The sequence below is a fragment of the Polypterus senegalus genome, chromosome 4, assembly GCF_016835505.1.
Source record: "Polypterus senegalus isolate Bchr_013 chromosome 4, ASM1683550v1, whole genome shotgun sequence".
Lineage (NCBI taxonomy): Eukaryota > Metazoa > Chordata > Cladistia > Polypteriformes > Polypteridae > Polypterus > Polypterus senegalus.
In genome coordinates, this window is record NC_053157.1 from 253,458,691 (window position 1) to 253,527,986 (window position 69,296).

General features: G+C 42.9%; 1 protein-coding gene across 1 annotated transcript; it reads right to left on the minus strand.

Annotated features, from left to right (window-relative positions):
* Positions 1-29,266: 29,266 nt before the first annotated feature.
* Positions 29,267-50,300, minus strand: LOC120528510 (E3 ubiquitin/ISG15 ligase TRIM25-like). Its single transcript, XM_039752687.1, has 5 exons — positions 49,657-50,300; positions 42,566-42,661; positions 40,321-40,554; positions 38,821-38,980; positions 29,267-29,620 (listed from the first exon to the last, which is right to left on the minus strand). The coding sequence occupies exons 1-5, from the start codon at positions 50,233-50,235 to the stop codon at positions 29,511-29,513; spliced, it is 1,179 nt and encodes a 392-aa protein (XP_039608621.1). The 5' UTR covers positions 50,236-50,300; the 3' UTR covers positions 29,267-29,510.
* Between the last annotated feature and the right edge of the window lie 18,996 nt (positions 50,301-69,296).

The window sequence follows — 69,296 nt, forward strand, 5'->3', positions numbered from 1 at the left end:
GAAACACGTAAATCAGTATAAAGTGATTTGAACTATGACCGCCAAGCAGACCTCTGAAAACCAAGACAGGGACTTGTTAAATTGGTCTTTTCATGCTGGTTGTGCTGGAGCTCTGGATTACACAACTCTGCCTCCAAGTCAGTCCTGTCCTCCACGTTATCTGAGTGGGTACTCTGATTTTGGGGGTACAGCAGCTGATTTTCAAATATAAAGATTCTAGCACAAGTTCTAAAAAGAGGTCCTCGTGAAATAAACCTTCCAGGATTGAGTAACTTCTCAGGTAGACTTCTGAACCCTTTATTCTGCCTCATTCTTCCAATCCCTTTTATGTTTCCTTGGTTGCCACCAAAGATAGAAGAGAGCGTCCTCGTCCTCATTTTCTGGACCTTCTGGGCCTGGCTTGTTCTATTGATACCCTGAGTGTCTATCCTTGTTAGTGGCTAGACCAAAACATTCTCCTGGGTCTTGCAGCTTTGTGCTTTGGGCATAGGGCTATCAACTTTTGTTCTGTGCAAATTGACAGCAGAGAACTTTGTGATGTAAAACTATTAGTTGGGTTTCCACCAGAGCTCCTCTCAGTGATTTCTCCTGTTTTATCCATCCATCCATTATCCAACTTGCTGTATCCTAACCACAGGGTCACAGGGGTCTGCCAGAGCCAATCTGAGCCAAGGCAGGAAACAAACCCTGGGCAGGGTGCCAGCCCACCTCAGTCCTGTTTTATCAAGTACTTAAAACGGTCATTTCCGTTAACACAGTCCTGATCCCCTTCTTGTTAAAATCAAGACAAAGAGCCCACTGACTGTTCAAGCTCTCACCAAGGTTCTTCTGATGAACCTGAACACACTGTTGCTGGTGAAGCTTCTGGCGTGATGCCCTGACTGAACTCCACTTTGTTCCATCCTGTTTAATTTGCTCCTTGACCTTCTAACACTTGCACTTTGTTACTTAGACTTCATTTCTCCCTTTGCTGTACACAATACCCATCACAAAACCTCTTAAAACCTGCAGTACTTCTTTATATTCCCTGCTTTGTGCCCCAATAAATGCAAGTTATCACCAATATACTGATAACCCAATTGTGCTTCACTCACTCAGAACATGGAAGCAATGCAGGGAGTATTTTATGATAAAGAATCTTATCAGTGGCACCTCTTCACGAGAACCACCTTTTCAACCCTCGCAAACATAAGCAGTTTTTAATATCTGGAAAACATTCTGGATTAAATCACTTAGAGATCCGTACATATGGAAAATAAAAAGTAACGTATTAACACAAGTAGATGTTAACTTAATATGAACTTTGATAAGCATTAAAACTTTAGGTGAACTTTTGCACGAATCAGGTATGCCAAATAAATAGTTATATAAAGGCATATGCCATACTTCTTTTTTAACTGAGCTCAGAGAGAAACCACCAATATTTAATAACCCAAAAGGAAGGAGAAGGGGGAGAATGACGTATGGAGACCGCCCGTGGTTAGAGAAAAGGTAGCTGGTTGAAGGCTGGTTAGGAAATAAGGGAAGCAAGAAATGATAATGAGGGACAAGGTACGAGAAATATTGGTGGTTTTCAGAGAAGGCCTGGAAGAGGAGAGCTGGAGTGCGGAGTCAGAAAAGCAGCGAATGAGCAGTTTCAAGTGAGGTCGAGATGATAAGAAATGATTACATAAACTGGAACTTTTGCCTTGTTCAGGGCTCAACTCAGTTTGGCCTAATTGGGTTGAATCTGTGTTATTGTTTATTGCAATAAATGTAATTACTCTGTTTGCCTATCCTCTGACTCCTAGAGCCTTCTTTCAAGGTGAGAATCTCCAGTGCATTTTATGCTCCAACATACACAGACAACGTCTTTGTGTCCTACGAACAATTACATTCTAAATTTATCTTTCTAGAAACACATTTCTTTCACTACTTTCAAATTAGAAACTTTCTTAAACAGAACCTCACCCACCTCTAATATCGCTCAGTATCGAGGACTCAAGACAGCATTTCTGTAATATATAAAATCATTTTACAGTCCCTCCCTTTCAAAGATCCAAGAGTACAATGGGAAAAAGATCTCTCACTCAACATCTCAGAAAAGGAGTGGAAGGTAGCAATGCAGAGAATTCACTCGAGCTCCATATGCACACAGCATACAATTATCCATCCAGCTATATCCTACACAGGGTCACAAGGGTCTGCTAGAGCCAATCCCAGCCAACACAATGTGCATGACAGGAAACAAAACCCGGCAGGGCACCAGCCCACCGCAGGGCACACACACACACCCAGCACACACTAGGGAAAATTTAGGATCTAGCACCTAACTTGCATGTCTTTGGACTGTGGAAGGAAACCCATGCAGACACGGGGAGAACATGCAAACTCCACGCAGGGAGGACCCAGGAAGCGAACCCTGGTATCTTAACTGACCACTGCACCACCGTGCCACCTGGCATACAATTATTTAATTCAAAATTACATATCGAGCACATCTGTCTCACTTAAAACTGTCCAAAATGTTTCCAGGGCGAGATCCAACCTGCGAACACTGCAATCAAGCTCCAGCCTCACTGGGTCACAGGTTTTTGGCCTGCACCAAATTAACATCATTCTGGACCAAAATCTTGAAATGCCTTTCAGACAGCCTTGGTGTCACAATCCCCCCTAAGCCATTATCAGCTGTGTTTGGTGGGCTCACAGAGGGGCTTAAAGTGGAGAAGGACAAACACTCTGTGATTTCCTTTACTACACTATTGGCACGTAGACTTAACTTGGTCAACTGGAAGAATCCTAACTCTCCTCTTCATTGATGTTTAATATTAATTAAAATTGGAACAAATCAAATTCTCACTTAGAGGATCTGTGCAGAACTTTTACAAAATCTGATCAAGAACATTTTAGAATAAGCGTTTCAATTGAGGAAGTGGATTCTCTCCCCTCTCTTTTTTATTTCATTTATTTTTATTAATTTATTTACTTACATATTTTGACTATTATTAAAGTTTTACTCTGCTGACCAAGCTCTTTTTCTCATGGTTGAGGGCCGATTTTTAATAAACCTAGTTTTGTTAAACTTGACTTGCTTGTATGAAATGTTATTTGATTTTAATAAAATGTTATAAAAAAACTCTCTGAAGACATCCTTGGAAACGGCACCTGTAACTTTCTAGATGTCTTCAGCCTTCAGCGTCCATCAGGGTATAACATTGTTGTTCTGTTCTCTTCTGTACATCACATCACTACAATATCTCGAGAGTGTTCAAAATTCTCTGCCTCTATTCTCCCGGTCTTGACTGGACCTTATTAAAATGAAGATTTTCCCTGACTTGGTGTTACACGACTGGGTATTAACCTTGAGATTGGTTTGCCATTGGAAGCCACCATCCATGGATCTAACCTGCTCCTCCCCATATGCGTCACTTCTTTGCTCTTCATCTCTGAACTGAACCTGTAAATTAGGCTCATTAATCTCATATGCACTTACAGTTTGACACAAAGTACATCAACATGAAGGACCCTCCTGAAACCCACATTCACATACCCACATGTTTAATAAGCAGCCCAGTTCAGTTTAGTTTATTTATTTAGCAGTTTAAAAATAACCAGTGGTTAACCAAAGTACTTTACAATATTAAAATAAATAAATTAATAAAAATAATTAAAACATGCAACAACAAATTGGTAATACAAAAACAAATACATATAAACGTATCTCTAAAACACCTAAAAAGCTAAGAGTACATACGGTAAATGAGCCTTTAGCCTGGATTTAAAGCATTTAATGTTACGGGGTTCATCGAAGATGGAGAGGAAGACTCTTCCACAATTTGGGCCCCGCCATGGAGAAGGCACAGTCATCTTTATGATGGGACAGAAAGCAGCAGCTTATCAGCTGCCCTCAGAACTCTACGAGGACAGTAGGGGTGTATGAGGTTAATGAGGTGAGCTGGAGCTAACCTGTTCAAAACTTTTAAAACAAATATTAAATAAGACAGGGAGATCTTATAGTCATGGGGGACTTTAATTATCCAAATATTAACTGGGATAACCTTACAGATGGAGGAGCACAAGAGCAGGAGTTCTTAGAAGTAATCAGCGACTGTTTGTTAACACAGCATGTTAAAGAGCCAACACGGGGTGAAGCCTGACTGGATTTAGTATTCTGTAATGATCAGGATAGAATTGAGGGTCTCGAGGTGATTGGACCACTAGGGTCACGTGACCAGAATGTCATACAATTCTCAGTATTTTGTAAGAGTGCAGATGCAAAGACTAAAATTGTTAAGTTGAACATTGGTAGGGCTAATTTTGAGCAGATGTGACAAGTCTAAGTAGGATAGACTGGGATAAGCTTTTAAATGGGGAGACAGTCGAGGAGCAGTGGAACATGTTTAAAAATGTTTTACATGTAATGCAGGACAGATACATACCTAAATTTGGAAGTAATAGGAAACTAAAAAAACTCCACGGTGGATTAATAAAGATTTAAAAAAGAAGTTGCAAAGGAAAAAACAGACAAATAAGGCATATAAGACTAATGACTGCAAAGAGAACCATAGAGCCTATGAGAACATGAGGGCAACCATTAAGAAGGATATCAGGGAGGCTAAAAGACAGTTGGAGAGGAATATAGCAGATAAGGAGAAAGAAGACCCCAAGAGATTCTTTCAGTATTTTAGTAGTAAAAGAACAGTTAAGGAGGTCAAGTTCATCAGGAATAGTAAAGGGAATTAAAAGATACAGACAATGAAATAGCAGATGCCCTAAACTTACATTTTTCTGAGGTGTTCACAAGTGAGCAAGTGGATAACCTCAGAGCAGTAACAGGGACTACTAAGGAGGTACTGAGGGATTTGGAAATTGTAGAGGGAGAAGTGCTGCTCAGATTAAATAAGATGAAATCAAACAAATCACCAGGACCAGATAATATTTATCCTCGTGTTCTTAAGGAGGCTAGTGAGTTCAGATATAAACCCTTGACACATATTTTTAGGAAGTCACTGTGCACTGGAGAGATTCAAAAGGACTGGAAAATGACAAATATCATCCCGTTATATAAAAAGGGTGACAGGGCAGATCAGAGTAACTATAGGCCAGTAAGCTTAACAAGCATCACAGGAAAATTAATGGAAGGAATTATTAAGGATAAGATTGAGCAACACATGACAAGGACAGGAGTTATTCTGAACAGTCAGCATGGGGTCAGAAGAGGGAGGTCGTGTTTTACTAACATGCTGGAATTCTATGAGGAGGCAACAAAAGGATACGATCAAAGTGGAGCTTATGATATTATTTATCTGGACTTTCAGAAAGCATTTGATAAGGTGCCACATGAGAGGTTGGGCATCAAGTTAAAAGAAGTGGGAGTTCAGGGTGATGTTTTTAGATGGGTGCAGAATTGGCTCAGACACAGGAAGCAGAGGGTGATGTTGGGAGGAACCTCATCAGAACTGGCCAATGTTAAGAGTGGTGACCAGCAGGGGGCAGTGCTAGGGCCGCTGCTATTTTTAATATCTATAAATGATTTAGATAGGAATATAAGTAACAAGCTGGTTAAGTTTGCAGATGATACCAAGATAGGTGGATTAGCAGATAATTTGGAATCCGTTATATCATCACAGAAGGACTTGGACAGCATACAGGCTTGGGCAGATTTGTGGCAGATGAAATGTAATGTTAGTAAATGTAAAGAATTACACATAGGAAGTAAAAATATTAGGTCTGAATACACAAAGGAGGTCTGAAAATCGAGAGTCCACCTCATAAGAAGGATTTAGGAGTCACAGTGTCCCTCCTAAGAAGGCTAATGGGATGTCAGGTTATATAGCGCCTTGATGTGTGCAGTACAAGTCACAGGAGGTTCTGCTCAACCTTTATAACGCACTGGTGAGGCCTCATCTGGAGTCCTGTGTGCAGTTTTGGTCTCCAGGCTACAAAAAGGACATAGCAGCACTAGAGAAGGCCCAGAGAAGAACGACTAGGCTGATTCAGGGCAAAAGGGGTGAATTATGAGGAAAGATTAAAAGAGCTGGGCCTTTACAGTTTAAGCAAAAGAAGATTAAGAGGTGACATGATTGAAGTGTTTAAAATTATGAAGGGAATTAGTACAGTGGATCGAGACTTGTATTTTAAAATGAGTTCATCAAGAACACGGGGACACAGTTGGAAACTTGTTAAGGGTAAATTTCGCACAAACATTAAGAAGTTTTTCTTTACACAAAGAACGATAGACACTTGGAATAAGCGACCAAGTAGTGTGGTGGACAATAAGACGTTAGGGACTTTCAAAACTCAACTTGATATTTTTTTGGAAGAAATAAGCGGATAGGATTGGTGAGCTTTGTTGGGCTGAATGGCCTGTTCTCATCTAGAGTGTTCTAATGTTCTAAAAATATTTAAAAATGTCTCTAAATGTCACAGGCTACCAGCCTATGGATGCTATAATTGGCGTAACGTGGCAAGGTTACTGAAGACGAGGCACGAGACACAGTAGTTTGGCTAAGCCCAAAGTACAGCCCATTACAATAATCCAGACGAGGAGAAATAAAAGTATGGATTAATGTCTCAAAATCTCCAAAAAAAACATTGCTTTACTTTGTGTAAAACTGTAAGATGATAAAAAGAGGCCTTAACAATGGCATTTATTTGCTGATCCAATTTCAAGTCAGGATCAAATAAGATGTCAAGATTTTTTGCATAGGGTTTAACATAACTGGAAAGTGAGCCCAGGTCACAGGCTACATTACTATCAAGATTCAGAGATGCAGATATCAATCCATTCATTCAATCTCATAAAAGAGGTAACGCACCTCATTCCTGGTCTGGACAGAGCCAGGCCTTTATATATTTTTATTTTGAGGTCCATTTATTTCTATTCCATCCTTCCCCGTGTCCTTTCCTGTAATTACCCATTTACTTCTCAAGTTCTTTTTTTCTTGGCTCTTGCTGCTCTTTCTCTTTCCTCTGTTGTTTTCAATTTCTGCACAGTTAGCCCGAGCTTTGATTTGGAAATCTCCTGACTCTGCTCCTTCATGTCTTGCAGTCCTTCTATTGTAACTTCATTCTTCCTGAATTATTTGTTGCTAGAATTAATGGTGTGACCAGCTCAGATGTTTCTGCAATCCTATGGACATCTTATTTAGATTTGCTTAATGTCCACAGAGTGTGGACTTATTTATTGATTAATTGTATGGCTGTGCCTTCTCTCCTCTGTGATAAGCTCCTGTCATTTGAGGGGTTGACGTGGTGTGAGTGTTTTATATCTATTCATGTTTCATATTATTCAGATTTCTTAATTCAAATTTTGATTAAAAAACTCATGAAGCTTTTTCACCTGTTGCTATAAAGGGTCACCTTTATCTTTATTCAGCTCACCATTTCCAGCCTGAATGTCCTCCCGATCTTCAACACTTTCTTCTCCAGGATCTTCTTGATGTGACTCAGTGATGTCCACATCTGTTTCTGTTTGGGGACACGATGACACAAGTGGGATCTCATCACATTTCACTTTTCAATTCTCAGTTGCCATTTTGAATGTCCCAAAGTTCTCTAAATCACATTTGTTTCACATTTTAGTGACAATACTTAAACTTTATTTTTTATGTTTCTCTTCGTGATGACACACAACACATGGATTTGAAAAAATAAAAGTTTAGAATAACAAGAAAAGATGAACACACTCAAGTTGTTGGGGTTTGCAGAGTGCTACAAGTAAAATAAAGGACTATAAAAAGAGATCCTGGTGTACAAATCAGCTAAGCAAAACTTTACAAAAGATCTCACATTGGTGATGATGAACTCAAACAATAAATTAGCGTCCTGGTCTGCCACACTAAACAATCTTCATAGGTCAGGCAAGAAGTGGAACTCGCTTATTCATAATTTATGTAGACTGTCTTTATCACTCTATGTAAAACTAGCTGTTCTTCATCTTGAAACTGAACATCATATTCACCTCTCTAGACTTAAATTATCTAAAACATCTCCGGTCCTGGACGCTCACAGTGAATGAGGCTATCCGTGTAGCTTTAACCCTGGTAGGATTTTCCTATATTAAGACCATTATGGGTGATGACATTTGCTTATCCATCAAATACGGTCATTCCTACTCTTTAATGGAAGGATTTGGTGTAACAGCAGATGGGCTTAGACATTTGAGAGGTAAACTTGTTGATTTCCTACACCACTTTTATAGCACAGTCATTGATTTTAACTCCAAGAATTCTAATGCATTTGACAAACTAAATGGGAAAAGGGTGTGTTATGTGATGTAAATCCAGAAGACATCACTCTTTCTGTGGACCCGTGCAAAGGAAATAAATAATGGAAGCCATCGTCGGTCAAGGCCTGCTGCAGAGCGAGCATTTGAGAGGCCTACGACTGTGCTGAGCCATGTCAGGCAGGAGACAACTTGATCAGCCTCACAGGAGAGCAGAGATGTGTTTTTTGTCCTACATCTTGAAACTGAGCCATGCTTTTCTTTACCTCATATAAAGTACAATGTATGTTTGTGTTCATTATTGATCACCATTGGTACCGCCTGGCCAGCAAAGCAACCTCAGTGCTCAGGGTACCAAACAAATGATCTGCTCTGGTGTTTATCTCACTTGGAGAGCAGGTTTTTCAGCTTTCCCTAAATTTGGCATTCACTTCTACTTCAAAAGACTCAACTTTGGGTGACTTCTTGCAGTTTATAAGCCATGATGTCCTACCGTATGTGGATATTTGTGGACGTCTCTGGACAGTCGCAATGCACTTGGTTCAAATCACACAATTTGTGATTGAGAAGTAGGCCAGTTGTGGGAAGGATTGAGGAATATTTATCCAGGCATAAATAATTTGTAGGAGCACTCGAGAAATCAGTTTAAGCTCAAATTGAGGTACATTCTAGAAGAGGCGGTAATGACAATTGCACAGAACAAAGTCCAGTCTGTGTGAACAATGACACAAAAGAGTTAATCATTTAAATGACATATTCTAGTACTATATGAGGGTCCCCTTCAGGATGGCTGAGATCTTTAATAATCCAGTGTATTATGTATGTCCTGATCGGGAGACACCTGTGCGTCACTAATATTTTGTGCCAACTTCACAATCATCTATGGTGTCCTGAAGCCCTGGGCTGAGCAGGTGCCTTATGATTTTACACAGACAGTGATGATGAAGTGCACTGTCCACCTGTAGAGATGTTGATGGAGCCATTCAGACTGCCTGAGGTCTCACTGCCTCTCTCCATAGCACACATAAACCCCAACACACACACACACACACACACCTGATGTGCGTCTTTCCTCCTTGTACCCCAGGGATAGCAGTGATTGAGTCAGTCCTCTCAATTTCAGATCACTGATCATATTTACTCTAAACACGAGTCATTTGATTTCAATTTACAGTGAATTTTGAAAATCCCCATGCAACACTGGCCAACAGAGCTACAGAGTCAAATTAATTGCATTGCTGGTTGTATTGTCGCAGATTCAGAACATTGTGAACTTGTCTTATTAAAAACTGCGAGTGGTACGACATACTCCATTGTGGTCCATGGACAGAGAAACAGCAGAATGCCAGGTGTGATGGGGAACACTCTTGCCTTACATGCTGGATTCTTTCCCATATATTAATTTTTTTCTTAATCAAGATATTAAGAATACTGCAAGTCTTACATGCAGCAGTGTTAAGGGAAATAAAGTCTGGAATTCATTTTTAATCTTTACAACTTTAAAATTTCTCTAGTAGTTAACACTTAGATTACTGGCTAATAAACTTCTAATGCTGACTAGGAACTCCTCAGTTATGGAGGTGTCAGGTGTTTAAAAGTGTGTGCTCAGTTGGATTCTTAGTCAAAATATGCCATGTGGGAATATTCTACGCCATACACTCCACACCGCTAACCACACTGATGCCCCTGATGTGGACCTGGGGGCTCCACCGTCACTGCATACCACAATTTCACAGCCACTACTCCAGCATCCTTATCCATATTTGGAGACTGTAAATCAACAGCTGTCTGAGGGGTCAATGCCCACCAGTTTCTCTTCCACAGTCAGGATTGGGTGAGTGGCACAGTGTTGTGGTGTGACATTTTGCATACAAGTTAATAAATATCTTGTATGTCTTTATTTGTAGTTTAGGCAAAGCAATGGAATATTAGTGTTACATTAGTGAGAAGCATTCATGTTAACAACCTAGGACAAAGTCAGGAAAGTGACATTTATGTCAGGGTTGGGTGAAGTGCCTCAGATAAGTTTGGCAAATGATTCTCTGCAGGACCCTCTCAATCAACACCCCACAGGAAAGCCACACTGCCTAACTGCCAAGCTTTACCTTAACACATGGTTTTGTGGAGTGGCAGGTGTGAAGGAATTCTGTGCCCCATTGGTCTGTAGTATGGCTGCTTGTATCAGAAGCCTTTAAGTACCACAACACTCTATTGGCTGTAGGATTTGGACAGAAAATCTATAGATTTGCTTGCTTTATCCCTCCCTACTCTCTCATACCATCTGATGAAAGACCATCATACACCATGAGCTGAAAAGGACAACACAATGAAGAGCACAGCTCGGCAGCCATATTGAGACAGGCATGCAGGCTGTTCTGAAGAAAGCTGACCACCAATGAGGACTTAACTAGAGACATTTTAAATAAACTAACAAGTCTGTGTGCCCCCTAAAACTACACATTAGCATTTATTGGGTTGTATGGTTGCCAGTATACACTTGTACTTTGCATATTGTTATTATTTATGAATATTATCAATAATACATTATTTAAAGTGTAACTTAACTCCTGTTTGTCTTTTACTATACCTAATTGCCTGACGTTTTAGATGTAGAAGGGAAGGTGAGGAGAAGTTATAAAGTACAATACCTTATAAACAGTGGTACGTCTGTGAGATTTGAGGCAATCTGACAAAGGCTACATATTAATAATACAAAAGAGGAAAGAAGATAAAAATATTACTCTATCAAGACAAAACAATTGGCGTAGTCAGCAGGATTTTGGGTTAACCATGTTTTGCACCCTGTTTGCAAATACTGTTTTGATGTATGTGTGTATGTATGTATGTGAATTTTAGGGCATCCAGTGTACAAATGCGGTGGAAGTAAAACATTGGTTGCTGAATGAAATATAACCAACAAAGTGTAGAGACTTCATGTGTGTCACGAGGAAACCTGCATGTTTGTTAGTGCTAGTGGTAGTGAGTCCCTAATTAAAGTGCTAGAGAGTCATGGGACATGCATGCGTCATTCATACGGCACTTATTCGTTTAGGATCTTTGTGTATGTATGTGTATGTTTGCTTACAGGGGCAAAAGTAGGCCAACCCATAACGAAGTTGGCAAATTGTATTAAAATAGCATTGTGGAGTCAGAAATATCTAAATTTATATTAAAAGCAGCCATCTTCCAGTGGAGTGACAGAGGCAAGTAGGCTAAAGCTAGGAAATGGAAACCTGTAGTTCAGGTAGAGAAAGCAGAAGCTGAGCTGAGCTGCCACGGAAGGGGCTGGAAGGATTAAAATCAGGAAAACAGAAATTTCGATTAAAGAATACAGCTGCTGTTATACAAGATTTACTATCTTGTATTATTGGTAATAAGGAAGATCAGTATGAGAAAGAAAATAAAGTGGACGAAAGTGAAAATGGAAAGTTGTGTAAATGTCTAAGTTTTGAGAGATGTAACAGTTGGTAGCATGTAGAGCACCCACTGCTGAAGTGGAAAGCAGTGAAAGCAGGACAAGAGAGTGGAAACCACCCATGGTGAAAGTTAGGGCAATAGTAACCGGATCGGACTGGAACCCTAAAACATGGCTGGCTGACTTACCTGAGACAGATGAGTGCTCAGATCAAGAGTGGGAATGTGAGTGTGAGGAAAAGGAGAGGATTGAAAGGAAGGGAAAACAAAGGGTGTTATCTTCCATTAATCTGCACTGCACCAAAATCTCCAGGTAATTCTGAGGTCTGTCCAGTATTTAAAGAACATGCTACACCGATAGATATTTCACTACTGTTAGGAAAGGTGACCAGAGCTCCATTGAAATTTGATTTAGGACAAAGAGATCAGATAGAAGGCAGAGGAGCTGGTGAGTTAGAATGGCAATTGTTGACTGAAAGGCATGAAGTGGATAATGGCATATTGGTACTGAGTGAGGAAAGTGTGGAATTAACACAAGAAACAATGGAAATGAAAGGAATTCAAGTGCTTGTGTGTGAAATGTCTGAAAGTGCTATTGCAAGAAAGAAAGTGCACCAGTTTAGGAGTTGGTTTAAATGAATCAGGACAAGCCAAAAAACAAAGGATGGTGGACGATGCAGCAGGAAGGTTTACAAGATCAGGCAACAAGTCAGGAATGCACAGGGGTGTGAGGGTCCTAAGAGCTCTACTAGGCCGGTCAGTAATTAAAAAGCGCACACACTTAGGTTCAGTGATTTGAAACCTGACTGACCAGTTCATTAAAAATATAGCCTGTGGAACTCCATGCAATAAAACGGAGACAAGTTAGCTGGTCTTGAGTAAAGAGCACAGGTCAGTTTTAGGAGAGATGCTGGATTTGGCACTTGGATTCTGGAGAGGTCCACGCTTTCAGGTAGCAGTTACCATACAATAAAAAGGACACACAGGCAATGACAAAAAATAGAAGGGTAGCACAGGAAGACCGGAAAGGGAAAAAAGTTCTTTCTGTTTCCATTTCCTGACCTTTTGCTATACTGCTACTTCTATTGTGAGGTTTTATGGACTTTGGGTTGGTGCAGGTAATAAATAGTGAAGGCAATTAGCAGAGTAAAATCCATACAGGAGATTGAGTTACCACTAGCACATTGGAGTGGAGTGGCACCAGTGGCCAAGCTGTTCTAATGAATACCTGGATGCAAAGTTTGAGTGTTGGCATGAGGTCGACAACCAAAAAGATGAGATGGACAGAGACTGCTTTGTCACCTTCCATTTTTCAGACCTGCCAACACAGCGGAGAAAATAAAGAAGCTAAGATGACAAGCAAAGACTAAAGACAAAGACATGAAGAAGAACTGAAGAGACAGCAAGAAAAAGACACTTAGTGGGGTTTAAGTGAGTAACAAGTCCATAAGTCATATAATAATAGGACTAGTCACAATAGTTATAGTTTAAAAGGAAAGGTTTGTTCATTACTGCAGCACATTTATATTCCAAGGGGTGGAAACTGAACAAACCAGTTAGGAATGCCAAAATAAGGGGATTCATAATTAATACTATTGTTAAAGAAAGTTGTACTGAGCAAATTGGTGAAATGTTTTTAAAGAGCAGGTGCAGCTGGTACATTTACTAGTCATATGGGCTCCGATGTTTAGGTACAGTTTAATTGGGAAAATACGGAAGCCCTGCTGAGGTTGTCAGCTGTGGTACAAACACAGGACCAGTGGGCCAATTCTGAATCGAGGTGTTTAGCACAACGAGTATGAATATGGTGAGCAAACAACTCTAGGGGTGGCCTACGGGGGAATGAAGAGAGTTGTGTAGCTGTGATGTCTCATGGTGGTGATGCCAGCCTATACTGGTAAAGGCTGATGGCGGTCAAAGGTTACACAATGGGTAGAAAACCACAAAAGGCAACTAAATCAGCCCCAAATGTTGGTTGGTGAACAGTTTATGCAGTGGCACATGTGCTCTCACTTGGGCAGAAGTGGTTGTACTGGCACCTGTGGTATGATACCCTTGAAATTTTGTACAGCTGCATATGCTTAAATGGATAGTTACGGACAGACGTCTAATTTGCAGTTAGACACAAAATCAGCACCGATTAAGAAAAAAATTCACATAATAGACTTCAATTTCAGTGGGTTAGTTTAGTGGAAGGTGTGGACTTGTCTCATTTTGAACTACCAGATCTGATGACATATGAAGACTGCAGAAAGCTAAAGAGACAGTTGAAGCAGATACAAGTCATCAGAAGCTCTTCAGATTGTCTTTGAAATAAAGAAGATGCGTAATGGACAAGTGGTCACACACAACTTTTAACACTTGGAGAGCAAATACTGCAAATCAAAGCACAAGTCATTCAACAGACTCTTCAAACAATTAAGATTGTTCAATTAGAAAGACATTGTATAAAAGATTTATCACGGTGGAGTGTTGTGATGTGAACTTTTGCATACAACTTGATAAATATTTTGTATGTGACTTAGACAAAGCAAATGTAATATTAGTATTACATGAGTAAGAAGCATTCATGTTTTCTCCCCCCCACCACCACCACTACCCCCAGACTAAGTCAGCATAGTGAATTTTACAAAAGGGTCAGGTGAAGTGCCTCAAACCATTTTGCCAAGACATTCTCTGCAGGACCCTCTCAATCAACCCCCACAGGAAAGCCAGACTGTCTAGCTGATGAACATCACCTTAACATATGGTTTTGGGGGTGGCAGGTGTGAAGGTATTCTGTGCCCCATTAGTCTGAAGTATGGCTGTTTGGGATTGGCTTGTATCAGAAGCCTTTAAGTTCCAAGATGCCCTATTGGCTTTAGGGTGTGGACATAAAATCTATAAATTTGCATGCTTTACCCCTCACTCACTTTCTGTTACAAACATCTGATGAAGGAGCATCTTAATCACCATGAACTGAAAAGGACAATACAATGATGAGCACAGCTCGGCAGCCATTTTGAGACAGGCATGCAGCCTGTTCTGAAGAAAGCTGACCACAAATAATGCCTTAACTTACAGACATTTTAAGTAACTAACAAGTTTGTGTGCCACCTGAAACTACACATCAACATTTATCAGGTTGGATGGAGTGCTTAAAAGAAGGTTTATGGATGTGGTGAGAGAGGACATGCCAGTGATTGGTGTAACAGAGCAAAATGCAGAAGACAAAAAGATATGGAAGAAGATGATCCGCTGTGGTGACCCATAACAGGAGCAGCCGGAAGAAGACGAAGAAGAAGAAGAATGGTTGCCAATATACACTTGTACTTTGCATGTTGTTATTATTTATGAATATTATCCATAATACATTATTTAAATTAAAAAGGTGAAAGTAGAGCAATATAATACTCTACCAAGACAAAACACACAGAATATTCACAATTCATCCTAAACCTTTTTTGCTTCATACTCTCTTGTTCTCTGTCATTTTCTTTCTTTTTTATTATGTATTTTTTCCTTTGTTCCTAATTCTTACCCATCATGCCTTATGGCCTCACTTCAGAACCAGCGCCATATGGTATAGCCAGTGCGCCTCCATCTTTCAGTGCACTATGGATCAGGTTTTGCAGGGTCTTGATGCTGCTGTGTGTTTTTCAGATGACATTTGAATCCCTGGAGAGGACACACAGGAGCACTTACTAAACGTAAAGAGAGTTTTGAGAACGTTACAGCAGTAGGGTCTGTGGGTAAATAAAGAAACATGTCCTTTTTTCAGAAGCAGGTGTGCTACTTGAGCCACATGATTGACTCTGGAGAGCTGTATACTCAAAAGACGAAATCCAAAGGAGTGGAAAGAGCACCAGTTCCTAAAAATGTAACGAGTTTAGGTCACACCTAGCACGTTAAGTTACTGTGGCAAGTTTCTTCCATACCTGTCTAGCGAAATTAACCAAGTGATGGAACTTTTACAAAAAGATAAGAAATGGGATTGGACAAAGAAGTGACAGTAAGCCTGTGAGGACACAAACAATTCCTAAATTTCTGCACCCATATTATGCCATTATGATCCAATGGTACCCCTCACAGTGGCAGGTGATGCTTCCCATTATGGAGTGCGATCAGTCGGCCCTTTCATATCATTTTTTAGATGGCCAGGGAAGACCTACTGCTTACGTGTCACACACATTATCCAAAGCAGACTGTAACTATTCTCAAATTGAAAAGAGGCTTTGAATATTATTTTTGGGGTAACAAAATTTAATGAATGTCTGTATTGGCAAAAATGTAATGTGTGTACTGATTACAAGCCATTAGTCAAACTACTGGGTGCAAAGACAGGAATTTCTGGAGTGAGTTGGATGAAGTGATGGACTTCAATGGGCTTGTTGGTGATGGGTAGGTATGGTGTCAAGGAGAGGAATGAAGAAGGTCAGAGGATAGTGGATTTTACCAAAAGGATGGACATGGCTGTGTTGAATATGTATTTCAAGAAGAGGTAGGAACATAGGGTGATGTACAAGAGTGAAGAAAATGCACACAGGTAGATTACATCCTATGCAGAAGAGTCAATCTGAAGGAGATTGAAGACTGCAAAGTAGTGGCAGGGGAAAGTGTAGTTAAGCAGCAAAGGATGGTGGTCTGTAGGATGATGTTGTAGATCAAGAAGAGGAAGAGAGTGAGGGCAGAGCCAAGGATCAAATGGTGGCAGTTGAAAAAGGAAGACTGCAAGGTTGAGTTTAGGGAGAAGGTGAGACTGGCACTGGGTGGTACCGAAGAGTCACCAGACAGCTGGGAAACTACAGCATATAGTAAGGGTGACAGCAAGGAGGGGTGCTTGGCATGACATCTGGAAATAAGAAGGAGTAAAATGAAACCTGGTGGTGGAATGGGGAAGTACAGGAGAGTAAGTATACAGAGGAAGAGGATGACAAAGAAGAAGTGGGATAGTCAGAGAGATGCAGAAAGTAGACAAGAGTACAAGGAGATAAGACGCAAGGTGAAGAGAGAGGTGGCGAAGGCTACAGAAAAGGCGTATGATGAGTTGTATGAGAGGTTGGACACTAAGGAGGGAGAAAAGGACTGGTGGGCTACAGAGGGGCCGAGCTGGGAAAGATGTGCAGAAGGTTAGGATGATAAAGGATAAAGATGGAAACGTACTCACAAGTGAGGAGAGTGTGAGGAGCAGATGGAAAGAGTACGTTGAGAGGCTGATGAATGAAGAGAACAAGAGAGAGTCAGGAAGTGCAATGGATTAGCAAAGTGGAAGTAAGGACAGTGTGGTCTATGGCCGGCTTGTCATCCAGGCCAATACCCCCAGGCCGCCAGATGGAGCCCTCCCTGCAGTATGGAGGTGGGCAGACCAGCAGGGAATCATGGACAATGGAGTTTTCATCCACAGCCCTGCTGCAGGGAGGAACAAAGAGTCATATGTGCCCTATAACCCGGAAGTGCATCATAGGCAGAGCGACGGCAGAAGTGACGTATTTCCGGGGTGAAGAAAACAATTTTTGATCTGATCCGGAAGTGATAGAAGATCACATGGACTGGGGATTGGAACACTTCCGGGTCAGGGACTATAAAAGGATTGTGGGAGCTCCCATATGGCGAGCTGAGCTGGGTGGTAGGAGTGCAACGGGTCTGGGAGTGGTGGAGAGTTTATTGTGATTATAATTGTGTATTTGAATGAGTATAGTGGAGGAGAGCGTGCTCTGTGCACTGAGCTGTGTAAATAAAGTCAACTTTTGGACTTTTACTTGGTGTCTGGAGTCTTGGACAGGGGTTCAAGGGAGCGATAGCACCCCCATCTGTCACAGTGGCGTAGTCGGCAGGATACTCTGGCCGTACTTTTGGTAGAGGACCTGTTCAAAAAAATCTCTGCGGGCAGAGAACCCCGAGAAAACGTTGTTCAGACACGCAACAACAATGCCAGAACCCAACTTAAACAAGTCCGGAATGGGAAAGAAGAAGGGCAAGCAGAGCGACAATGCCAGCGGGAGAGCCATGCTCGTAATGGCCGATGCTCGGGAGGAGCTATGGAGCGGCTACACAAGTCAGGAGAAGTCTCCGGGGACAGACGATCGCTCTGAGGTACGTGCTGGGAATCCGTTTAAAATAACACACTTTGTCCTTTGCATGTACCTTGGAGAAGATCACCTGGAGGATCTGCGGGAGAAAGACGACATTCCCGAAGACAGTGACACGCTCCTGTTCGAGCCAAAGAGCATGGATGAGGACTTCCGCATGTCAGCGGCTGGCGAGGGACATGTGATCAACCCCGGTGTTTTCTGGGAAAGAGGAGGTCCACATCCCACTGTTTGCTCCTTCGAATCCGAAGAAACGGACTTCGACTTTCCGAAGGGGAAGGGGGAGGCGAGCGAAGCACCGCTCACCCCGAAAGAAGGTAAGGACGGCTGGGAAATGGCTTATCGGGCTGTCGAAAAATTAATAAATACAGGCTGCAGTTCACCGAAGAAGGCGACCTGGGCCTCGGCCAAAAAGAACTCCAATTCCCAGAAGCCTCCACGAGACCAGTCAGAACACGTGCCAGAAGCGGGCATGCTTATTGGGTCCCGGCCTGGCAGGTAAAGCAAATTAGGAAGTAAGTGTACCGCCGGCCGAAGTAAATAATATTTTGGACATGCGGGAACTCGAGAAGTTAATCAAGCCTGTAAGTAGTTTTCTGAGACATGTCATGTAGGGGTAAACTTTACAATAAAAAAAAAATGTTATGTTCTCACAAAGAACGACGGGCACATGGAGTAAAGACCAAGTGATGTGGTGGGAACTTTAGGGACCTTCAAATCTTGAGCTGGGGTTATTTTGGAGACTCAATGTGAATAGGCCTGACTGAGTTATTGACCCAAATGGCCTAAACTTATCACAATTGTTTTAATGTTATAATGAAAGAAGACAGCAAGACAGAGGGACAAAGAGAAGGAGTGAGAGGTGGGCAGACAGGGAAAGTGGAGAAAGGGTGGACAGCATCAGTAGAAATGAGGGACAAGGTCACAGGGAGGGCACTTGAGGGGCACTTGGAGGGCAAAGCGGGTGTCCATCATTACAGCAACTGGACAGGCCAACTGGGGCAAGACGTAACCCACAGGTCTGCAGAGGACGTCGAGCCAAGTCAGATTGTCAGAGACACTGTGTGGAATTCTGGGAAGGTAATGTCACCGGGGTGGTTATGAAGTGCTGGTAACTCACACTGGCATCTCTTACCCAGCTGATCACAAAATACAGAGTGGGCTGTCAATTGACTTTAGAATTAATGAAGCATTTGGTGCCTTTGTTATATTTTTATTTTTATAATTTTAAGATTTTTCGTAAGAAATTAGAGGCCTCAGCCCCCGGCTTGACAAATCTTTTTTTAGCTGATTTCAGTCCCACACATTTCAGTCGAGATCTGCGTAAACACAAACAGCAAATCAAGTGGTGGACTAGAGATGTTAATATTCTCAGCGTCACTACTCGACTGTTAAGGTCACTCTGGTCACTTCATGATTCTTTTTATTTCCTCATAAACCAAACAACTGAAATCAGATTTGAATGACAAGCAGCAGCACACAGACAAGGACCCGCCATGTGGCGCGGTATGTGTGGACAAGTGGGCATTAGCACAAAAACAGTCATAAGGAGCAAAAAGAACAAACCTGACGTTTGATCTGGGGTCGAGACACCAGGACATTACTGAGGCTGCTGGTCTCCTCTGCTTCTTCATACCCACCTTTTACTCCTTAGACCCCCTTAACCTTCCAGTTTGACACTACAAAGAACGTCTCAACTTACTCAAGAAGAAAATGGGGACACCAATGGAGAATAATGTCAGAAAACAAAGCCTTCTGAAGCGCTGCTCCAGAAGGACGATGTTATTATGTGTTTTATTAGGTGACATTCAGTGACACTCAGGGGCCACAGCAGTTGTTCTGACATGCAGCTGTGAATCAACAGTGACCCCTGATGGTCAGACAGGTACTCGTGGGTCTGACGAGCCTCCACCACTCATTGATATGAGGGCAGCTACCAAAATGTGAGCTGCAATTGCTGACATTTCTTTTGTGTTTCCAATGGGAGCCCAGGCAGGTGAAGTGACTTGCTCAGGTCACAGGGTGTCAACGGTGGGATTTGAACCAACATCCTCAGGGTTTGAAGTCTAATGTCATGACCACACACACACACACACACACACACACTGACGGGTTAGTCACAGTTTAAATCAAACCCAACAATAATGGGGACCCTGACAGACGCACTTTACACAGACTGGTATCAGCTGGCACGCCGCTCTTTTAGGGGTCCTGTGGGAATTGAAAATGAATCCTGGGAATGTGTGTGAGTCTCTGGAAACATAGCAGTGTTCACAAGTCTCAAATGAACCTGACAGTGATGGTGAGGTCAGTCGGCTGACTCATCTCCTTGAGTTTGTGTAATGGTGACAAATCTGAGACCAGAGAGGAGGAGGTGCAGTTTAATGTCTAACGTGACATCAAGTGACTCAGTAAAACACCAAACCATTAGAATGGGTGACATCTGATTGGGCGGTGAGTCCTCGCCTTCAATGGAGGGGCACAGAATGTCTGGTGAGTGGCCAACACTCCAGTCCCATCTGTCACTCTCTGCTCCTACATATAGTCACTATTCAAGAGCTCTCCATACTGAGTCTGTATAGCGCCTTTCAGTTGTGCTGATCCAGCAGGACCACATGCCTGTCCTACTTAACAGGTGACATTCAGTGACACTTAGGGGGCCTCAGTAGTTGTTGGTGTGAAAGCCTGAAGGACCTGTGGCTGTGAATCAACAGTGACCCTTGCTGGTCATACTGGTATTTGTACGTCTGAGGTGTCTCTGCCCCTCATTATGACACAAACACCTGACTGGCTACTCAAACCCAATAACAATGGAGACCCTAAACATTGTGCCCGCCCTGCATTCTCATTCTCAAACTCACGCACAGAGGTGCCAAATTCCAGTACAAGTCATTCTGACCCCAAAACACAAACATAAACGTGACCTGCACTTGTGGGGACATCAAGTGACCGGTGGAGGGTACTGGTCAGTGGTCACATGGTGTCAGATGGCTGATTGTTACACTGCAGTCATTATTAAGCCAAAACCCTGGATAGAGGGGCTCTGTGAAGGAGGTGTTGAACGTGTGCAGGAGGGACATCGTGTCTGAGACGCTATAAAATGACAGAGAGCCAGCAGGCCAGTCCAGATACACACCTATTCTGGGGCTGTAGGGTTCCCGGAGTGCATTGTGATTGTCATTGTGACACACAAAGTACCGGAAAAGAGACCACACCAAACACCAGGACTTGTTGTTGCTTCCAAGGCGGCACTGCCTGCCCTGTCCTTTCCTGCTCAGTCCTTTATATGCAACTCCAATCCTCATGATGCTGTTTCTACTGCCCTCCACCTCCCAGTAACAGCGAGTCCCAGTTAGAGCCTCTCTGCACAGATCTTGAGGCCACCAGTCAAATCTGTCAGGATGATCAGGATATTCATATATATTGAAATTAGAGAAATCTCTCCCCTCACATGTCACCTTCTTGTTCCCTTCAGACAGATGGAGGCGTCCATTTGCCGTGTTGATGTCCAGTGTGAGGGGACAGAAGTCTGAAAGGAGAGAAAAGAAAACGAGTGAGGAAATCTGGGAGTGTGTAACAGGACTGGGGGCGGAGCACAACACAGACAATTAACAAGAGCCAATCAGGAGCTGCACTGACGAGACAATAATAGTAAAGAACTCATCTGATTGGACAGACTCTGTAGGGACTAAAATAAAATTCTGAAATTATGATAAACACCATAAGGTCACCGTCAAGGTCAGAGTTCAAATGGACTGACCACACGGACCGCTGGCTTTATTAAATGTCACTTTTTATTGTCACAGTCCACCTCTTTAATTTAAAATCAATCCACTGTCACACTTCATCACAAACTGATTTTCCTTTCCTCACAATAAGTCGCTGATCTTTGATCTCCTCCGTCCATTCCCAGTCTTTTGTTATTCCATTTCCGGTGGCCTACTAAACGTTTAGGGATCACACCACAGGTCAGGGCTACACGGAATATGAAAATAAAAAAAAATTAAATAATAGAAGAACTTATCATAAAACTTGTGACTGTCAGCTCAATGATATACTGGGCAGCAAACAAGACAGCCATTGAGTCCTGAGAGATGTGAAGTTCATGAAGAAGGTCATCATGGAGTGAGCTGAAGCTATTCAGTCATTAAAAGAGATGATTCATTCAGTAGAAATTAATTTGACACAAATCAGTAAACTTATAAAGTGGGCTGAGGACGAGTTAGGTGGGAAAATGTCTGACATTTTTAAAGTTTATGTCCTGGAAAGGAGCAGTTGGCTTACTGGGATTTCTATTATTTCAGTGAAAGTTAAAAACTGTCATTTTTAATTTTAACACAGACTATCTATCTATCTATCTATTGTCACGCACAAGCGCATCGGGAGCAGTTGAAGGACCAGACGCGCAGAGCGATGAGACCGTTGGGGGATGAAAACAGTGTACTAACTTCTCTCTCCCTTTCTCCCTCAGAAAAAACAAAGCAACGCCACCATAAAACCACCCGGAGTAAATGACAGTCTCCACTTCCGGGTTCCTTTCTTCCCTCTGGTCCCCCAAAGATGACGTCACACTCCCATCCATCACCACGTCTACCCAGCAGCCATTACATCTAATTTCCAGTTCACCCCTTTATATTGTCCCTCCAAATCCGCCATCTTCGTCTTTGTTACCTCTTGCAATTCTGTATTAGAAGTTCTGTTTTTTTTGTTTTTTTGTTACAGTATATGGGGCATAAAAACCCCAAACCTTTATGCAAGTTGTTTCGTTATTTCACAGTGGTGTAGCCGGCAGGATACAGTCCGAGAAAAATGACTGAAGGACAAGACCTGAATATGGTCCTGAATACTCTGGCCACCGAACTACAGGCCCTGAAGGTAGAGCACGCTACTACGAGAATGGAGCTTGCTGCAAAGACGACTGGCCGCAGCAGAAACGGTAAAACCAGAGCCCGCTCGGCCGCCGCCTCCTCCTATCTTACCTTTGTCTGAAGCGGATGATATCGAATCGTATTTAGCCATATTTGAGAGGACTACCACCCGTAATCAGTGGCCGCGTGCGGAGTGGGCCGCTATTTTGGCCCCGTACTTGAAGGGTCCGGTGCAGTGGGCCTATCACGACCTTCCCGAGGAGGAAGCCACCCAGTACACCCTCCTGAAGGCCGAGATTTTCAAGCACTACGGCGTAACCTCTGACCAGCAGGCGAGGGAGTGGTGGCATTGGCAGTTCGACCCCAACGGGCCTCCCAGAGCACAGGCATTCGAATTTTGGGGTAAAATTGGGGCGCTGGCTACGGCCAGACGTAAATGACACTCAACAAGTGGTTGAGCTGGTAGTGTGTGAGACCTTTTTATATGCCATGCCGGAGTATCTCGCCCAGCAGGTACAGAGATATCCATTTTCAAACATGGATGGCCTTCTGGAGGTACTCGAGTGCCAGCTGGAGGTGAACCGACTCGCGGAGGCAGAGAAGCCAGCTCGCGGGGCCCGACAGGTACGTGCGGCCATACCAGAGGCCACCCGCCGTGGTCCAGAGGCTACGGTTAAACCACGCGACCCCCCTCGCCGCGCTGTTTCAAGTGTGGCGAGGTGGGGCATATTGTCAACTCCTGCCCCCTGAACCAAGAGCCGATGGACTGCAGCTGGATGCGGGATGAGAGGTATTGTGCTCTGTCGAATCCCTTGGCGATAAAAAACACAGGACTGGTGTTAGTTAATGGACACTCAGTGGTTGCATTGTTTGACTCCGGGAGTAACATTACCATTGTTGCTCACCGTTACGTTCTGCTGCGACAGTGGGCTGGCCCCAACATGAAAGTAACTTGTATACATGGGAAGACCAAGTCATATAGGTCCGCATATTGTTACATAACCTGGAAAGGGGAACCTAAAACAATGTTTGTCACTGTGTTGTTATATTAGGACACGACTGGTCGGAAAAGAAATGCAATGGGGCCACCACCACTCCAGAAGGTAGGTTGGGTCTGACCATGGAGGGACAGGGTCCCCTCCCAGCTGCTCCCACGCCGTGTATGTGGGTGACTGTTGATGACGTAGGGGACTTGTCCTCAAAGCCGGACCTCCTCCCAGACATACAAGCTGAGGAGCCAGCAGCGGAAGAGGTAGGGCCTGATTTTCTAGCCAGCGTGGAGTATCAATTCCGCTCCACGACAGCTTCATTTAAAAGAGAACAGTGGAATGATGATTCCCTGAAGTTCACCCGGAATGCGATCGTGTCTGCAAACGGTGTATCGTTAGCTGATTCCACACGACAGAGACCCCACTTTGTATTAGAAAACGAATTGTTGTATCAAGTGACAGAACACGAAGGTGAGGTTCGGAAGTTGATGCTAGTCCCGCGGACCTACCGCCGGCAAGTGTGTGAACTAGCGCATGCCCACCACCTAGGCGCCCATTTTGGGGCCGAGAAAACACTGGATAAAATTAAACTCCAATTTTATTGGCCTGGGATTAACGAGGAGGTCAGGCCATTCTGTCAGTCTTGCCCAGTATGCCAATTGTGCCAGATTCCCAGAAGGGACCGTGCTCCTCTCATCCCTGTTACCCTCATCGATGTGCCATTTGAAAGGATCGGGATCAATTTAGTAGGACCCCTTGAACCTTCAAACCAAGGCCATAAATACATCTTAGTCATGGTCGATTATGCCACTCGATACCCTGAAGCAGTTCCCCTGTGCACCGCCAATTCGAAGAACATCACACCGGAACTAGTAGCCCTCTTTGAACATATGTCTAAGGCTCAAGCAGCGCAGGCCCGCAATTACGACCGGAACACGTCCATCCGGGAAATTCAACCAGGGGATCGCGTAATGGTGCTCGTGCCCACTTCCCACTCCAAATTTTTGGCCCATTGGCAGGGCCCGTACGAGGTAAGAGAGGAAAGGGCTCGTGGACTATTTGGTGATTCAGCCATATCATTGACCGAGTGAGAGGGTCTATCAGTTGAACTTGCTAAAACCCTGGAGGGACAGGGAGGAGCTGCCCCTCCCAAGGCTGACCCTCTCCCTTGTCTCGGAAAAAGACGTTCTTAACCTCGGTCCCAATTTGAGTCCCCAACAGAGACAGAAGCTCCTTGGAGCAATCCGGTCGGTCCCGGAAGTGGTCAGCGAGACAACAGGGCGGACCACGCTTATTCAGCACAACATTGTGACGGACCTGGGGGTGGTAGTCCCGGAGGCGAAACGTACAGAGGTGGAGCTAGAGGTACAGTGAATGCTGGACCTGGACATCATTGAGGAGAGTCATAGCCCCTGGTCCAGTCCAATCGTCCTCGTTTCCAAGCCGGACGGCTCCTGGAGATTCTGTAATGACTTCAGATGTCTTAATCAGGTCTCCAAGTTTGACGCCTACCCCATGCCCCGTATAGACAAGCTACTCGAAAGGCTGGGGACGGCCCGTTATTTGACTACCCTTGATATGACCAAAGGGTATTGGCAAATTCCCTTAATGGCATCCGCAAAAGAAAAAACGGCCTTCAGCACCCTTAGCTGCCACTGGCAATACAAGGTCCTCCCATTTGGACTGCACGGGGCACCAGCGACCTTTCAGCGTCTGGTAGACAGAGTGCTACAGCCCCACCAGTCCTATTGTGCCGCCTACCTGGATGATGTGGTCATTTTTTTCGGCACCTAGGAGGAACATGTATTACAGGTTTACGCAGTTCTCCTGATGCTAGCGAAAGCCGGCCTCCGCATCAACCCTCGTAAATGCTATTTTGGTTTGAGCGAGGCCAAATATTTAGGCTACCTGGTAGGGGGAGGGATGGTAAAACCACAGTGTAGCAAAGTTAAAGCCATCTTAGAATGGCCCCGTCCGGTGGTTAAGAAGCAGGTGCAAGCCTTCCTGGGACTTGCCAGGTATTATCGCCAGTTTGTACCTCGGTTTTCCGAGAGGACAGCACCCTTGACAGAGTTAACAAAGAAAGAGGCTCCCTTCCAAGTGGTGTGAAATAGCGTGGCAGAACGGGCATTCAGTGACTTAAAAAAGGCCCTAAGTTCGGCACCTGTTTTGAGAACACCTGACTTTTCAAGTCCTTTTCTCCTCCAGACCGATGCTTCGGACACAGGTCTTGGTGCCGTGTTGAGCCAGAGCATCGATGGTGTCGAACATCCCATCATGTACCTGAGCCGGAAACTGCTAGACCAGGAGACCAGATATGCAGCGGTCGAGCGGTAAGCCTTGGCCATTAAGTGGGTGGTAACGTATCTGAGGTATTATCTCCTGGGTCGGGAATTCACCTTGGCAACGGACCAAGTCACTTTGCAGTGGATGGCCCTACACCGGGAGTCGAATCCCCGGGTCATGAGATGGTTTTTGGACTTACAACCCTACAAATTTACTGTCACTTATCGTCAAGGCGGTCTGCAGGCCAATGCTAATGCTCTCTCCAGGGTCCACGACCTCTCGGTTTGGTCCGCCCGACTCAATGGGTCTGGGCTGAGGGTGGCAGTCATGTCACACACGAGCGCATCGGGAGCAGTTGAAGGACCGGACGTGCAGAGCGATGAGACCGTCGGGGGATGAAAACAGTGTACTAACCTCTCTCTCCCTTTCTCCCTCAGAAAAGACGAAGCAACGCCACCATAACACCGCCCGGAGTAAACAACAGTCTCCACTTCTGGGTTCCTTTCTTCCCTCTGATATATCTATCTATCTATCTATCTATCTATTGTGATAGACAGCTGGCAGCTCAATCCGGCCGGGACGTCCCTGAACGAGAAGAAATGGACGAAGGCAGCCTTTTCAGGACACTGCCTCCCCTGGGACTCTAGGTGGCAGCTCCCCTGGACGGTAGCTGTAACCCAGATTCCCTCAGGGCATCCAGGGACATCGAGTCTGTTTCCTCAGCCCTGTTGAGTGCCGTGGGTGCCGCCAGTGGGCACTCATAAAGAACCTGGGGACTCCTACTTTTACTACAGCCCAGAAGTACTTCAGAGTCACGAGGACGGAAGCCCACAGTACTTCTGGGCTACTTGAGAACTGATGATGTGTTATTTCACCCAGAAGAAGAGGAGGAGCACTTCCGAGTCAAGGAATATATAAAGGACTGTTTGAGACCCAGCAAGCTGAGCCGGAGTTGGGAGGTAAAGTGACGGAGCTGCTGGGAGAGGAGGATTGATTTATTGTAATTCTTGATTTGTGTATTGTGGTGGTGGAGGTGCTTAAAGCACAATATATCAAGAAGAAAAGAATTAAAAATTATTTGTAGTGCTTTTACTTGGTGTCTTGGAAGTTTGTCTGTGGGTTTTAAGGAACGACAGCGCCCTCTAGTGTCACACTATCTATCTATACTATCCCCTGGCCAGGATGCCTGGAAGGAACAGAAAGGGACATGTATAGCTTCCAGCCCACAAGAGGGCAACCACCCTGGATTAAGAGAGGACCACGGAAGAAGAGGGAAAGCAATTAACCCGTTGGGACCCATGGCCACCGCCAGGGGGCGCCTTAAGCCTTGTGGAACCTGGGAATAGTTACTTCCACCACACTCGACAAGATGGCAGAGGAACCTACCAGGGATGCCTGGTGTGCTTCCGGTGCAAAGGGCAGCACTTCAGCCACACCAGGAAGTGCTGCCGGAAGGACGTCATCGGCCACCTGGAGCACATCCCGGTGGGAATAAAAGGGGCCGCCTTCTTACAGACAGAGAGCTTGAGTCGGGAGCGGGAGCAGGACGAAGCTCCCGGGAAGAGAGGAAAGGCGGCCAAGGACTGTGATAGAGAAGTCTGAAATAGTGGTGATTGGTGCTGGGGGCACTGTGTGTGCTGTTTGGGACTGTGTATTTGTGCTCAATAAACGTGTGCTTTTATGAAGATGTGGTTTCCGACTGGTGGTGTCCGGGCAAGTCTCACACTATCTATCTATCTATCTATCTATCTATCTATCTATCTATCTACCATATAGTGCCTTATCTATCTATCTATCTATCTATCTATCTATCTATCTATCTATCGTGCCTTTCATATTTATGTGTCATATTCTGTCATTTTTGTTGCTCTATCCATCTCTCATATCATTTGTTTCCCATCTGTTACAGTATATAGTGACTTTATTATTTCTATAGTATATGTCACCTGGCACGTCTGTCTCTCTACTGTTTGTGTCACAGAGATGCCCCCAGTAGTTTTTGTCCCTTTCCACTTTTTAAACAAGAATCCCAATTTTCTGTCAAATAAGTGTAAACTGAGCACAGTGATTGTCATCCGCCATTCTTTCTTCCACAGAACAGATTCTTTACTTTTAATTTCAGACACACACAATAAAATAAATGACAATGACGTGAACACAATTATTAGGACCCTCACCTAATGTTGTTGACTGTTTTCAGGTGAGACCTGCCATCAAGCACTTCCTGTGGCTTAGGATGAGACTTCTACTCCTCTCACTGCCCACTTGGCTCACTCTTCTTGAGCTTTGATGGACTTCTTCTCCCAACTGTGACTTCCAGCTCTTCTCATGGATGTTGATTTGGAATAAGTTCACCACACATAGCAGACCACTTCATAACATTCTGATGCACTTTTGACCATATTAGGGTGGTCATACTTGGATGACCTGCACACAAGACAGAGCTTTGTGATGTTTGCTCCAGAATGTCTTGATGATCTTCTGATTTTACATCAATGAGCCTCCTCCATGATACATGACTTTCAACAGCTGTGACTCACCATAAAGCTCTCATTTAGTTTCAACAGTCCAATGGATCTTCTCCAGCACATTGGCTTGTCAACATGCATTTTAGACAAAATGTAGTTTTTTATTTTATATTTTTACATCTGTCTTTCAAAAATGGGGTCTTCTACCATGGGGCCCTGTTTCATTCAGAAAGTGATGGATGGTGCTACTTGAAGCTGTTGTACCTTAATCTTGGAGATCCTGATAGTTTCTTGGTTCTCCACCACTTCAACTATCCTTCTATTCAATGGGGTCAATTCTCCATCTGCAGCGACATCCAGGGAGTTAGGCTGTGGTCCACTGGACCTTAAACGTCTTGATATTAGCAACATGGCCACAGGAACAGAAAGTTCTTTGGAGATGGTCTTGTAGTTTTCACCTTGACCATGCTGGGCTATGATCTTCTTTCTCGTGATTCTCATTAGTGGATTGTTTCTCACCCAATGATGTCTTTTAACATCTATGGGCTCCCAAATATTTTCCCTACCATCTTCTTTTGGTTTTATTCCTACATTATATTTTAAGTCATGAATCAAAAACAAAGTGTTTGCTCTATGGAGAAAAGAATGATGGATGCTGAGTGCTGTTGTCAGCTTCAATTTATTTCACAAAACAATTGGGATTCTTTTTAAAATTAATCCTTTTGGCTACATCTGTATATAAATAAACTGTATATGTATATCTGATTAGGAGTGGACATTATACTTTGTATGTGAAGTGCACTGAGCTGCTTTCATTGCATACTGTGTGCTAAAAAAATAAATAATTATTTTTATCAATATTATAAAGGAATGACTGAAAAAGAAAAGCAACAGAAAGGAGAAAACAGAAAACAAAAATAGAAAACAGCAGGAAGTGCCGGGACAAAAAATAAAGTAAAAGTAAAAACAACAATGGAGGTAGGACTACTGTGAGAGGTGGATGTGGCGTAGTAGGCAGGATTTCATTTTTATTTTCAATGAGTCCACTTGACACTTGACAAGGGACTCCAGCCAACAGACTGCTTTGGTGTGTCCCTGTCCTGAATCTCAATTTCCCATAATGCACGAGTCACAGGACCCCCGTCACTTTCAGTTCATCAGTCCCACCAGACTCACATAATGCTGTCATATCATAAGCCTGGCCTGAGATATTAAAAGTGAAATGATGATAAACTCCATGAATTGACAGACTCACATTGTAAAAACTCCTCTCTGCTCTGAGGTTCAGGAGCCAGTAGGGTAAAGACTGGAGCTTCACGACCTGAAAATATAAAGAAAAGAGAAGAATGGAGAATGTTAAGATGGAGTTTTATAATTATTACATTCTTAGACACTTATTACAAATGCAGTGCAGTTGAATAAAACAACAAGACATGCAGATCAAGTTTATGTACTGAGCCCACCGGTGTGTGGATGATGAAGTGAGTTTTATTTACCAACACCTTGATCAGTAGGACAGATGTGAGGGTCTCTATTGTGGACTTGACCTCTGCTTTAGATACCAACATCTCAGAGCTTCATAATAAGAAACTGACTGAGTTCAGCCTGCCCAGTCCAATCCACCATTGGATCTCAGACTTTCTTCCAGGTAGTAAACAGTGCCGGTGCAGTTGGGTGCACACATGTCTGACCTGTTAACATTTGTCACCTCACTTTCTGTTTTCCTCTCCTGTGTTGTCAGTTGGCCACAGCTCAGCAGTTCTGTTCATGGACAGACATTGTTAGGTTCCATTTATGTTCATCAGTGCAGAACTCCTTTAGCGTACAGATTTGTTTAAACACACAGTATCATGATATGTAGACATTATATAGTTTATAATTTATAAAGTCTGTTAATGTGTTTCACCTGTGAACTTGCTATGTGCACTCAGTGGAGTGTTCAGGTGGTCCTGAAGTGGTCAGTGTTCTAATGAACTCCTCTAATTTGTTTAGAAGGAGCCTGAATTGCCTCAGCAGCTCACATATTGTAGTCTTTCTAGTTTGGTGTCATTTTGCTTGACTTCTCACCGCATCCATAATGGCTAACATGATACAACACCCTTGTAGTACCACCAAAACACAGAAACTAAAATGCTTTGATCAGTAAAACAATTTCTTTAATATCCAGTGGTGAAATGAGTCTGAGTATAGGACGCCATACTCACCGGCCACTATATTAGGTACACCTTACTAGTGCCAGGTTGACCCCCTTTTGCCTTCAGCAAGGTGTTGCAAACATTCCCCATTAATTTTATCCATAGTCACATGACATCATGCAGTTTCTACAGATTTGTCGGCTGCACATCCATGATACAAAATTCCCGTTCCACTGCATCCCAATTGGATTGAGATCTGGTGACTGTGGAGGCCATTTGAGTGCATTGGACTCATTGCCATGTACAAGAGACCAGTTTGAGATGATTTGAGCTTTGTGACATGGTTCATTATCAGGCTGGAAGGAGTCATCAGAAGATGGGTACATGCGGTCATAAAGGGATGGACATGCACTGCATGAAAAGAGCTGAATCCGGACAAATATGGTATGGGAAATCTCCGCTAAACTCTACGTCTGCCAGATGTATGAGGTAGAGTGCTTGGAAAGGTAGCATGCAAAATAAATTTTGTGAAACAACCAGATACCTTACGTATGTGGATGTATACAGGAATCGGTGAAAGTTAAGAATCCTCACAGCTAGCAATGATGTGTGATGGCAGTGAGGTGTGAGAGCCTTTCATATATTAATGACTATCAAGTAGAGGTGTTGTCTTTGTTATCATAGCCGGGTGCTGCATACTGCTCTTCCCGAAGAGGCTATCCAGCGTCTTGATGCACTTGAGCGCAAGTTCGGCGAGCAAAGACCGCAGGAAGAATCAAGCCATGCCCTTAAAAGAGTCAAGAGGGCGCATAACATGGGCATTGCAGTAAGTTGAGCTTTATGTTAGCCGACAATATAGTAGAAAATTATACCTTGCCAAGTTAGCCTAAGTTAGCGCTTGGCTACACATCTACTTTTCTTCCTTGCGTCTAGCTTATTTAACAGTTTGTCACGTCCAAATTATACGATGTTGTTTGAAAATTCTTTGTTTCCCATGCATGTATGCGTGTATCTAGTAAAGTGTGTTTAATTCAATGTTACAGGAAGCTGTAAGGCGCCTCCATAATTCGGAAAACAGCCCGCATAAATATGATCCACAAACTGGGTAAGCAGTGTTTTTTTTTTTTTTTATATGCTATGTATGGGGTTTTATGTAATCATTTTAAATGTAATTAATGACACTACTCTCTTTCCACACTGAATAAGTTCACCTCATAACCAGGCAGTAATGACATATCTGCTGGAGGAATTGAAGACGACTTTTGCAGATGCAGACCGAGTGTATAAAGGGTAATTTATACACTTAATATTTGTATATAAAGGGGAATTGTTATTATAATTATGTTCATGTCCCCTTTATTGTTGCACCTCTAATAATTTGAATTGGTTTTGTCACTTATATGAATAATTTTTTTATTAAGTCCCAGCTAAGAGACTCTATTAAGATAGGGGCTAAAAACCAACAAAGGAAAAGACGAGTGTACAAATAATTATATATACAGTATATATATATATATATATATATATATATATATATATACTAGAATACCAGCTTGCCAGCGAGAAGTAGTGTGTTAAAGAAGGTACCAAAAAGAAAAGGAAAAATTTTTAAAATAACGTAACATGGTTGTTTGTCACTGTTATGAGTGTCGCTGTGATATATATATATAGCAAAATACCCGCGCTTCACAGCGATGTCATGTGTTAAAGAAGTTATAAAAAAGAAAAGGTAACATTTTAAAAATAATGTAACATGATTGTCAAAGTAATTGTTTTGTGTATTTGGCGGCAGCGTCACGAAGTTGTTCTCGTCTAGCTGCATCAGAAAATGTGCCACGACGCCTGACACGCCTCCTTTTACTGTTTTCTCACAGCTTGGATTGCTGCTGTCATATACACACACACACACACACACACACACACACACACACACACATACATACATACATACATACATATATATATACATATATACACATACATATCTTCATATCTATATACATATCTACATATACACACATATATATATATATACATACATACCTATCTACATCATATATACACACACATATAGACACACACACACACAAATTATATATATGTATGTATGTATGTGTGTGTGTGTGTGTGTGTGTATATATATATACACATACATATACTTGTGTGTATGTTTGTATGTGTCTATATGTGTGTGTATAGCTTTGGTCACTGAGTGCAAGGGAAAAATAATAAATTATAGTCTATAAGTTATTAAACAGTAAAACATTAACGTTTTAAGAAGTACAGGTACATTGAAATTACATTTTCTATGTGAACGTTCAAATTTGTGCCTCTGGTAATGTGCCTTACCGGCATTTAAAGAAAATTATTTTTGTGTCCTCTGCCGTGTTAAGAGAGAAAGGCTTTGGTTTGGGATAAAAGGAGAAAAGGTGTAAAGAAAGGAAAGTTGCCTTTTTCTTTTATATAGTATAGAGAGATGTGTTCGCTGACGTTATGATCGCCTTTTGGGGACAGTCGCGGTGGGTCTTGTGTAGACTGGTGAGACGTCCCGCCATTAATCGGCTGTGATGGCACTGTCAGTCCTCCACTCGTGTGCGTCTTCATAATCCGAGCTGAGGACCTCATAATCGTATACGTGCAAAAGAAAGTGTGAATCGCCTTAATATTATTTTGCCGTGGTGTAGAAAAGGGGTCCGTGTTTGCACTTGTCTGGGCTATAGTGCAGGGGGAGGATGAAAAAAATTAAAAGTGCTCACTTTGACTTAAGGCAGAAGCGCAGTCAGCGTCTCAAAGGCGGCACAGCTATGCACGCTGGCTGCTCGACTTTTGCTGGGCAGGAGACCCCAGTTTTGCAGACACGTTCATGATATCAAAAGTCTCAGCTCTCTTTGGAGGTAATTCATATATATATATATATAGCAAAATACCCGCTACCGAGCGGAGAAGTAGTGTGTTAAAGAAGTAATGAAAAAGAAAAGGAAACATTTTAATAATAACGTAACATGATTGACATTGTCATGAGTGTTGCTGTCATATATATGCCTGCCTAAATAAGTCACCCTCGCTTCTCTTACTTTTTACCGTTCATTTAATCATGGCTAGTGGCGGAAAAATTATAAAATGGAAGGAGGATGGCTTTACCAAAACAATTATTGATGGCGAATCGATTATTCATAAAGCTTGAATTGGTGATCTGTTTTTCTGTGTTAACCTCATATTTTTCATACTTCTTCTCAAACTAAGGTGGTGCGAGGGTAAAATGAATCGGGATGCGGTGATCAATGTAATCGGTGTACCAGGAAATCATGCATTGACAAAAGCTCCCTTTGCTTGTAATGCAAAGTGTGATTAAATGCATTATTTTTAACGCGTTATGGAGCACATGCATCAAGCTTCTCAGCTGTGCTTGTGCTAAGAAAAGGAAACATTTTAAAAATAACGTAACACGATTGTCAATGTGACCTTTTGTAAGTAGTGCCTGGAGGATTCAGAGTGTGGAGAAACTCTAGAGAGAGTGTGTGTATTAACTTGTGGATTTTTCTGTGAGTATTTGGTGGCAGTTTGACGGTTGCTTGAAGACGGCGTTAGCATGAGCTCAGCTCAGAGCAAATGAGGTAAATGGGAGGGAGATGATGACGTGACTCCCCACCTGCCTTAACTGTCAATCCCCACAAACACAGTCTCGAATTTGCATAAGCACACCCCTTCACCTACAATTTTAGTTACAAAGTGATCAAAACTCGCTTATATCCCTCGTCCTCTCATTAAACTTGTATCCCGCATTACCTGTGGGCATGTGAAACGCCAGCGTAGCCTGTCTATGAACTTAATTTAAAGTTTAGGTTTACACCTTGCTTTCTTTCGAGGTAGCAGCACTCATGAATATGGTAGTATATGTCACTCGCCGCTTCTTATTGTTTCGCTGTCTTCTCACTTATATAATGCATGTTTTCTTAAGCGCTTTTTGGAGGTCTTCCTGGTTTTCTACGCACTGTTGACAGTCAGTTCACGTGATTACGTGGGAGGCGTGATGATGTCACACGAAACTCCGCCCCCCACGTCTTTCCAGCTCAACTCTATTACAGTTAATGGAGAAAAATACCTTCCAGTTATGACCATTAGACGTAGAATTTCGAAATGAAACCTGCCCAACTTTTGTAAGTAAGCTGTAAGGAATGAGCCTGCCAAATTTCAGCCTTCTACCTACACGGGAAGTTGGAGAATTAGTGATGAGTCAGTGAGTGAGTGAGTGAGTGAGTGAGTGAGTGAGGGCTTTGCCTTTTATTAGTATAGATATATATATATATATATATATATATATATATATATATATATATATATATATATATATATATATATATTAATGTGGTCAGTTAAGTAGCAGAGGGGGTTGTTAATCAGTTTCAGCTGCTGTGGTGTTAATGAAATTAACAACAGATGCACTAGAGGGGCAACAATGAGATGGACCCCCAAAACAGGAATGGTTTAACAGGTGGAGGCCACTGACATTTTTCCCTCCTCATCTTTTCTGACTGTTTCTTCACTAGTTTTGCATTTGGCTACAGTCAGTGTCACTACTGGTAGCATGAGGCGATACCTGGACCCTACAGAGGTTGCACAGGTAGTCCAACTTCTCCAGGATGGCACATCAATACGTGTCATTGCCAGAAGGTTTGCTGTGTCTCCCTGCACAGTCTCAAGGGCATGGAGGAGATTCTAGGAGACAAGCAGTTACTCTAGGAGAGCTGGAGAGGGCCATAGAAGGTCCATAACCCATCAGCAGGACCAGTATCTGCTCCTTTGGGCAAGGAGGAACAGGATGAGCACTGCCAGAGCCCTACAAAATGACCTCCAGTAGGCCACTGGTGTGAATGTCTCTGACCAAACAATCAGAAAGACTTCATGAGGGTGACCCAAGGGCCCAAATGTCTACTGCGCCCTGTGCTCACTGCCCAGCACCGGGGAGCTCAATTGGCATTTGCCATAGAATACCAGAATTGGCAGGTCCACCACTGGCGTCCTGTGCTTTTCACAGATGAGAGCAGGTTCACCCTGAGTATATGTGAAAGACGTGAAAGGGTCAGGAGAAGCCGTGGAGAATATTATGCTGCCTGTAACATCGTTTAGTATGACTGGTTTGGTGGTGGGTCAGTGATGATCTTGGAGGCATATCCATGGAGCGACTCACAGACCTCTACAGGCTAGACAACGGCATCTTGACTGCCATTAGGTATCAGGATGAAATCCTTGGACCAATTGTCAGACCCTACGCTGGTGCAGTAGGTCCTGGTTTCCTCCTAATGCACGACAATGCCTGGCCTTATGTGGCAAGAGTATGCAGGCAGTACCCGGAGGATGAAGGAGTTGAAACAATTGAATGGCCTTCACGATCCCCAGACTTAAACCCAATAGAACATCTGTGGGACATTATGTTTCGGTCCATTAGGCGCCAGGTTGCTCCTCAGACTGTACAACAGCTCAGGGATGCCCTCATACAGATCTGGGAGGAAATGCCACAAGACACCATCCGTCGTCTCATTAGGAGCATGCCCCGACGTTGTCAAGCATGCATACAAGCTCGTGGGGGCCACACAAGATACTGAAAAGCATTTTGAGTAGCAGAAATGAAGTTTTTGAAAAAATGGACTAGCCTGCCACATCTTCATTTCACTCTGATTTTAGGGTGTCTACACAATTGAGCCCTCTGTAGGCAGAAAACTTTCATTTCCATTAAAAGACTTGGCATCCTTTTGTTCCTAAGACATTGCCCTGTCGTTATTTGTATAGATATCCAACTTCATATTGAGATCTGATGTATCTAATGTGTTTCTTTAAAGTGTTCCTTTAAGTTTTGTGAGCAGTGTATATATATACAAAGTACTGCAAAGTACTGCATTAAAATTTGTATTAAGAAGAAAATTTAACCTTTTTAAACTGAGTGTAAATCTCCCAATAATAATTATTTAAGGATCTCTTTGTATACCACATTGTGAGTTCGGCCCTCCGGTTGTAATCTGACCAAGCTGTGCGCTGATCTTACTCTGAGCATGTAACGTACAGTCGGCCATGTGAACAGTAATCTTGTTTCAAATCTCACAGCTTGGATTGCTGCTGTCATAATCGGTTTGAGTTTCATGGTTTGTTTCAATGACGACAGTATTTGTAGGACTTGTGTTGAAGAGACATTCAGCATCTGTCAAGCGTTGTAAGTATACAACCAGTTTCATCGATAAAATCACATCCAGCTTTTGAGAGTTTAAACATTCATAAACATCAAAGTGTCCACTACTCAAATCGTCACCTGTCAATCTAAGATGTTTAAGAGGCATTGGCGGTTGTCGAAAGGTGTAAAATATTTGGCCATTTCGGTACACTTGAAAGCGACAACCGAACAATTCAGCGGCAGCCATCAACTCACATGCAGATGCATAGGTGAAGGGCTTAAGCATTTCACTCTTCTAGTGCTCCTGTGTAGTCTAATTATCTCCTGTACCGTCATCAGTCCACACCTTGAACCTGTCCAGTCATTCAATACATAAGACACAATGGATATCAAGAGTGAGCCTGATATGGCCGTGTAATATGTAACAAAGAGAATGGAAAAGGTAGGTGCCATCTCCGGGCATGGAAACCACTCGGTAAGTGACAGTTCTTTGATCGATGGTGATCACCTCGATAGACATGTTAATGGGGGTACGGTTGGAACGATAAAGGAAATGGGTACCTTAACAATGTAAAGTAAGTCTAAAATACCTACACAATAACTATAATCGTAATAAATGAACAATAAAACAGTGGAGAAGCCGTGGATTAAATAAAAAGGCTGTAGTTATCAGTAGGGAGACGTGAATCCCGTGGCGAAACAAGGAAGGGAATGTAGAGACTGGAGCGACGGATGGCCTTATTTAGGCAGGTAGCCAACAACGTGGGAGGCGCTGGGATGGGGGACCCAACGCCGCTTCACACGGTGACCGAGCTGCAGGCTATGGACGTATATATGTACGTAAGTAGGATTCAGTTAGCGCTGGAAATCCCGCGTACCAAATTTCTTGAAGATGGGCCCATAAGTAACGAAGACTGTTGAAAAGTTCAATATGGCGGCCGACAGTGGCATCATACCACCGAAATAAGTACGTACATTGGTTTCGGTTAGTGCAACAAATGGCTGTACCATGGAAGAATGCCTCAGGAAGATACATCCGAATTGGTATCAATCCGGAAGTATCCTAGGTTGGTGGAATTTGATGTATACGCTTAGTGGTACTTGTAGATACTTCTGAAAATCAGTGGTGTATACAGGAGTTTCCTAGTACAGATAAACCTCTTTTCATGCAGTGATGGTCAGTAACAATACTGTCCCTTTTTCAGATCCTTCACTGTAAACCCTAGAGAGTGTTGTGCGTGAATATCCAGGCAGCTCAACAGTTTCTGAAATACTCGCATCGGCCTGTCTGGCATCAACACCCATGCCAGTTCAAAGTCACTTCAGTCCCCTATCTGCCCCATTCTGATGCTCGGTTTGAACTTCAGCAGGTCGTCTTGACATCGTCTACAGGGTGAAATGCATTGAGCTGCTGCCATGTGATTGGCTGATTAGACATTTCCATTAATTAGCAGTTGAACAGGCGTACCTAATAAAGTGGCCAGTGAGCCTGTGGCAGCATGGCTGAAACGGATTAATGTGAATTTTGAAAAAGGGAGCCTATCTGACAGAATGGAAAGGACAGAGAGGACAGCAGAGGTTCATTCAGATTTCATGATATGACAAAGCACTGAAGTTGATCTCAGTTCAATTGCATTTATGTTGTCACTGCTTTCAAGTTCACTTCATTTGTATGCTGAGCTGGCCTGCCAGTTTAACACAACTTCCTGTTCCTTATTTTATGCTGGTTGTTATGCACAGCACATGAAAAGAATCACAATGTCAAATGAAGAAGAAGCTTTAAAGGGAGTAAATAGAAAAAGCATCCTCTATATATATATAAAGTAATAAACTGTCTGACGTCTGACATCTGTGCCAGGGCATAATGTCATCCAGTGTCCACCAGAGGGCAGCAATGACACAAAATCACAAAAAGAGAAACTGAGATTCATAAATATACAACATGACCAAAACAGATAGACGTGCCATTGTACCATCAACCCTGTTTTTAAAAATGCTATGCATTATTTACCTTCAAAATTCAAGAACTTTGTCTAAAATGAGAGTGTGATACTAAACAGGTCTCTCACTGTAAGAGACATTATAAGATATTCTTAACAGTAAAGGCTTAGAGACAAATATGTAAGAGCAGGCCTTCTTCATGTATCTCACTGTCCCTGTTACTGTCCTATTTGTCTTCTTAATGGACTTTAGCAATGAAAACAACATGAAGTGTCACAATACCTGGTGGAGTCCATGTCAGGATGTCCCACTGACCGATTTTCTCCAGACTCTTTTTCAGACATGACAGCTGCTTTAGCAGGTCCTCAGAAGAGAAATCAGCAGTGACAGTGAAGCTGAGCAAGTCTCCATCAGCAGGAAGGACACAGCGAGATGAGAAAGTCTACATCAGGAGAGAAGAGAGGACAAGGAGAATTAAAAAGTAACATTAATAAGAAGGACCTCCTCTAAACTAAACATCAGTGTGGTGGACATTCATCTTGTGTTTAGATAGAGAGATCACTTTTCATTCTTTTACTATTTATTTATAGGAGAATGTTTCATTATAATGGACCATTAGATGTTTTTGGCCTGGACCTAGAAAAAGCTTTTCACACAGAAGTCCATAAGAGTCGAGTCAGACTGTAGATAAGTGGACTGAGGGGGCAGCGAACAGGCAGGTGAAGAACTGACTTAGCAGACAAAACAAGGCATTGGGCTCTTTAATGTACTGAGATGAAGTTAATTAGATAGTGTTATGTATACAGTTTCATTTTTAAATGTTATTATATGGTAAAGGAAATGCTTGTTTTTGCGCATGTGTATTATAAATAAGGGGGTATGAAGTTTAGAGCAGTGTGTGTGAAAGAAGCAATAGAGAGGCACGTGTGTGAGAAGGATAGTGTTTGCGGTTGGTTCAGTTTTGTAAAATAAAGTGTTGCTGTTGTTCATCACACTGTGGAATGTGTTTTGTGCTAAAACATAATAGATAGATAGATAGATAGATAGATAGATAGATAGATAGATAGATAGATAGATAGATAGATAGATAGATAGATAGATAGATAGATAGATAGATAGAGTGTTTATGTCCTTGGGGGAAAATATGGCCATTAAATTAAAACCAAAGACTTACACACACTATTCAGTATAATCTTATAATAGAAGGTCTGCCACTAGAAAGTGTGTGACTTGTCAGAAAGACTTGGGAGCCTTATGTGCACTCATCACAGTTCTGTAAACTGCTCTGTAGAACACACTTGTGAGACCACATCAGGAATATTGTGTGTTAGAGAAAAGAGAAAACAGCAGAAAAGAAAGATGAGAAGAAGAAGAGAGACCAGACTGGACTGTGGGGTTTGAGCTTTGAGGAAATGCTGAAGGATATGAATGTTATCAGTTAAAGGAAAGAGACATGAGGAGGTGACATGACAGAAGCGTTTAAAGATACGAAGGAGTTGGTGTTGCCTTTTCTCAGGTAGTGTCATTTAAAATGACTCTTACTAAAAATAAATTTACTTCCTCAAACAAACTAAACTATTGTAGATTTACCTCCCTATTACTCAGATAAAGGCTGACTTTGAGATTTTAGCATAAACTGTGGAACTATTAGTCAAATATGACATTGGATTGAATAGTTTGTTCTTGCCATTTGTAAAAACTCTTCAGATCTCTTGATTTTGAAGTTTCTCGGGTCCCACACACCCCAGTCTGATCAGACTCCCTGTGAAGTTTCGCTCCCACCTGCAGGAAGTGGAGATGGTCCTTGGTTTCTGAAAGCTCATTCAGCTCAGCTTCTCGTCTCTTCAGCACCTTGATCTCCTTCTTCAGCTGCTCCATTACTCCTTCAGTCTTCTCTGTTTCTCTCTTTTCTTGTTTTCTGATCGTCTCAGTCAGTTTCTTGTGGCTTTCCTCAATGCAGTGAATCAGATTATTGAAGCTCTCCTCATGTTCTCTCATCACTCTTTTCACAGAAAGCTGTTGGATAGAAAATACACTTTTGTTAGTATTTTGATGTCGTAGAGAGGAGTTTGAATAAGGAAAAGGGTGGTAGGAGTATCCCCCACGGTACTCCCTTGGTACTCTGGGTAGCAGCATCTTCTTAAGACACTTGCAGGTCTGAATAAAATATATGCAGTCTTAATAAGTGGCTCTGTAGGATCTATGAGAACCCTGGTAGTGTTACACAGGGTGGTCTTTAAAAAGAGCTTCTCCTGGTCAAGAAGAAGAAGAAGAATGGATAATGGGAATAAAACTGGTCTGTTGTAATTTAATTGTGTGAAAATAAAAAAATATGCATATATATATATAAAGCTGGAATAAGAAAAGTCCATTAGAGAATGTTGTGTCAACTGATCCAACACAGAACATCAGTGTCACCTTCATTATGAGTTATTGTTAGGGGAGTGAAGTCACCTTTAACACTAGAATTACCAGAGCCTACGAAAAAACTCGTAATTCCGTCCCACCTTAAATTGCTCCTTAAATCCCTTCACACCTCTCCGCCAGCGTCCTTTGTCCTCTAAATGTGCTGATAAAGAGAAGCTAGGAGCAGCCGGCTATTCCATCCCCCCACCAATTTAGAACGTGCACGAACTTCAGCTTGATTGAGTATCTGGGAGTGAAGTGGAGTTTTAGAGTGGAAATAATAGATCGTTGTTTGGAACACACGCATTTCATGTCTGTTCCGTTTCTACAGTAATCTGTGTCAACACAGTGTTAAAACAGAAACAGAAAGTGTCTGATTATTGCATATAGCGCCGAAGTTACTGGTCTTTACCATTCTTTCCTCTGCATGTCCTGGAGTACAAAAGAAACAGCATACAGCAACATGCGGGGACTGGCAGGGACACTCAATAAAACTGAATAAAAAGAAAAGCAAGTGACGGTGAGATACGAAGAAGGCAGCTTCGCCAGCGTTTGTGTGTCAGAACCGGGGTGATTGTGTGTTAGTATGCATCGTGGTACACTGCAGAGCTATAGCGCGTCTTTAGTGAAAACAGCCGTGTCAGATGGGGTTGTATGGATTGATTCTGAACGCGACTGAGAGAATGAAAAGTGAATTAAAAAAAAAAAGCTAACCTTTACAAGGATCATAAATTGCACCGGCTGTTACAGACTGAAATCAAATGTATGCTTTTATTTTAAAATAGTAAGACTAAGAGCAGTTTACTTCTCAAAACTGAAGGGCGCAGGATCAAACTCGTGACCTTTTGATTCCCAAGCGGGAACTGATTCTATTGAACTACAGAGGCAGTTACAATAAACTGCTGTCAATGTCGCATGTTAAGGCGGCTTTTTGTTTCTGCAGTTATATTTTTGAATAAAAGCGCAATTGTGTTATTCTTGTGAAAATGTTTCTTTGCTATTTGGACTTCAGGCTTCATACATTATATAGTTTATGCCTACATTTTGTCATCTACTACTAGAATATAAAATACGTTTCTGTTTTAACAATGTGTTGACACAGATTACTGTAGAAACGGAACAGACATGAAATGCGTGTGTTCCAAACAACGATCTATTATTTCCACTCTAAAACTCCACTTCACTCCCAGATACTCAATCAAGGCCTGAGCTGAGAGAAGTTCGTGCACGTTCTAAATTGGTGGGGGGATGGAATAGCCGGCTGCTCCAAGCTTCTCTTTATCAGCACATTTAGAAGACAAAGGACGCTGGCGGAGAGGTGTGATGGGATTTAAGAAGCGATTTAAGGTGGGACGGAATTACGAGTTTTTTCGTAGGCTCTGGTAATTCTAGTGTTAAGTGGAGGAATGAGAAACCCGAGGACATGAGGGTCTTGTGGTGTGAATTCCTAATGACTAAAACATGAAATGCTGTCAGGAGTGAAACGCCATGAAGGACACAATAAACCATCTTCTCTCCTTCTCCATCTCCCTGTCCTCACACGTCATCACCACAAACTCTAACAACCCTTTTAGTTTTTTTTCCTCTCTTTGATATGAAGTGTTGTCTTAATTCCACTCACCTTCATCTTGTCCACTGCCCTCCTCATCTTCTTCAGTTTCTTCTCTTTCTTTTCAATTCTCCTCCTAATTTCACTCTGTGTCACCCCCAGTTGTTTCTGTTTGGACACACAAGAGGACACATGGGGGTCTCATCAGAATTCTCTTTCACTTTCTCAGCTCGTGGTGTCATTTTGAGTGTCATTTGTTTCACATTCCATGGCACAACTTACTGTTTCTGTCACACTCGTCTTCATTTTGATACAGTAGGTGACACACAGAGATTTAATTAAAGAAACATGAATATCACACAAACATTCAAATAAAGATTTAATTTAACAGTTCAATTCAAGATGGAGTTTGGGCTTGAAGAGAGTTACAAATAAAGGAGACAGTCTGAAGGCACAATGGTGTATGAGTCAGTCCTTGAGATTGAGAGAACATCACATCAACAATCAGGATATCAGAGCTTCACACATAAAATCTGAAGAAACCTGCAAACCCAGGAGACGTCGGATGGCTAAGGACTTCAATTGTAGGACCAACAAGGCCATTGTGGAGTTGAGACTTGTGAGAACTTTGTCAAGTGTTTGGTTGTTTTATGGAGTCAAGTGAGATAACGGAGGCCGAGAAGACATGAGTGAGTCTGTGGAGTTTAGGAAAAAGTGAAATCTGAAGAGGATTTTAGTGAGCTCAGAGAAATCTCACAATAAATCAAACTAGCCAACCTATGGCGTAGCATAAGCCGCATAATTATTTATTGATGACTGAACACTTCCTAAAAGACACAGTTGACCAAATGGGGTGGGTTTGAGGATACAACTGTCAGTGAATGAAAAAATGGAACTCTGGAGAGAGCAACATACGATTGTCCGTGACTGAAAACAGGTTTTGGCAGATACAGGCATCTCTTTTTGAAAGTTTGGCCCTGTGTCTTATTAATTGTCATTGCAAAGGCTAATCTAACAGGAAGTTGTCTGCATGTAAAAGTAAAAGGCAAATTTGAGTCTGATGGGGTCAGGGAAATCTGGGGAATAAGGACAGTTTATGAGGTAGCAGATGTGACAGTCTTACACTCCAGTACATTGCGGTGAATGCTGGTAACAGAAAGTCTAGTGCCATTACAAAGACGGATGTCCTCAACCATGTTTAAATCCATTCAACACAAACATTTGTCTGCAGCCACGCTGATGTGACGTCAACTTCCCACTATCCTCTTACTGAAAAACATTTACAAACGCATTTCACACCGGAATTTCAATGCAACATTTGCTCAAAAACCTTCACGCTCCAGAAATATCTCAACGCAGATTTAAAATCACACTCCACTGAACGAATGATGCAATGTGAAAATTGCCAGCAATGTTTCAAAACAACTCGTGCTCTCAAGAAGCCCTTACAAACTCATTCCAATTCCTTTCAGTGTCAACTTGCAAACCCTATGCACTGTCATCGCATTCAGTTTTACACTGCTTTTCAAGAAGATACCACCATTCCCATTCAAGAACATAACATTGGCCTACCTACCGCAGTATGTACTTCTTGCAATGCTCTTCATTGGCTATCAGAGGAGTTGGCAGGCCTGGCCCTGTCATGCGTGTGTCTTGGATGCCCTTAGTGAATGGCGTTAGAGTGTTAGAGTGGGTGGTCAGGGCTCTGTTGTGTGTACCCCATGGTTGGGCGACTTGGTCGATTATATATATAGAAAAGCACCCGGAACCGAAAAGAACAATGAAAAGTCAACGTGGCTCAGAGGTGCATGTGGACTGTAGCACAGACAAAAGTGACTGAGGCTGTGTTTGGTGAGTTGTTGCGTGCGGGCACATGAGCAGGCAGCGCACATGCCTCGAGAGTGACAGTGGACACAGGAGGAGGGCTACAGTTGGCGGGTGCGGCTCTGTCGTGCATATCCCATGACACGGGAGGAGGGTTAGAGTTGGCAGGCAGGGCTCTGTCGAGCATATCCCATGGTCTTAGAGTTGGCGGGAGGGGCTCTGTGAGTTGGCGGCCCTGGCCCTGTTGTGCATATCCCATAGTATCCCATGGTCTTACAGTTGGCGGGCGGGGCTCTGTGAATTGGCGGGCGTGCATCTTGCGTGCCCTTAGTAAATTTTATTTATAGATGAGCAACTACTGGAAACAAAACATTATACAGTTGCACTCAAAATTATTCAAACTCCAATGCATATTAGATTTCTTGGCAAAATTTACAAAATTCCAGCTGTTTGCAATAAACAAATCAAACAAGAACAATTTAAATAGCTCAGTATAAGTAGGTTCTCCACACTAGGCACAAAATGTCACTTTTATTGACTACTGTGGTGTCAAAATTATTCAATCCCCTGAACAGAATCTCCCATAAGGGCATATGAGGCAGGAAAAGTCAGAAAACATGGAAGCATCATGGAATTTTAAGAAAGCTGTAATGTGGATGAACAATGTCTCATGTGGATCTGTGATAAAGCTCACCAGGTCAAAATGAAGACTTTTTTTCAACACCTTTCCATATGAAGTCTTTAATCTCTGACTGCTTCTGGAAATGAACAGTTATGGGTTCAATAGCAACTACAAGAAGCATTGGTGATAATGGACATCCCTCATCCATCCATCCATCCATCCATCCTCTTCCACTAATCCGAGGTCGGGTCATGGGGGCAGCAGCTTAAGCAGAGAGGCCCAGACTTCCCTCTCCCCGGCCACGTCTTCCAGCTCTTCCGGGAGAATCCCAAAGGCGTTCCCAGGCCAGCCGGAGACATAGTCCCTCCAGCGTGTCCTGGGTCTTCCCGGGGCCTCCTCCCAGTTGGATGTGCCCGGAACACCTCACCAGGGAGGCGTCCAGGAGGCATCCCGATCAGATGCCTGAGCCACCTCATCTGACTCCTCTCGATGCTGAGGAGCAGCGGCTCTACTCTGAGCCCCTCCCGGATGACTGAGCTTCTCACCCTATCTTTAAGGGAAAGCCCAGACACCCTGCGGAGGAAACTCATTTCAGCTGCTTGTATTCGCAATCTCGTTCTTTCGGTCACTACCCATAGCTCATGACCATAGGTGAGGGTGAGAACGTAGTTCGACTGATAAATTGAGAGCTTTGCCTTACGGCTCAGCTCCTTTTTCACCACGACAGACCCGATGCAGAGCCCACATCACTGCGGATGCCGCACCGATCCGCCTGTCGATCTCACGCTCCATTCTTCCCTCACACATGAACAAGACCCCGAGATACTTGAACTCCTCCACTTGGGCAGGATCTCTCCCCAACCCTGAGAGGGCACTCCACCCTTTTCCGGCTGAGGACCATGCTCTCGGATTTGGAGGTGCTGATTCTCACCCCAGCCGCTTCACACTCAGCTGCGAACCGATCCAGAGAGAGCTGAAGATCACGGCCTGATGAAGCAAACAGGACAACATCATCTGCAAAAAGCAGTGACCCAATCCTGAGTCCACCAAACCGGACCCCTTCAACACCCTGGCTGCGCCTAGAAATTCTGTCCATAAAAGTTATGAACAGAATCGGTGACAAAGGGCAGCCCTGGCGGAGTCCAACTCTCACTGGAAACGGGTCCGACTTACTGCCAGCAATGCGGACCAGGCTCTGACACCAATTGTACAGGGACCGAACAGCTCTTATCAGGGGGTCCGGTACCCCATACTCCCGGAGCACCCCCCACAGGATTCCCCGAGGGACACGGTCGAATGCCTTTTCCAAGTCCACAAAACACATGTAGACCGTGGGCAAACTCCCATGCACCCTCAGGACTCTGCTAAGGGTGAAGAGCTGGTCCACTGTTCCAGCGACCAGGACGAAACCACACTGTTCCTCCTGAATCCGAGGTTCAACTATCCAACGGACCCTCCTCTCCAGAACCCCTGAATAGACTTTTCCAGGGAGGCTGAGGAGTGTGATCCCTCTATAGTTGGAACACACCCTCCGGTCCCCCTTTTTAAAGAGGGGGACCACCACCCCGGTCTGCCAATCCAGAGGCACTGTCCCCGATGTCCATGCGATGTTGCAGAGACGTGTCAACCAAGACAGTCCTACAACATCCAGAGCCTTAAGGAACTCGGGGCGTATCTCATCCACCCCTGCCACCAAGGAGTTTTTTGACCACCTCGGTGACTTCAGTCCCAGAGATGGGAGAGCCCACCTCAGAGTCCCCAGGCTCTGCTTCCTCGTTGGAAGGCATGTTAGTGGGATTGAGGAGGTCTTCGAAGTACTCCTCCCACCGACCCACAACGTCCCGAGTCGAGGTCAGCAGCGCACCATCCCACCATATACAGTGTTGACACTGCACTGCTTCCCTCCTGAGGCGCGGACGGTGGACCAGAATCTCCTCGAAGCCGTCCGAAGTCGTTCTCCATGGCCTCCAAACTCCTCCCATGCCCGAGTTTTGCCTCAGCAACAACCGGCTGCATTCTGCTTGGCCTGCCAGTACCTATCAGCTGCCTCCAGAGACCCACAGGACAAAAAGGTCCTATAGGACTCCTTCTTCAGCTTGACGGCGTCCCTCACGCGGTGTCCACCAGCGGGTTTGGGATTGCCGCTGCGACAGGCACCGACCACCTTGCGGCCACAGCTCCGGTCAGCCGCCTCAACAATAGAGGCACGGAACATGGCCCATTCAATGTCCCCCCTCCCTCGGGGCGTGGTTGAAGTTCTGTCGGAGGTGGGAGTTGAAGCTACTTCTGACAGGGGACTCTGCCAGCCGTTCCCAGCAGACCCTCACAACCGTTTGGGCCTACCAGGTCTGACCGGCATCTTCCCCCACCATCGAAGCCAACTCACCACCAGGTGGTGATCAGTTGACAGCTCCGCCCCTCTCTTCACCCGAGTGTCCAAGACATATGGCCGCAAGTCCGACGACACGACCACAAAGTCGATCATCGACCTGAGGCCTAGGGTGTCCTGGTGCCAAGTGCACATATGAACACCCTTATGCTTGAACATGGTGTTCGTTATGGACAATCCGTGATGAGCACAGAAGTCCAATAACAAAACACCACTTGGGTTCAGATGGGGGCCATTCCTCCCAATCACGCCCTTCCAGGTCTCACTGTCATTGCCCACGTGAGCATTGAAGTCTCCCAGCAAAACGAGGGAATCCCCAGAAGGTATGCCCTCTAGCAACCCTCCAGAGACTCCAAAAAGGGTGGATACTCCAAACTGCTGTTCGGGCATACGCACAAACAACAGTCAGGACCCTTCCCCCCACCCGAAGGCGGAGGGAGGCCACCCTCTCGTCCACTGGGGTAAACCCCAATGCACAGGCTCCAAGTCGGGGGGCAATAAGTATGCCCACACCTGCTCCGCCTCTCACCGGGGGCAACTCCAGAGTGGTAGAGAGTCCAGCCCCTCTCAAGGAGATTGGTTCCAGAGTCCAAGCTGTGCATCGAGGTGAGTCCGACTATATCTAGCCGGAACCTCTAGACCTCGCGCACTAGCTCAGGCTCCTTCCCCTTCAGAGAGGTGACATTCCACGTCCCAAGAGCCAGTTTCTGTAGCCGAGGATCAGACCGCCAAGGTCCCGCCGGCCACCACCCAACTCACACTGCACCCGACCTCCTTGGCCCCTCCCATAGGTGGTGAGCCCATGGGGAGAAGGACCCACGTTACCTCTTCGGGCTGTGCCCCCATGGGTGCAGGCCCTGCCACCAGGCGCTCGCCATCGAGCCCCACCTCCAGGCCTGGCTCCAGAGGGAGGCCCCGGTGACCAGGGTCCGGGCAAGGGAAAACATTGTCCAAAGTTTTCTTTAGTCATTGGAGGTTTGTTGAACAGCTCTTTGTCTCATCCCTCACCTAGGACCAGTTTACCTTGGGTGGCCCTACCAGGGGCATAAAGCCCCAGACAACATAGCTCCTAGGATCATTGGGACACGCACACCCCTCCACCACAATAAGGTGACGGTTCAAGGACGGTTCCTGTCTGGCTCCATATTCTAAACTAAAAAAGTTACAATAGATCTTTTCATAAAAACCAAGACTCGTGAACTACAGTTTAGTAACTTACGCCACACACAAGCCCAGATCTGCACAATTCAGTACACAAGTATCCTCATTCAACTCCATCAAAAGCTTCTTCATCATCTACACAAAACAGAACCTTTGAACACTCAGACACTTTAGGATAAATAAATTAAATTGGACAGCTGCTGAAAATTTAAAAGTAGATGCTTATCTTTGGGGAACCTCATTAATTGCTTATTTAAAAAAACGTAAAAAATAGGTAACATAAATATACAAGGAATGAAAAGCACATCCTCCAGAGGCATTGATAAAGCAGATCAGACAAAACGTTCAGAGCTTAATGGTGAATCACAAACGTGAAGACACCAGAGGAAATTAAGAGTAAGTGCATTTAAAACTGAAACCAGAAGCACTTCTTTACACAAAAACTTGTGGGTCTCTGAAACAAACTAAAAGACATGAAGTTGAAGCAGAAACCTTGAGAACCTTTAAGAAGAACCTGGATGAGATATCAGGGCAGCTTAGCTATTAGCTAAACAAACAGGCTTGATGGACTGAATGATCTCGTTTTGTTAGTCAGACGTTTATGTTCTTATGTTCTACTATTCATTTTCAGACCTTCTGGGCCATATTCCCTCTTCACAACCGAATTTATCCTCCTTTTATCTGACCTCATTATATGATGATCATGTAGTGTGGATGGTCAATTTTAATCTTCACATACATGTGGAAATACAAACATTTAACAAATAATTTTCCAAATGCTGGAGTTGGTGGTGTTCTTTCCAAACTATTAAAGGTCAGAGTCCATGTCACAATCATGCGGTGTGATTATCACTCAAGGAATTGACTAAATGACATTATGACTGATCACTAATTATGTGCACAATTACTGAATTACTTAAACTGAGAACATCCGTACTAAAAAGCCACTTGATAATCTTTGCATATTATAAGAATTTTAGATCAAATCCCAAACATCAATATTAATTCACGTGTGACTGTAATGCGTCTCTGAAAGAGGTCTGAGGTACTCCCTAAAGGAACTAACAGATTACTCTGACAAACTACATTTACGTATCACTTAACTCATTTGTTTATTTAGCTTCGATCCATCCATCCATTTCCAACTAAACACTAATCTCCATTTACCTGTTTTTCTTGTCTTTCCACCTCCAGCTCAACCTTTTTGTGACCGTCATGTTTAGTCACTCCACACATCAAGCAGATACACGTCTTGTCAGTTTTACAAAACATCTCCAGACTTTTCTGATGTTCCACACAGAGTTTCTCCTTCAGATCTCTATCTGGATCAGTCAGTTTGTGTCCCTTCCAGGCCGCTACTTCATAGTGAGGCAGCAGGTGAGTCTGACAGTAGGAGGCCATGCAGGTTAGACAGGACTTCACCGCTCTGAACTTCTTCCTAGTACAGAAGTCACACTCCACGTCTCCAAGGCCAGCATAATTCTGAGATGGAGGAGAACTGATTCCTGTCTTTTTAAACTTTTGGATGACTTCATTCAGCAGAGTGTTTCTTCGCAGAGCAGGCCTCATGGTGAAGTTCTCTCTGCACTGAGGACAGCTGCACTCTTGGCTCTGATCCCAGCATTCAGTGAGGCACTTTAGACAGAAATTATGACCACAGGGGATCGTGACGGGGTCAGTCAGGGTGTCCAGACACACAGAGCAGGTAAACTCATCCTGTAATTCACACAGCTGAGCTTCTGCCATTGTCAGTCTGAGGAGAGGCTGGCAGAGAGAATCAGTTAGACAGACAAGGAAGTGACTTATGAAGAAATGAAAGTGAAAGTTTGTCTGTGCTCAGTGAGAAGGAGGAGGAGATTAAAAGAGAAATCTGAGAATTCACAGAGAGAACATCTGAGGAGACACTTAGGATCAACTGAAATTTAATCAAACCAATCGCCATAGAATACCCCAAATAATGTGTTTCTGATGTACCACATTTATTCTTCTTATGGTTAGCTGTCAACCCAGTCAGTCAAATTGTTAAGCACTGATTGCTCGTTGTTGAGATGTGACCACCAATCATTACTGACAATGACTATGTCATCAAGATATGTTCAAGTATACTTGGAATGAAGTCGCAGAATCTGATCCATCATCCACTAATAAGTCAACGGTGTGCCATGAAGACCAAAGGGGGGGTCTGGTGAATTCAAACAACACATCAGTGGTTTTGATTTTGGTCTTTTTGCAGCTGAATTCCTCTATGGGTGCCTGCCAGTACCCATTCATGAGATACAGGGTGGAAATATACATGGCTTGCTTAAGTCTCTCCAGTATGTCATCAAAAACAACATCAGGTAGGCATCGCCCAAATCTCTCCAGTATGTCAACAATAGGCGACATCAGTTAGGCATCACATCTGGAAATCTTGTTCAAGCATCAAAAATCTATTCAAAACCGAATGGAACCGTCCAGTTTTGGTACCAGAACAAATGGACTGTGCCATTCACATTTACAAATAGAGTATCTGATTCACCTCTTCACGTATCACAGTCCTTGTTGCTTCTGGAAAACGATAACTGCACAGCTGTACCTCAGTCACAATCTTGTGTTTAGCAATCTCAGTGTGACCAGGCACAGAGTTAAAGACATCAGAGTTCATTCCAGTCAAATCGTCAATAGCAACCTCAGTCTGAGAGACAGCAGCACCTCATTAGGATCATGGCACTCCATCAAAAGATTAACATGTAGGATTGGCATGGGCCTGTGCTGGTTGAGAATCCTAACTTTATAGTTCACAAGACTCCTGTGTTCCTCCAGTATTTCCAGAAACTCTTGTGGACCAGATGGGATCAAAACAAGAACCCCATCACCCTTTTTGAATTCACAAAGCTTGAGCTTTCTATCATCATTATGTTTCTGGGTCTCCTGTTTGTGGCTTTATTAAATGTTACAGCATTAACCAACAAGACGTTTACCATCAACGATCTTATTAGTGATAGGAAAATTGATTTTATTGCACTAAGTGAAACGTAGCTCTGATGGCGCGGCTGTTTTAATTGAATCTGTGCCTCCAAATTACAGCATTACTCGTTTGGATCGCCAAGGAAAGAGAGGCAGCGGTTTAGCAAACATTTACTTAAGCTGGTTAAAGTGTAAAGATGTCCATTTTGTTAAATTCAAGTCCTTTGAGTATCTTGACGTTTTGATTCATGGAGCTTCTCAGTTTCTAGTATTATCCATGTATAGACCTCCTAAATACAATGCATCTTTCTTTGAGGAATTCTCAGACTTGGTGTCAATTATAATTGCGAACTATGAAGCACTCCTAATAGTTGGTGATTTGAACTTTCATATCGATAAACAGTGTGACCCAGAAGTAAAAGAATTTATGAACCTCCTGGACTCTTGACTTGAGCCAGCACATTAGTCAGCCTACACATAAAACAGGTCATACGTTAGACTTAGTAATTACAAAAAGACTAAAAGTTGATGTAAAGTAGATCATTCACATTGGTCTATCAGACCATTTTCTTTTACTATTTAACATAGAAATAATGATAGAAAACATTCACGAGAAGCATATTGTTAAAAAACGCTTCTTTGATTCATCAGCAGCTTCAAAATTTACAAACATTTTAATCAACCAGTCCATTTGTAGTGCTTATTACAATAGTGAGGATAATGTAAAGAGTAAGGTGGGACATTTTAATATTAAGGTGAGAGCTGCTGCTAACATAATCGCACCTGAAAAGAAAGTTAAAAAATCTTCTAGTACTGTTATACTGTGACGGTTGTCACATACTTTCTTGTGTGCTTTTAACTGTTTCTGCCACTTGCTCCTTTCAGAAGTTTATGTCCAAGGGAATAACTGCCTATGGTATATCTCTTTAAGGGGAGTAGGGGGCCAAACCACGCCTGTGGGTCCTTGCCAAAATGTGCTTTGGTGTGACGTAAGGGGAACTGACTTTAAAAGGCAAGGAGGCGCGTATGTTAAGAAGGAGAGTGAGAAGAATGATTTCTTAAAAATGAGCTGGGAAGGTGAATGTACTGTAAAACAAGAAGCTAGTGGATAGACTCCAATACAAGACAAATAAGACTCCGTGATAAGGACGGTTGGGTGCACGGAAAAGGAGTGTCAGCTAACCAAGAAGGATCTTCGGAGAACACGGCTTTACTTTGCTTTTATGGTGTGGGCATCGGCCATGGACAGACGCTAATGCCGAGACACCCGGGTGAGATGGACTTCATCTTGCAATAAAGGAATCGTCGCCAGGCCGGTTAGGTTGCTTTTTTAACATATAGATATAGTATACGAGTCAGCAGAACCTATGTGACTTGATCATTGCAGACTTCCCAGGCCGTGTGGATAGAGACTTAAAACAAAGTTAATATAAAAGGGACTGGGGAACGTGTGAGGATTGTATTGTAACGGCCGACCCCTTTACCCAGCCGGCAGCTACACCTCCAAGACCTGTGGCCTGGATAATTTAAATAATCTACCTATCAAGCCGTACTTCTAACCAATTAAACTTTTCCCCACAATCGTCGGTTGTAAATGTAAGTACACAAAAGCAGGATGTAAAATTAAACGGATTAAATGTATTAAATAAAACAAGACATGCAAAAAACAGAAAACAGATATAAATATCCCTCCACCCCAGCAACAACAAGACACCACCAAATATAAATACAACAAAAACCCTCCCTTGCCCCCATAACATATAACACACAACACGAATAACAAAAAGACTGATAAACTGAATGATTGTGAACTTGAGTCCGATTATAAAACTGTCCTGAAAACGGCTGACTGAACTAGCGGTAAATGCGGTGTTTGATTTTCCCAGTGATTCCTCGCCGTATGGTGGATGGTGAATCGACCCCGGGGTCTCAGTAGATGGAGGTTGAAAGACAGTCCGGCAAAATGAAAAGCAAACTGGTGAAAAGGCGAGATGTGAAAAAACAGCAAGCAAGTTGAAAAGTGGTTGAAACAAAATGGTCTTCTTTCTCCTTCCTTCTCCTTCATCTCTCCTTCCTGATTACTTAAATAGTCTATGTGACGGCTGTGATTGATTAATTAAAAACAGGTGTTTTCCAGGTTTGTGGCTGTGGTCTCCTGTGGTCCCCCCAACCCTGGACAAGGGAGGGATGAAGTCGGCTTGAGATTGGCCGCATGGATTGTGTCTTGCTTGGAGTCTGTGCCGATACCCCTTTGAAACTGGAAATTAACAGGACCCGTTTGTGAAATAATCTTGGCTGGACCTAACCATTTAGGCGCTAGCTTGGCGGAGAACCTTTTGCTGGCATCCGAGAGATGGAGTAATCCAGACCAAATCACCCGGCTGAAAGTGCGCTTCCTTACGCCGGGCATTATATAACTTGGCATGTCTGGATGTCGAACTCACCAACCTCTGTTGGATTCTCCGCCGTAATTCCTCCATTTTAATTAAATTATTGTAGCTGGTGGTTTCTGGACTATGGGCTCTGGGAAGGAGTCGATCAAGCGGGCCCTTTAGCTGTCTGCCCAGCACAACCAAAGCAGGGGTCTCACCTGTGGCTTCATGCACAGCGGTGTTCAGGGCAAACCGGAGCTCAGGGAGCCATTTATCCCAATCCTGATGGCGTTCACCCACATAGGAGGCGATCATGTTCTTCAGGGTCCGGTTCACTCGCTCTGTCATGTTGGCCTGGGGATGGTAAGCTGTTGTCAGGTTTTTCTTCACTCCCCAGACTGTATAAAGTTCATCTAATACAGAGCTCGTGAACTGCGGACCCTGGTCTGAGACGATGTTCTTCGGCACCCCCCAGCGGGTGAAGATTTCGTTCTTCAGGGTGGAGCATATCTTGTTAATTTTAGCATCCGTTAATGCAAACAGCTCCACCTACTTTGAAAAATAATCAATCACCACCATCAGGACGGTCTTCCTCGAGCTAGTAACAGGAAATGGCCCCATCAGGAAATGGCCCCATCAGGTCGACACCCAAAGACTCCCCCTGTCCATCCACGATTGTCGATTGTAAAAATCCTGGTGGGTTACCAGGTGGGTTTTTGAGCTGCTGGCAGGTTACGCACTTCTTCACGTGGTGGCAAACATCTTTCCGGACAGACGGCCACCACGCAACCCCCAGGATCTTTAATAAAGTTTTTGTCCTTCCAAGGTGACCACCTAAAGGACTGTCATGATAGTAATTTAGAAAGCCGGGGATGAGCTCTTCCAGGACCACTAGTTGGTGTTGCAGACCCCCAAGGGAGGGGGTGTCAAATAATTCAGCTCAGCGCCGTGCAAGGCTCGAGAGGCGTAATCGATGACATGTTCAACCTGGTGGATTCTCTGAGTGAGCACAGCGCCAAGTCCCAGGTTGCTGGCATCTGTTTGTACCTTGAAAGTGAGCTGCGGATCTGGCTGGGCCAGAACGGGCTGCTCTTGAAGGTGGCTCTTTAGTCGCTCGACTGCGTCCTGGCACTCTGTTGTCCACTCCCACGGGACATCTTTTTTTCTTAGGATGTTCAAGGGAGCCGCTATATCAGCCAATCTGGGAATGAACTTATGATACCACCCCACTAACCCAAGGAAACATTGTAAAGACTTCAAATCCGTGGGCGTGGGGTACTCTAGGATGGCTAAGGTCTTCTCGGGGTCTACAGCGACCCCCTCAGATGAAAGAATGTGCCCAAGGAAGCGTATGTGGGGTTGAATGAAGGTACATATCTTCGTGTTCAGCGTAAGGTGCACTTGATGTAATCGTTGGAAGATGGTGTCCAAGTCCTGGAGATGTTGTTTAATAGAAGGGGAGTAAACAATGACGTTGTCGATGTAAACAAAGCAGATCTTGCCTATCAACCCCCTCAGGACTTGTTCCATGAGCCGCTGGAAGGTGGCCCCAGCATTTTTAAGCCCAAAAGGCATGATTTTGAACTGGAACAAACCTTCAGGGGTGATGACTGCCGTCTTCTTCTTACTCCCCTCGTCCATCGGCACCTGCCAATAGCCACTGCGGAGGTCTAGTGTGCTGAAAACTGCAGCTCCATGCAGTGACTCCAGAATCTCATGAACCCCGCAGGGGCATGGGATATGCATCCAGGCTCGTCTTCCCGTTAACCCCCCTGTAGTCCACACAGAAACGATAGGTGTCATCCGTCTTCTTCACCAGGACCACAGGGGACCCCCAGGAGGAGGAAGATGGTTCGATTATTCCCTCGGCAAGCATTCGATCAAGATGTTCTTTAATTATGCCCTTCTTTAGTGGAGAAACGCGGTAGGCTCGGTGCCTTATTGGAACTTCGTCCGAGGTGTGGATCACGTGGGTAACTCCACGGGTGACTCCTAATTTCTCAGTCCACACCTCGGCCCACTTCTTCAGCACCGGCCTCACCTCTTTGAGCTGTTCATCCAAAGGGGCTGCCGCCGAGGTGCTTGCGTCACTCATCACTGCTACGTAGAAGCCAATGAATTCTGAGCCCAGATCTTCTTTGGATTTATAAATGAATTTGCATACCCCTTCCCCCGGCACCGTGTACCCCCTGGGACTGAGATGGATGGTCATCCTCATGGTGGTTAAAGAATCCAGCCCAAGGAGTAACGGGACTGACAGGTGCTGGTCATCAAGGACATATGTATCCATTTCCCAGGTGGTGGAGAGTACACTGTACCTCAAGGGGACTTTGCCCAGGGCCCTGTGTTCACTCTCATCTGCCAATACAAATCGGACAGACGGGGCAGATGTTAAGTTGTCTGTCGGTCGGCTAATCATCTTCCACATGCTTGAGCGGATTAAGGTGTGATGGCTCCCTGTATCCACCACCGCATCCACCTGCCACCTCTGCAGTTTCACTGGGATGATCAGGAGGGATGTACTCGCTTGTATGATGGCGAGATCGGCTTCCGACCGGCAAGGTTTGGCTCGCTGGGGTTTTACGGGCTGGGTTTCTTGTGTACTGGCTTGTACCTTGTTCTAGTACGTTTTTGAGTTTCCCCAGTCCCGTTCCACTTGTGAGCCCACCTTCACCAGGTGTTCCACCGACCCCACAACCCCCTTGAGACCCCCAGCTAACCGCGGGTTACTGGCATTAAGGATGCGGCGGACCACCTCTTCTTCAGACATAGCCGTCCGCCACTTCAAACACAAAGCCCGATATTCATAGGCGAAGTCCCGGATGGATTGCGAAGGCAGTTGCACCATGGATTGCAGCTTGTCCTCCAGTTCAGATTCATAGTCATCCGGAAGAAAAGCCGCGAGGAAAGATCGACGAAAGGATCCCCAGTCTATAATGTTCTTCTTGGCCGTCAGCCACCAGCTTCGCACCAGCCCCGAGAGGGATGCCCCTATCACCCCCATAAGCTCTTCTGGGGTTAAAGGGTTAACAGCCAGATACACCTCCCCGTCCTTCACAAAGTTGAGGACATCATCGATGTTATATGGAGCCCCTAACTTGGGAAAGGAAAGGCTCACCCCAGGAACAGAGGGCCGATTGATGTATTCACTCCCCCCACGAGACCCGTATGGCGTTGAATGACAGGGTGTCTGACGTAACTTCTGGAGACTCCTTCGGACCTCCCCCTGAAGAGTTTCTTGCCAGCGTTGATCCCGCCTCTGGAGGCACAACACGATTTCCCGCCCCAGGAGTTGAACTTGTTCATTGAGGTATTTTTTTATCTCCTCCTGGGAGCTGCTGATGCGAGCCCACAAGGCATCTTCGTGCCCGAGCGCACTTTTAGCAACCTCGCAGACTTTCTCATCCAGCCGGGTCAGTTGTTGCGTCAGATCTTCCGACGGAGGCGAGACATCCTCCAGGCATTCCTCCTCAGGTCCATGGTGATCTTCAAGGTACAGCGACTGCAATGAATCCACCACCTCCCGCACCGCTGAACACGCTCTGACCGTGACGTGCCGCTCCCCGGTTACTCCATCATCACACCGTGGCGAAGCAATGGTGTCGTCCTGCTCGGCACGCACTAAAGACATGTTATTTGGGGAATGTTTAAAGGCAGACAGCGATATTATTAATTAAGATTCCTCAGAGAGGGCACCACTTATGTAACAGCCGACCCCTTTACCCAGCCGGCAGCTACACCTCCAAGACCTGTGGCCTGGATAATTTACTGAGAAATAATCTACCTATCAAGCCGTACTTCTAACCAATTAAACTTTTCCCCACAATCGACGGTGTAAATGTAAGTACACAAAAGCAGGATGTAAAATTAAACGGATTAAATGTATTAAATAAAACAAGACATGCAAAAAACAGAAAACAGATATAAATATCCCTCCACCCCAGCAACAACAAGGCACCACCAAATATAAATACAACAGAAACCCTCCCTTGCCCCTGTAACATATAACACACAACACGAATAACAAAAATGACTGACAAACTGAATGATTGTGAACTTGAGTCCGATTATAAAATTGTCCTGAATACGGATGACTGAACTAGCGGTAAATGCTGTGTTTGATTTTCCCGGCGATTGGAGCAACCTCACCGTGATTCCTCGGCGTATGGTGGATGGTGAATCGATCCCGGGGTCTCAGTAGATGGAGGTTGAAAGACAGTCCGGAAAAATAAAAAGAAAACTGGTGAAAAGGCGCGATGTGAAAAAACAGCAAGCAAGTTGAAAAGTAGTTGAAACAAAATGGTCTTCTTTCTCCTTCCTTCTCCTTCGTCTCTCCTTCCTGATTACTTAAATAGTCTGTGACGGCTGTGATTGATTAATTAACAGGTGTTTTCCAGGTTTGCGGCTGTGGTCTCCTTCCATCATCCGTCCTCCTTTACGGGAACGGCATTAACTGCTACACATACAAACAGCAAATGGGACAATGAAACGAGACGCACTCAGAACTGACATTTAACACTAACTATGTGGCCCGCTACAGTATGTGTGTCTAATTTATATTTGTATATATATATATATATATATATATGTGTGTGTGTGTCTGTGCTGTGAATCTATTCGTGTTGTCTGTAAAGAGGGGATATTTACATTTCTTTTTCTTTCTTTCTTTCTTTCTCTTTCTTTCTTTCTTTCTTTCTTTTTTGTTTCACCATTTAATGGGGAGTGTATTATAGAAGTGTTATTAATTAGGGTTTGTTTAGTTGTTATAGATTTCATTAGGATTGGTTAGAGGGTGTTTATCGTTTGTTTGATTGATTTACAATATATATTCTTTTTGTGTTTTGTTTAGTTAATTGTTGGGGGAGTTTTTTCCTTTTTATAAATTCATGAAAAACAACTCTAGCTGAGGACATCAAATTGGGGTCTGGTTCCATTCCTAATAGAATTATTTTTCCTAAGAGTAGGAGATTTTTTGTGTGTGCTGAGCTCCTTATCCAACTCAAGAGGAACTCGCTACAATACCATGGAAGACACAAAGAGTGTCTGGTCTAAAGAGAACATGCTGGAGAGCTGAGTGTAATTGGAGAGAAACTAAACTAATTATCCACTATGAGATATTGAAGGTGTGGAAGATGAATGTTCTCTTCGTTCCCTTGTATTAATTCATGTCTGAGAAGTAAGCTTTACGAAACCATACAATACGTAAAACCATGCTTTGCTGAGCAAACAGAAAAATATTTGTCCAAAGGACTCAAGGTCTGAGCATTCCACACATGAGTCTGCCTTATCACGTTTTCCCTTAGCTTACATCTGAACGCCATAACAAACGGGGCCAAGAAATCAAATTTTACAAGGGGTGTTGAAGGGGCTCAAGGATTGTGTATAATAAATATGGTGACTGTTCCATTTTATAATGATATTAAATTACGCATTCTAGGGGTATAAAAACTTTACCCCACCCAACACACGGGGTTCAGAAGAGCCCTGACGCTGTCATGTATATTGATTGTCTGCTTTTCTGAAACTCTTCTCACTGTGACGCTGCAAAATAAACCTGCTTTATAACCACAGCTGCTGTCTTGTCTGAAGTCTTCATCCACAAAGGTTAAAATAACAGAATACAATAACACTGTCCGTCTTGAGAGGCGCTGCTATTTCTCTAAGATTATAAATAACAATGCTAGTAATCCCAGAGTCTTATTCTCTACGATTGATCGTCTGCTAAACCAGGAAACACAAAGGAATGCCTCCAAAATACTTCCAGTGAAACTTGTGATGCTATCGCTGTATGTTTCAATCAAAAAATATATGATATTAGAAATAATATAGTACTGTATATCTCCCCAACATGCATCCTGCGCATCCTCTTAAGCCCCAGTACTCCGTTATAAACAAATTAAATTCTTTCACCAGGATAGATTTTCCAAATTTATGTAAAATAATTTCTCAACTAAGTCCCTCCACCTGTGTCCTTGACCCAATACCAACAATTTTTTTCAAATAAGTATCAGGCATGCTAATTGATAATATTCTTGACATCATTAGATATGGGGGTCTTCCCAGATTGTCTTAAGATGGGTGTTGTTAAACCATATTCAAGAAAAATAATCTCGACTCCTCTGCTTTTGAAAATTTTAGACCAATTTCTAACCTGCTTTTCTTTTCTTTTTTTTTATTTTATTCAAGTCGACCCCCACTCCTGAGAGAGAGAGCAAGGCCAATGGAGTAAAACTTAAGGCTTGTAGACATACTTAAATTGATACATTTGATAAGCCAATAGAGATGAATGGAGAAGAAAAAGAAATACAGAAATAATTGCTTCCTCAGTTCTTTAAGAACTTACTTTAAAATACTACTGATTAGATCCTGCCATGTTTTGAAAAAATCTGTATGGATCCTCTAACTGAGTATTTGATTTTTCCAACTTCAAATAATATAACACATCAGTTTCCCAGTGACTTAAAAGTGGAGAGTTTGGGTTCTTCCAGTTTAGCAAAATAAGTCTGCGTGCCAACAGTGTAGTGAATGCAATCACAATTTGTTTGTCTTTCTCCACTTTAAGCCCCTCTGGAAGAACACCAAACACAGCTGTTAATGGGTTAGGAGGGATTGTGAGTCCAAGGCTGTCTGAAGGTAATTAAAATTTTGTCCAGAATGATGTTAATTTGGTGCAGGCCCAGAACATGTGACCTAGTGAGGCTGGGGCTTGGTTGCAACGTTCGCAGGTTGGATCATGCCCTGGAAACATTTTGGAGAGTTTTAGTGAGACAGATGTGCTCGATATATAATTTTGAGTTGTATAATTGTATGCTTTGCATATGGAGCTTGAGTGAATTCTCTGCATTGCTACTTTCCACTCCTTTTCTGATATATTAATTGAGAGATCTTTTCCCAGTGTCCTCTTGGATCTTTGAAAGGAGGGATTGTAAAATGATTTTATATATTGTAGAGATGGAGTCTAATCCTTGAAATTGAGCAATATTTTTCCAGCATGGATGAGGGTGCAAGATGAGGAAAATCTGGAAGGTTCTGTTTAACAAAGTTCCTGATTTGAAGATAGTGAAAGAAATGTGTAGCTGGAATGTTAAATTTGGAATGTAATTGTTCATAGGATGCAAAGACGTTGTCTATATAAAGATCTCTTAAGCAAGTTAATTCCAAATTTTTCCAGATATTAAAACTGCATATGTTTGTGAAGGTTGAAAGAGGTGGTTCTCTTGCAGGGTGCCACAGATAGAAGCTTCTCCGTCTTAAAATGCTTTCTACATTGGTTCCAGATTCTAAGTGAGTGGAGCACAATTGGGTTATTAGTATATTGCCGATAACGTGTGTTTATTGGGCACAGAGCAGGAATACAAAGAAGTACTGCAGGATTTGACTTCTATTGTGGTCCAAGCCTGTGTATGTTCTTCTATTTGTGTCCAGGTTCTTATCAACTGTATATTTGCTGCCCAGTAATAAAACTGAAAGTTAGGTAGAGCCATGCCACCTTCTGCCTTTTGTCTTTGTAGGGTCGCTCCTTTGATGCGTGGATGTTTTGAATTCCAAATAAATGAGGTTATTGTTGAATCTAATTGCTTAAAGAATGATTTATTAATGTATATTGGATGTTTTGAAATAAAAAGGAGCTTAGGAAGAATATTCATCTTAACAGTGTTAATTCTTCCAGCTAGTGTGAGATGAAGGGTTGACCATCTATGCAAGTCTTGTTTAATTTTTTCCATGCAGAGACGAAATTTTGTTGATAAAGAGCTTTATGTTTACTTGTGATGTTTACCCCGAGGTATTTAAACTGTTCTGCAATGATAAAAGGTAGGGTGTCTAATCTAATATTATATGCTTGAGAATTCACTGGAAAGAGTACACTTTTATTCAGATTAATTCTGAGACCAGAGATCTTTTGAAATTCTGTGAGTGCTGCTAAGACTGCAGGCACAGAATTTTCTGGGTCCGATATATACAGTACCATGTCATCTGCATATAATGAGATTTTCTGTTCCAGTCCTTCTCTGCTAATCCCCTTTATCTGATCAGTATTTCGACAATGTATTTCCAGTGGTTCAATGGCGATTAAAAACAATAGTGGTGACAAGAGGCATCCTTGTCTTGTGCCACGTTCTAGTTTAAAGTAGTCTGAGCAAATGTTGTTGATGCAAACTGAAGCTTCTGGGTTAGTATACAGTAATTTAATCCATGCACAAATGTTCGGGCCAAACCCAAACTTCTCCAATGTAGTAAAAGGTATTTCCATTCAATCATGTCAATGCTTTTCTGCATCCAATGATAATAATATTTCTGGGGTGTTTGATTTAGTTGGTGAGTATATTACATTAAACAGGTCGAAGATTTGAAGATAAGTGTCGCCCCTAATAAATCCAGTTTGGTCTTGTGATATTACGAGGGAGCACTTTCTCCATCCTTCTAGCTATGATTTTAGAGAGTATTTTAACGTCATTATTCAAAAGTGAAATTGGTCTGTATGATGCACATTGTAATAAGTCCTTATTTTGTTTTGGAAAAACGGTGATTAGTGCTTGGCAAAGGTTTGTGGAAGAGATTGGTTATCTCTGGCTTCTGTAAATGTTGCTAATAGGAGGGAGCTAGCTGAGTGGAGAATTTCTTGTAAAATTCTGCAGGGTAGCCATCAGGGCCTGCTGCTTTTCCACCTTGGAGTGACTTTATAGCATCTAGTGATTCTGATAATGCAGAGGTTTATCAGTTCCTCCACACTAAAAGCGTCTATTTGTGGTATCTGTAATGTATCCAGAAATGCATTAGATTGTGTATTGTCTTCTTTAAACTCAGTAGTATATAGGGATTTATAGTAGTCTCTAAAGTGTGCATTATATTTTTGTGTTCGATGATTTTATCTCCGTTCGTGTTGGTGATTACGGATTGCTTATGACTTCTTGCTTGTGAATTTGTTGAGCTAAAAGCTTATTAGCTTTCTCTCCATGTTCATAAATGATGTCTGGATTTGTAAATTAGTTGTTCAGTTTCTTTAGTTGTCAAGAGGTTTAATTCTGAATGTAGAGCCTGCCTTTTCCTATGTAGAGTCTGCTTGGTAGTCTGGCATGTTCTTCATCTATTTTAGTAATTTGCTTTTTATCTCTGCTACTTTCTTGGTTTCTAATTTATTTCTGTGGGAAAGATATGAGATAATCTGTCCTCTTAAGAAGGCCTTAAGAGTTTCCCAGAGTATTCCTGCAGAGATCTCAGGGATGTATTTGTCTCTAGAAAGAATTGATTTGTTTGGATATAAATTCTACAATTCTGGCTAATAGAAGGGGTTGAGACCCATCTGCGAGGTGTGTATGGGGCTTAGTAATTTTAGCTCCAAGATCATGGTGCATGGTCAGAAATAACAATAGCATCGTATTTGCAAGATTTAATCTTAGGCAAGAAGTTATTATCTATAAAGAAGTAATCAATCCTTGAGTAGCAATGATGTACTGGTGAGTAGAAAGAATATGTTCTTGAATTTGGGTTTAAAACCTCCAGGGATCTGATAAGTTGTGATCAGTTATAAACTTTGTAATTATCTTTGCAGTGTTAGATGCGTTCCCCTGTGGAGGAAGTCTTATCTAAAAGTGGATTTAAACACAATTAAAGTCCCCAGCCATTATAATTTTATGAGTGTTCAGATTGGGAATGGATGCAAATAAATTTTGTATTATCATCAACATTAGGTGCATAAACATTTATCAAAATCATTTTACAGTTAGATAAGTCTCCCATGACCATCACATATCTCCCTTCAGGATCCAATACTACATCTGATGCTACAAATGGTACTGTTCTATGTATGAGAATTCCCACCCTCTAGTTTTCTTTGTAAAACTAGAATGGAACATTTGGCCAGTCCAGTCTTTCTGCAGCCGGAACTGATCCTTGCTTAGTAAGTGGGTTTCCTGTAAAAATACTATTTTAGCATTTAGACCTGTTAGGTGAGAAAGTACTTTCTTTCTCTTTAATTGTGATTCAGGCCTTTAACATTCCAGCTCACAAGTTAACTGTCCCATCATGGAGACACTGATTCTGAGTTTTTGATGTCATTTTATAGTCTTAACTGGAAGTGAGACAGCTTTACTTAATTTCCTATTTCCCCAGAGTTGTTGCCATGCAGCTTATTGTTACGTTGGTAGTTATAATTATAAAGATTAAAAGGATAGATTAAATATAGCCTGCTCTCTTTCTCTCTCCCCCCCTTAACCCCCCACCCTCCCACTAACCTGCCTTTCTTAAGTAAAATTCTAGAGAAGGCAGTCATTATGCAACTAAATGACCACCTCAATTAACCTGCTATTCTTGATAAGTTTCAGTCGGGTTTTAGAAAAAATCACTACAGAAATTGTACTAGTTAAAGTAGTAAATGACTTGTGGATAAATGCAGACAGAGGCCATTTATCTGTTCTCATCATCTTAGATCTGAGTGCCGCATTTGACACCATTGATCATAATATTCTTAGAAATCGCCTTAGTCACTCTCTGGCAGTGTCTTAAATTGGTTTGAATCCTACCTGGCAGGGAGAAAATTCTTTGTTAGTTGTGGTAATTATACTTCAAAGAGAATTGATATTCTATATGGTGTTCCACAAGGCTCTATCCTGGGTCCGCTGTTATTCTCAATCTACATGCTTCCGTTAGGTCAGATTATCTCAGGGCACAACGTGAGCTACCACAGCTATGCTGACGACACACAGCTGTACTTATCAATAGCACCTGATGACACCGACTCTCTTGATTCACTAACACAATGTCTGACTTGTATCTCAGAATGGATGAATAGTAACTTTCTCAAGTTAAATAAAGAGAAAACTGAAATCTTAGTGATCAGCAATAATGGATACAATGAGGCTATTAGAAATAAACTGGATACATTAGAATTAAAAGTCAAGACGGAGGTAAAAAGCTTAGGGGTAACTGTTGACTGTAATCTGAATTTAAAATCACATATTCATCAGATCACTAGGACAGCATTTTTTCACTTAAGAAACATAAGTAAAGTTAGACCTCTTATATTACTGAAAGATGCTGAGAAATTAATTCACACTTTTGTTTTCAGTCGACTAGATCGTTTGCAACGAGTGCAGAATGCAGCTGCTAGAATCCTAACTAGGAAAAGAAAATCCAAGCACATCTCTCCAGTTTTGATGTCACTACACTGGTTACCTGTGTCATTCAGGATTGACTTTAAAATTCTTTAGATTTAGATGATCAAACAAGGCATGAGCTGGGAGAACTTTGTGAATATTCTGCAACGGTGGGGGAATGGAATAGCCGGCTGCTTGCTGTTTGTCTTAATCAGCACATTTACATGACAAAAGACACAGAGGGAGAGGTGCGAACGGATTTAAGGTGGGCCAGATTTCTCGTAGGCTCTGATAATTCTAGTGTTAACAGAGCTACACTAAAAAGTAGCCATGAGAAAGCCTGTTAACATAATGAGTTTTTAGCAGTTTTATTAGCCTGGTGAATTTCTATCAGTAAACAGCAGAAGGCCGCTTCACCCTTCTTTTAAGTTTAGCCTTTGGAATTATAAGCAGACACACATTTGAAGTTCTAAGGTTATGATTTGGAGTATAAGGTGAAAGACATTCTGAAATATAAGATGGAGCAGTTTATTTAAGGCTTTACAAACCATAAGCAGAATTTTAAAGTCAATTCTAAATGACACAGGCAACCAGTGTAGTGGCATCGAAACTGGGGTGATGTGCTTGGATTTTCTTTTCCTAGTTAAGATTCTGGCAGCTCCATTCTGCACTCTTTGTAACTGATTGATCTTTTTTTGGGTGGTCCTGAGAGGAGTGCCTTACAGTATTCTAGTTGACTAAAACCAAAAGTGTAAACTTATTTTTCAGCATCCTGCAAAGTTATGAGTTCTCACTATTGCTATATTCAAGTGAAAAAATACTGTTTTACTCATCTGATTAGTATGTGATTTAAAATTCAGACCAAAGTCAATAGTTATCCCTAAATTCTTTACCTCCGTCTTCACTTTTACGCCTAATGGATCAAGTTTATTTCTAATACCCTCACTATAACCATTTTTGTCAATCACTATGATTTCTCGTTATTTATTCTCTTTATTTAGTTTGAAAAAATTACTTCTCATCCAGTTAGAAACACAAGTAAGACATTGGAGTCAGTGAAGCAAGAGAGTCGAGGTCCTCAGGCACTATTGATAAGTACAGTTGTGTGTTGCCAGCATAGCTGTGGTGGCTCACATTATGCCCCGAGATAATCTGACCTCATGGAAGCATGAAAATGAAAAGGAGCAGCAGACCCAGGAGAGACCCTTGTGGACCACCATATAGAATATCATTGGTCTTTAAAGTATAATTACCACAACTAACAAAGAATTTTCTACCTGTCAAGTAAGACTCAAACCAATTGAAGACCCTGCCAGAGAGGCCCACCCATTGACTAAGGCGATTTCTAAGAATGTTGTGATCAATGGTGTCAAATGCAGCACTCAGATCTAAGAGGATGAGAACAGATAAATGGCCTCTGTCTGCATTTACACGCAAGTCATTGACTACTTTAACGAGTGCAGTTTCTGTGCTGTGATTTGTTCTAAAACCTGACTGAAATTTATCAAGAATAGCAGGTTTATTGAGGTGGTCATTTAACTGCATAATGACTGCCTTTTCTAGAATTTTACTTAAGAAAGGCAGGTTAGAGATGGGTCTAAAATTGTCAAAAACAAAGGAGTTAAGATTATTTATCTTGATCAGGGGTTAACAACAGCAGTCTTAAGTCAGTCTAGGAAGACCCCCGTATCTAATAATGAATTTACTACGTCAAGCTCACTATCAGTTAGCACGTCAGATACTTCTTTGAAAAAGCTTCTTGGTATTGGATCAGAAATTATTCTACATAGTTCGGGTAGATCTATCCTGGTGAACAATGGGATTTAAGAGGATCAGCTTTGGGAGGGGTATACTGTATTATTTCTAATATCATTAATTTTGTAATTAAAAAGAATAACAAAATTCTTACAAGTTTCACTGGTTGTTCTTGGAGGCATTCCACTGAGTGATTTGGATTTAGCAAATGATCAAGAGTAGAGAATAAAACTCTCGGATTACCAGCATTCTTATTTATCATTTTAGAGGAGTAGCACCACCTCTCCAGATGGACTATGTTGCTGTATTCTGTTATTTTAGTCTTCAATATTTCATAGTGGACAATCCATTTAGTTTCTCTCCATTTACGCTCAGTTCTCCAGCACGTTATCTTTTAATCAGCACATTAATAGTGGAAATGCTTTCTATTTACATAAGCACATTCACTCCACTAAGAAGTCTTTATATTGTGGCATTGCAGCCGAGCGCCACAACGGATCGATTCTCTGCTCTCTACTTTGAGGTGACTCACCATCTTTAATGACCTGCTTGCCTATTGCTTCCCTAGCTGCCATTTTTATCGGCTCTCCTGCTATAGATGATGTAATGGCAGTGGTAATTCACCCTGTCTGATGTAACTTGTCTGGCGTTGTTACAATAACAGTGTGTGTGTGCAGCTGACTGCTTCAATTACATTTGGAAAACTGGATGCTGCTGCCAATTTCACTTTCATATTTTCCAGTTCACCCACAGTGTGATGAAATCTTATCTGTGTGGATGACAAGTGCAGATGGCATAGCACGATTCAGTGATGTTTGTGAAATACCCGATCAGTCAGCCAGCTCACATTGAGAAGCTCCTGGGGCTAAAATCCTCAGAGTGGACAGAACTTGCAGAGGAGCAGGTAGAGCACAAGTCCTCAAAGCCGGCGTCAGTTCAGCACACAATGGTAAGAGGAGAGCTTTTTGGAAATCGAAATCGACTTAGAAGCCAGTCATCATCATCATCATCTCTAAATACGTGAAACTCTCTAATTCTTCCATTTGTAATGTCTTCTACCAATAATAAATCATCCATGATGGTTCGGTCATTCCATGCACCATTATATTGTTACACAATGATTATTATCAAGTGAATTAAACACGTAAACAATACGTAATTAATTTTGGTGGATTTGATAAACTCCACATCATTGTGTGAATCTGAAAAAAGAAAAACAGACCACAGAGAAACAGCAGCACTGCTTTGACACTCTTTGGCGCCAGTTTTCAAAACCGAGCAGAAAAGTGCGTACGCAAGAGGGGACCCTGTTGTGAGAATGTGCGTAGCTTTACGCCAAGTTTAGTTCTTATACATCTCGAAGTGAGTGTTGAAACGAGCATATGCAGCAGTTTTGTGCGTACAGACCAGTTAAACTGCACACGAGGCCCCAGGTCACTATAATTTGTAACATTGAGGCGTTAAGACACCAGCAGATATCTTGGACTCCGGGCTCATTGCATTCCAGCCTTCCATTCCTTCCAACTTTTTTCTTTCACCTCCAGCTAAGCTCTGTCCTTGGTTGTGTCATCTTATCAGATTCCACTGTCTTCTCCTCTTCTCTCACACGCCTTTTGTTGCTCTAATTGTGCAGTGGAGAAGGAACTATTTTTCCTTTCTATTTTTTTTTCAGTATTATTCCAACCAGGCCATTTGTTATTTACTAAATTTGAGTCAAATGTGGATTGATAATATGCACTGAAATGCATATCGCCATATGGTATAGGCAGTGCACCTCCATCTTTCAGTGCACTATGGATCAGGTTTTGCACGGTCTTGATGGTGCTGTGTGTTTTTTAGATGACATTTGAATCCCTGGAGCGGACACACAGGAGCACTTACTAAACGTAGAGAGAGTTTTGAGAAGGTTACAGCAGTACGGTCTGTGGGTAAATAAAGAAATATGTCCTTTTTTTCAGAAGCAGGTGTGCTACTTGAGCCACGTGATTGAATCTGAAGAGCTGCATACTCAAAAGATTAAATCCAAAGGAGTGGAAAGAGCACAAGTTCCTAAAAATGTAACAGAGTTTAGGTCACACCTAGCACGTTAAGTTACTGTGGCAAGCTTCTTCCATACCTGTCTAGCAAATTAACCAAATGACGGAACTTTTACAAAAAGATAAGAAATGGGATTGGACAAAAGTGTCAGTTAACCTTTGAGAACACAAACGATTCCTAAATTTCCACACCCGTATTATGCCATTATGACCCAAAGGTACCCCTCACAGTGGCAGGTGATGCTTCCCATAATGGAGTGCGAGCAGTCGGTCCTTTCACATCACTTTCCAGATGGTCAGGAAAGACCACTGCTTAAGTGTAACTATTCTCAAATTGAAAAGAAGCTTTGAATATTATTTTTGGGGTAACGAAATTTAATGAATGCCTGTATGGGCAAAAATGTAATGTGTGTACATATATGTAATGCGCTATATCGCGCTTCGACTTTTGCAGCTTCACTCTATCGCAGATTTTATATGAAAGCATAACTAAATATATAACGCGGATTTTTCGCTGCTTCGCGGGTTCTCTTGGACAATGTGTCTTTTTACTTCCTGTACATGCTTCCTCAGTTGGTTTGCCCAGTTGATTTCATACAAGGGAC

Coding starts and splice junctions, on each gene's coding strand:
- LOC120528510 (XM_039752687.1), bottom strand. CDS start 50,235: ATGGCAGAAGCTCAGCTGTGTGAATTACAGGATGAGTTTACCTGCTCT. Junction 38,981..40,320: donor ACCATCTCCACTTCCTGCAG/GTGGGAGCGAAA, acceptor CTCCTGATGTAG/ACTTTCTCATCTCGCTGTGT. Junction 29,621..38,820: donor CCTGACATGGACTCCACCAG/GTATTGTGACAC, acceptor TTATATTTTCAG/GTCGTGAAGCTCCAGTCTTT.